General features: G+C 32.6%; 2 protein-coding genes across 2 annotated transcripts; both read left to right on the top strand.

Moving 5' to 3' along the window:
* Positions 1-16449: 16449 nt before the first annotated feature.
* On the top strand, positions 16450-22202 carry LOC146994094 (uncharacterized). The gene has a single exon (XM_085826818.1). It carries the CDS (start codon positions 17336-17338, stop codon positions 19229-19231), a length of 1896 nt encoding a protein of 631 aa, XP_085682944.1. The 5' UTR covers positions 16450-17335; the 3' UTR covers positions 19232-22202.
* A 40994-nt stretch (positions 22203-63196) lies between these two features.
* Positions 63197-63888, top strand: RpL9 (ribosomal protein L9). Its single transcript, XM_085826819.1, has one exon. The coding sequence runs from the start codon at positions 63275-63277 to the stop codon at positions 63842-63844; it is 570 nt and encodes a 189-aa protein (XP_085682945.1). The 5' UTR covers positions 63197-63274; the 3' UTR covers positions 63845-63888.
* Positions 63889-72089: the final 8201 nt, after the last annotated feature.

Raw genomic sequence — 72089 nt, forward strand, 5'->3', positions numbered from 1 at the left:
CCGAAAATCGATCCACTCAAAACTAGAAAAGATGTTGACGTTGCAATTGAAAACTTGACTAATGGCGTCAAATCTGCCATTAATAATGCCTCAAAAGAAATCAGCAGAGAACAATTCGCCAATTTTCTCCCCCGCAGCATTAAGGATCTTATTTCTGAACGGAATAAATTACGCAAAAGATGGCATCTGACCTGGAGTCCCCATGTTAAAAGAGAATGGAATAAATTAAACAGAGATATTAAAAAGAAAATTGCTGAATACCGTAACGAAGTTTGGGAAGAGAAACTTCTCAATCTCAACCCTGCTGACGGCTCTATTTGGAAATTTGCTAAAAACTTAAAACGTAAGCCTTGCAGCAACAGACCCATTTACTCGGACAACTACGTTGCCACCACCAATAGTGAAAAAGCACAGATCTTTGCTAATCATTTTGAACAACAATTTATGCCGAACAGAGAACCCAGAAACATCAGTTTTACTTATGAAGTTCCCTATTTCATTAGAGACTGGCTAAATGCACCGACCGCTAGGAATCTTACCAAGTTCACTTCGCCTATTGAGGTTAAAGAAGTTATTAAAAGACTTAAAGCTAAGAAAGCACCAGGTTATGATACTATTAGCAACAACGCTATCAAAAACCTACCTGATAACTGTGTCACTAAATATACAAGCATCCTCAACGCATGTTTGAATATGAGCTATTTTCCCACCGCATGGAAGCATGCAAAGATGATTTTAATTCCAAAGCCCGGAAAAGACATCACAAAACCGGATGGTTACCGGCCCATTAGTCTGCTCGCCGGTTTTGCAAAAATATTTGAACGAATTATACTTACCAGATTAAGACCCTACTTATATGTACTTCCACCTGAGCAGTTCGGGTTTCGCAGCCAACTTTCCACCACCAAGCAACTGATTAGATTGGTCGAGTTTTGCGGTGACGCACTGCACAAAAATCAAAATGTGGCTCTCCTCATGCTGGACGTGGCGAAAGCTTTCGACCGCGTCTGGCATGAAGGACTTATCTATAAATTAATTCATCACAATCTTGACAGAGAGATCATCTTGCTCATAGTCTCTTTCATCTCCAACAGGACTTTTTCAGTTTCCATAGGAGATGACTCCTCTTGTGTCAAACCAATTAATGCTGGAGTCCCCCAAGGATCTATTTTGGGACCCATTTTATATCTCCTATACGTCGCAGACTTCCCTAATGTTGACAATGATCCTAACTATTTTCTTGGTTGCTACGCGGACGACACGGCTTTAGCCGTTAAGTCCGCTAGCGCCAAACATGCTATTTTCAAGCTACAGCGACGCATGCCTGACATTGAAGAATGGTGCCAAAGATGGCGTATCTCTATTAATGCACAAAAATCGAACCTATTAATGATTAGGAAGAAACGTAGACTTATTCAATTAAATGAAAATATTAAACTGTTTGGGAAAACAGTCCCGCATGTTGAAGAAGCCACTTACTTAGGAGTCGTATTTAACAGACAACTCACCTGGAAGAATCACATTAAAAACCTTAAGAGAAAAGCTTACAGCATTATTAACTGCCTCAGGCCTTTACTTGGCAAATACTCTAACCTTGATCTGCGCAGGAAAAGACTTCTGTATATTACTATGATCAGGCCTATTTTAACTTATGCATCGCCTGCATGGGCCACTGCAAAAGATAATGAAATTAAACAGTTACAGATTATACAGAATAAAATGCTCAGACAAATGACTAATGCGCACATGTACGTTAGTAACGTCACGTTGCATCACGACTTTCAACTGCATTCAATTAAAGAACACCTGCACAAGCTGAATTCACAATTTTTCAATAAAGCACTGAACTGTGACCATCTTGCTATATTTGATACTTTTAATTATATCATCCTTTCTGACGACGAAAAATTGAGACCTCTCGCGGCTCACCTCACTCACGACTCTAATTTTCCAACATAATCAAGAATTGTAAATATTTGTAAAGCATCTTGTATATTATATTTTTACTTTATGATTGTATCTTTATTATAAAAGTTTTTGTATTTATTTATGTATTTTGTTATTTCACACTGATGACTTTCACACTACCCGTCTGTCCATGATCGTCTCCTTGCTTGGTCTGAGATGTTGGCCCCCCTTATTACCACCTACCTCTCTAAACTGATGATTGTACTACTGCGATGTGCCTTCATGGCAATTTATGGAGCCGGACAAGCGGCCATGTGCTGCATTCTGGCAATATACAAACAGTCAGTCAGTCAGTCAGACTCTGAATTAATTAATAAGTGTTAAGGACTGTGTATTGTGTGATCTCACCACGCCCACTGCTGTGGTTCTACTCCTGATTCGCTGCTGGACTGCGCACCCTATCTCAGTAACCTTACGCTACTATCCTGACCAAATGCATCATGCATGGACTTGAATGCTGGATGATTTTGTTTTTCCAAGTACTAATTTCCCAATTTTCGTATATTCAGCTTGACTTCGCCACGGAATGATTGCACCTTGTTCTAATGTCACGCCCCCGGGCGAGGTGCAGTAGCACCTTAATGTACTAAAAACCGTGAATGGCCTTCATAGGCTGCACAGATTGAACAGGTCAAAACTCAAAGTAGTTGTATACCTGAGGTGAATCAGACCTAAATAAATAATAAATAAAACATTATTTCTTGCAGTTAATTTGATACTTGTATTAGAGATGTAACTGTTGTGAAGTTAAAGTTTATTCTAGCAAGATTAAATACTATTTATCCTGATTTTGAAGTATTTGAGATTCAAATATCAAAAATTCAGTTATATTAACTAAAAATATTAAAGAGTTCTAAGATCTACAAAATTAAATGTTTTACAGTACCTGCAATATTTGCCTGTTTTCATGAATGAATATGTTCAGAAATAAACTGTGCAAGTTTTAACAAAGGGCTTGCACAAAATATATTCTAATTCAATGTTTTATATCAGAAAAAAAAGGGTTCTTTTCTAGTATGCATTTTGGCGGTACTAATCTCCAGATGGTGCTATCATCGAGTCTCGGCATATGTTTGGCTTCCTTTTTACAGGGATCAGAAAACATGGATGCACAATGGAAAAGTAGCAAAGCATTTTTAAATTTTTCAAAGTTAAAGAGAAAAAAAATCACAGAAATTACATAAAATAAGAAGTAAATATAATATCACTCTTTTATACACAATTTGTTACATGAGTGAGAACACCCACTATTTACAGCATGAAATTTACAACGTGATAGAGCAGCGTGAAATTGATAAACAGATTTCGGAATGGTTAGAGAAACAAAGGAAATGCCTTTATCTATTTTTTGCAGCAATTCCACTTTTTGTTTGATGGACATCGAAACATACTTTCGTTTTGTAGATCCTTTAGGAGCTCCAGCATCGGAAATTCTATTTGACATGATCGAAAGTTCAAGCTTACTTTTATAAAATTGCTCTAACAGTCTGCAAAAAATAATAAGCCGGATCCAATTCGAAGATTAAGGAAAAACGCAATCTGCAACATTAACTGAAATAGATAATTAGATATTTTAGATTATACCGTCCGTTATACATTAAACGCGCATGCGTAAACGAATTATGCGCAGCCGTAAAGGTCTTACGCGCAGGCGTCAACGCGTCGCATGCGCAGAAAATTTGTATCTTTGAGGTCCGGATTATAGACCATTCCGGATTATGGGTGTCCGAATTAACGACTTTTGACTGTATATCAATAGTACAAAATCTCATATCCAGAAGTCCAGTAACCGGAATGATCTATTCTCTCCACCTAATATATACTTATATTCCCCCTTTTTTAAAAAAAAAATTTGTTCTCTTGACATAGTGTAGGAACAAATATGATATTTAAGTGAAAGCAAGTGTGGCATAAATGGATTTATGTTCCAATTAACATTTAATTATGCCCTTGAATAAGATCATCATAATACATCCTGTGGTGTAGAAAAATTAAAATTTCTGCTGCTCTGTGCTTGCATTTTAACAGTATAATAAGTCATCCAGATTTCATAACGATCTGAAAAACTAAAAAATTTTAAAACCAAATAATTTGCAATTTTTATTACATATAAAATTGATGTTTAAAAATTTAGTATATAAGTACCTGTATTATATTGATCATTATATTGTATAATTTTAATTCCATGTTTTTAAAAATATTACAATAGCTGCATATTTATTTTTTTCTTAGGATTGTTTTCTCTATAAATTCATTTGGTACTCTTCTGTTTTTGTGACCAGATTCAAAGATGTATGTATGCATGCACATATAAAAATGTATGTGTACATGTATGCATGCATCTATGTATGTATACATACACACATTTCTGAGTCCAGTCCTGATATCAAAAGAGTACCATTCTTTTATTTGTGTTACATGTGCAACCGTGAAGGTGAAAGTTGAGATAGGAGATATGAATAAACATTGAACTTCTTTTCTGAGGTGTTTTAATATTTGAAAAATATGTTGCTTTATTTAGTATAAGATAACTGTAATTCATAGTGCATAATTTCAGTTACTGTAAACAAGTTATGTGTTTAGAAATTGTATAATTGCTATATGTATAATTTTATTTTTATTGCTATATATTCTTCATTTACTGTTGATATGCGTACAGAAATAAAAGTTTAAAAACCAAGAGTAGTGTATGAGCCACTGTATAGAATTATTTTTATTCTTATATCTATGTATACACTAAACAGATAAAGTTACAAAAAAAGAAAAAAAAAAAGATTTAAAGGCAAATTATGATTTAATATCTGTCATGATTAAAATACTACATTAAAAAATTATGCATTCAACAACTGCTTTAGCATTATTATAATGTATGCATTTAGTTACTACATATATAAATATATTTAACCCTTTGGGTACTCATCAAATTGATGAGTGAGACTTGTCATCTGCTTACTTGGGTGAAGATTTCAATTTTGTTTCATGTATATATTTATTTATATTTTGTAACTAAAATGAGGTTTCAAAAATATATTTATATCACCAATATAAGCATATCCCAAATAAAATGTATTACTTTTAAAACAGTCATCCAAATTCAAAAGCTTTCATTCATTCATGCATTATAACTTATGCCGAGATATTGCATTAAATGCAACGTGCCCGGCTCATGACATAGAGAGTCGAAGCTCATGCTTTCATCACATTTCTATTTCTTACTGGTGAGGAAATCACCTTTTTCATCACCATTAGTTCCACAGTGGAAAGATACCCACTGAACAGTTATTCTGAGCTGAAAGTATCTAAAAATTTGTCTAGGCGTCTTAAAATATAGATCTGATATACAACATATAAGCAAAATCAGTACTCTACTCTTATCGGGACCATATTCAGAAATGTATGTATATATGCAAGTGTGTATACACATACATATATACATGCAGACATAAACACACATATGCATACACACATACATTTCTGAATCCAATCCTGATAACAGAAGAGTACCGTAAAATCTATTTTTGTGATTATTACCATCTTTCATAATTAGTATTTATGAGCAGACAAGTGGATAAGACTAACGAGCATTGGTAGTTTGAACGCTAGTGGACAGGCTAGCTGCATAGGATATTTCTCGTGTGTCACATGAACAAAAGTCATGGGTAGAGTATAGTTTAAGGTACCCCTTGTATTATCGCCAAAGTTGTTGTGGTAGTCTGAGTAGTTGAATGTTATGGAAACCCTATCGTAACGTAATCGGGTGCATGATTCTGGGAAATTTTGAATCATGGAATGCTTTGTAAGCGTTTTTGTGGTGTGTGTTGGTTTTATTCATACAATGTAATAAGATTAATTTGAAGTTTCTGTACGATTTGGAGCGAAAGGTGAAAAGAGCTTTAATTGACTGGTGTGTAAATGAAGGTTTACTTAGTAGCCATTACACGTGTCCTGTATGTAGGAAGGATATGCGTCTAGTCGAACGTAGAAAACCGTTTAGATGGATTTGTAGGAAGAAAGGTTCAGATGGTCATTATGTGAAGCGTTCGATCAGAAAGAGTACCTGGTTTGAGAAAAGTCATTTGAGTATGATTAATATTTTGATTTCTACGTGGCTCTGGGTGTACGAAGCGAACTCGAAAATCATGGTAAGTGAATATTTGCTTTTGGTAGTGCTTAAATGTATAACATGTTTCCTTTTTTATGTTATTTTATTGTTTGGTTTAAAATGTATTTTAAAAGAGTGCGCAATGCAATTTTTGTGCAATTCGGGTATTTTTTTTAAGTGAAGATAAGTTGATGTGTACATGGATACCGAGTTTGTGTAATTGCTTGTCTTATTATTTTGGCTGGTGTAGCGGCGATTTTTGCGAGCCAAAATAACGAGTCAAAGAATTGCACAAATCGGTATCCATGTACCGCCAAAAATCGCTGAGTTTCGCCAAGGAGAACCCTAAACTATACTTTTACCAAAGTCATTTTCTGTTAAATATACTTCATGAAAATCTTCTATCCTCAAAATACTGTTTTTATGCTTTGTAATAATCAGTTAAGTGGATAAAGAAACATTCTCATTTACTACCATTGGTATAAAACTCTAGAATAGTTTTGAAAAAATCGAACAGTCTCTTATCAATTGTAATATTTTTATGCATATTCTGATTTACGAGTACAAAAAATTTATTTATCAAAAAACAACGAATTTATTTTTTGATATTTATATTTCTACTGAAAGAATACAGAATCATGAAAACTCACCATAATTCCACAATCGGAAATGATACCAAATTATAGGAACATAGGTAGTAGATGTGTAGGCAACAGTATAAAATTTGTTACTCCTTACAAACTAAAAATTAGAGGCATCCAATGGTGGTAGCTGTTATTGGAATATTTTATTTATACAGAAAAAGAAAATGCATCGGATTTCAAGAAAACTTATACAGAATTTCGGCTAGGGATTAATACATGACATCTGAAATCATAAGCAAATGGAATTAAAATTGCAGATTAAAGACTGTGTGATTTCCTAAAATATAATTACAAACTCTGGAGACTAGTTAAGGTGATAAATTATGGCATATTATTCAGAAAAGTCTTGACAGTAAAAGAAAATAATGTACATAGCAACACATACAAGTGTAAAATGCTCCACAGACTTGTCCTGAACACAAATTACTTGATTACGCTAATGTTGCAAAACTTTAAAAAATACATCTTTATTTTTACATAACACAATGAAATGAAATAGAATTATTTAGATGGAGAATAATGCATAAACAAGTTTCATGTTATTTTCTGAATTATTTTTTCTTTTGAGAGTTACTGAGTTACCTGATTATGGGTTTACTGGGTTATTTTATGAGTTATCCCACATCAACATTTTAATATATTGATTCTCTGAATAATCATTGTACTTTTTATATTTTACTAGGAGCTTTTGTTGGTATAGTTTTGCCTACAGAAAAATACACAAAAGATAGATTCCTTAAAGTTTTAAAAGTAATTTAAATAAAAAAAAAGACGTATTCTTAAATTATTTTTTTTATTGAATTTTACGATGTTTACAGTACATGAAATAATAAGAACACAAAGAGCCATGAAATTTCGCAAAACAATAATTTTTATCAATTATTATTTTTACGCTTTATTTCAAAGTGTATCAAAAAGTTATTCGGTATCGAGATAGCAAATTGAGAGGAATATAAAGTTGTATTTGTTTTCGAAATTAAGAGTTACATACTTCATTTATCGCCCCTACAATAAATTAAATATGAAATCATATCAGCGTACCACAAAATAACCAAAACAAATAAACTACTTCTTCTACCCAAGAAGTACAAACAATCATTCCGAGGTGGGACAGCGTTCGAGATAGACGTCTTATCGCTTCGCTATCCGTTTCCTTGCGTTGCTGCCATCCCCGCTACTGTACCGACTTCATCGACCTCGCCTCACGGGCTCTGGGTTGTTTCTTCTTTGGCTTTCGCCTCTCAAAAGCGTCGCCTTAACTCCACTGCTGCACCCTTCGCTGGATAAAACAGGTCGTATTTTATTCTTTCTTCTGATTTTCTTTATTCACCGTGCTGATATGGGTACCTTTGGGTACGGCCTCTAGTTAGGCCTTTTTCCAACTTATTTGCCTAACATGATTAATCAATACGACACAACAAACATAACTGTAACTAATAATAACATAAACATGGAAAATTCACCTCCAAACTCAGAAAATCCTCACATGAGACATCCCAATGATGAACCCAACGTTCTCCAAATATTAAGTCACAAAATTACTTTATCCAATGACATCGAAACTACCAGATCCTTGGTGGAAGATATCCAAGATATCCGTAACGACCCAAATGTGATTATGTCCACTAGTAATAAAAAAGAACTAAACTTTCTCCTTGTAAATGCCATTAATCAACTGCGTATGCAGGAAAACGAGATGGCCAATGCAAAAATAAACGAATTACAAACCTCTAACGAAAAGCTCGCTAAACAATTTGAAGAGATTAAAAACTTCTGCGACATACTTCAACCCACTAGTGGTTTCAAAGAACAAAGAAAAAGAAAATTGCGCCATAGACAAACGGATTCTGACTCCGATGAGGAGCCTTCCCTCAAAACCAGCAATCGATTAGATAACCAAATAGACGACATGCATTTGGACAACGAAGATGAATCAGCCACTCAACTCACTACCACCACAAAAGACCAACCAAACAAAAGTGACACCATTCCCGCATATAGAAAACCAAACTCCAGCCCCAAAACAAGCAGAATTGATAAAGTGCTAATTATTGTCGTAGATGACGTACCAAAAGCGGATGAATTCTTAAAAAACTTAAACAAGCAAACCGGAAAAGAGATAACTGGCACCTTAGAAGGACGCCACCTTGAAATACAGCCTGCAGACTCTGACTCACATCGATTCATTCGCAAAATAGTTGAAGAAACAAAGCTTAAAGCCCACACCTACTTATTGCCCGAAGATAAAGTTTTAAAAGTCATAATAAAAGGCTTACCCATCACCATAGATCCCCAAACTATCACTCAAGGATTTAATAAGAACAATTCGGTTTTCGTAATCATCATAGCACTTGCCACAAACTTCTTAGAGTTATCAACATTATCCCTGAAGGCTACAACTGCAAGCTTCCGACCGGTGCTATATTTCTCGACATCGCGAAAGCTTTTGACAGGGTATGGCATCGAGGCCTTATTTACAAACTAATCACTCTAAATTTTCCAGATCATTCTATTCGCTTAATGGCCACTTTTCTCAGCAACAGAACATTCAGAATCAAAATCGGTACTGCTTACTGTACCACCAGAGTAATCAATTCTGGTGCCCCACAGGGGTCGGCACTTTCGCCGTACCTTTTTTTGCACACTTTGCCGATGACACCGCCATACTTACTAAAGCCTCCACAGTTATCGCCGTAAGAAACCAACTCCAAAGCTATCTCATAAAACTGGAAAAATGGCTTACTCTTTGGAGGATTGAAATTAACACTGATAAAACCAAGGCAATAATTGGTTGATCTTTAGATTATGGTAACTTAGCGATTTTTTGGCGAAAATTTGGCGACTAACTCTCCTACAGCAACCCTCTATTTTTTTCCCGCCGCCATTTTGTCTTCACGAAGTAAAGATATGTTTCTTTACTTTTTATCTACTGAACACTTCTTCCAACATTCTACTAGCCGAATTACACTTATGCTAGAAATTTTATCTAACAAAACTGCTTAATCATGACAAATATTCACTGCAAAATTGGGAAAAAGTGCACAATACCATACTCCTTACGCGTTTTTCAAAATAACACATACACATAAATCATGTACACGTCGATTTATTTTTACTTAAAAAAACATCCCAGAATTACACAAAAATGGCGTTGCGCACACTCTTCACTATATCCATGTACACTGCTTTTTTCTCATAAATTAGAAAAATTTCCCGAAAATACATGACAATTTTCTGAATCTTTAAACCCGGTAAAAAGAACATATATGAAATTACCTGATCGCGAAAAAGTATATACCCTTTCCAAATATGAACATTTCCACATATAAAATAAATAAAATATCCAAAAACTTTTACCTCTAAATCATCTATTATATTATAAACGTCACCAACAAATTCATACCGCAAGCATTACAAATACTTAGTGTCAAATATTTAAATTATTTCCATGCACGTTTACTTCAACTAAAACGTATACCAAATTCCTACAAAAATAAAATTCACAAAATAACTATCATTTAATTAAAATATCACTAAACCATGTACACGTCGACACGGATTTTTTTTACGCAAAAATAATTGCGTAAAAAAAATCCCAGAATTGCACAAACATGGCATTACGCAAACTCTTCACCATATCCATGTACACTCCTTTTTTCTCATAAATTAGAAAAATTTCACGAAAATGCATGACAATTTTCTGAATCTTTAAACCCGTTAAAAAGAACATATATGAAATTACCTAATAACGAAAAAGTATATACCCTTTCCAAATATGAACATTTCCACGTATAAAATAAATAAAATATCCAAAAACTTTTACCTCTAAATTATCTATTATATTATAAACGTCACCAACGAATTCATACCGCAAACATTACAAATACTTAGTGTCAAATATTTAAATTATTTCCATGCACGTTTACTTCAACTAAAACGTATACCAGATTCCTACAAACATAAAATTCACAAAATAACTATCATTTAATTAAAATATAATTAAATTCAAAAACACTACTTAAACTATAAATAAACACATACATTAAATTAATAAAAATTAGCTTACAATCCTAATTACTTTAAACTAAATCATTGCTAATAACAATTTTCCCAATAATACCAAATTACTTTACTTCCGCCTTACATTGGCTTCTTGATTACGTGTCCGATAAACTTTTCTTATTTCCTCCTCTAAATAAAAAGCAAGCGTATGTGCGCCTGTTTCAGGATCTTTAAAATCATACTTATAGTTCACAGCAAGGTACCAGGTAAAATAAATAACTTAATAAAAAATCTTTACTTCTATCTCGCACAACCTTAAAGAAACACTTATTACTACCCCTTTCAGTACCACTAAATACCCATTTCGAATTCACTTTAGTTAGGGCCATGGGATCCAAAAATTAACAAACACTGTTTCACACAACACATAATAAAGCCAAATACAAAATTTCCAGAATTTTTCCCGATTTCCCCCTTTTCCGATTAAAGAACCGTAATTCGTCCATTAATATCACATGACATATCCCATGATCTCTCATTTCCCTCACACAAAATAATCGGAACTGAGTACTGCTCACATTATTACCAAAGTCCCAGGTAGTAACCTTTATCGCCTCCAAAATGTCGCCAAACTACCAGTTACCATATTCTAAAGATCAGGATCCCACCAGCGGCTGAGCGGTAAAGTCGCTGAACACTGGTAGTTCGGTCTGAGGTTCGAATCCAGCGAACGGGCTGGCTGCATGGGTGTTTTCGTGGTTTTCCCCATGTGTAACGTGTATACGAACCAGTTTCCCTTAGAAAGTCCTCCACGAAGGCATCCCTCCCCTTAGGCAGATAGCCCTAGTGTACTTTGCCGTAATGAAATACACACCACCACACACCTAAAGATCAGCCCAATAATTTTCCGTAAAGGAAACATAAAATACTATCCTCCACCCCCTGAAATATTTGACGAAGAAATAGACTGGATTAATGAAACCAAATACCTTGGAGTCATCCTTTACCAAAAACTTACTTTCAGAACCCATTTCTGGTCCGTAGTACAAAAGTATAAAATCACCACAGCTACTATGCGACCTCTTCTTGGTAGAAAAAGCAACTTATCTACTACAAAAAAATTAATTCTATATCGCTCAATACTGCGCCCAGCTCTTCTTTATGCAGCACCGATCTGGGGACATGCAGCTAAAACCAACATTAAACAATTACAAATTCTACAAAATAAAATTCTACGAGAAATTATCAATTGATTGACAGGGAATTTAATTTCAAAATTTGCAGTGTTTGATGCCATTTGTAACATGCCTTCGGGTATCGCTTAATTAAGTTAGAATAATTCGAGGAAATAAATTTAAATGATGTGCAGCAAAAATAAGCATAATTTAAAAAGTTATGCGGTATCCATATCAAATTTCACTTTTCATAATGACAATAAAACTTTCCCACGTTCTGATTCCCAACGTTCTGATTGATGAACAATTTGGATTTCGAGCAAAACACTGCACTACGCACCAGCTGCTGAGGACAGTGGAGTTCATTCACGAAGGTGATGTTTTCAAAGTAACAATATGCTTACTGGCGCTTTATTTCTTGACATAGCCAAAGCATTTGATAGGACTTGGCATATAGGAATCATTATCAAGCTCATACGACTTGACGTTTTGGCCCATCTAATTCATATAATTAACTCGTACCTCACTAATAGATCTTTTTCTGTACGAGTTAATTCTTTCATTTCGGCACCCCGTCCTATACAAAGCGGCGTCCCCCAAGGGTCACTTTTAGGCCCAATTTTGTTCAACATTTTCATAAATGACATACCAAAATCACCTAGTATCACTCTTGCACTTTATGCAGATGATACGGCCCTCCTAGCTCAACACAAACGCCTTGAAAACTTGGTTCACACCATTCAGAGATATCTCTCCAGCCTTGAGCACTGGCTCATCACTTTGAAAATTAAAATTAATGTTGCTAAATGTGCTGCTATGATATTCAAACGCAGCCCCCTCCCGTACCCTTCCATTAATTTAAAGTTTTTCGACGATTATGTTCCCTGGTCAAATTCTTACAAGTACCTAGGAGTTGTACTTGATTCAAAATTACGCTGGCACCTTCACATTGAAAATATTCTCAATAAAGCAAAAGGTGCTAGAGCCCAACTTTACCCTCTCTTAGCTCGAAAGAGCCATCTGTCAATTAAAAACAAAATTCTTCTCTATACATCAATTATAAGACCTGTCTTCATGTATGCATGTACAATCTGGGGTACTGCTGCAAAAACTCATGTGAAAAAACTTCAATCTTTTCAAAGTAAGACTTTACGTATGGCCCTGAATGCAGCCTGGTACGTCCGTACAGATGTGATTCATTCGGACCTTAATATTAAACCTGTTGATTACTATATTAAAAAACTTAGTCAAAATTTATTTCTCAAAATTGAACAGATTGATAACCGAGCACTCCAGCAGATACCAGAATACGACCCTGCTATTCGCAGCTCACAGAAGAGACCGAGAGCCGTGATTGGCCGAGAGTTCGGCATCTATCCGCCGTCCAAAAGGGCAAGACACGCCCTCTCAACATCAGTTCCAGCCCTCGCGCCATGACGGAAGGACGTCTCTTCAGCGAGCTGCCATATAATTGCTTATTCATCTTCTACAACTGCAATCCAAGATCTTCAAGCAAAGTTATCAATCTGTTTACTTAAGAATCACATCTCCCGCAGATTCTAAATCTGCCTAAGAATATTTTCATCGCGTTCCCATTAATTATTTGCACTCTCCTACACAAGCCACATGCCAATGAGCCTATTAATCGTAAACTCTCTCCTATCCGCTTTTTGCTTTAGTGTTTGCATTGTGTATAAAAAATTATAAAAACCAAAAAAGTATAAAATATAAAATACAAAAAAATTCTAAAAACTTATAAAAAATTATGATACTTAAGTTTTTATTTTCTCATCTCTATCCCTAAACTTTCTCGAGCCTGTGGCTCCCTCTAATGAGCATCAAGTAAATCACTTATGCCAAATGTTTCCTATTTCTGCTCACTTTTAGAAATTCTGATGTGGAGGTACATGGTTTTGAACCATAGGCACTCCGAAAATTGCAAATTATTGGCATTGGCAAACTTTCCCAAATACAAATAAAGAAACTGGGTTGGTGTTGGTGTATTTAATTATGACAAAGCACACTAGGGCTATCTGCCTAAAGGGAGGGATGCCTTCATGGAGGACTTTCTAAGGGAAATGGCTCGTATACACGTTACACATGGCGAAAACCACGAAAACACCCATGCAGCCAACCCGTTCGCGGGATTCGAACCTCAGACCGAACTACTAGTGTTCAACGACGTTACCGCTCGGCCGCTGGTGGGCTAAAGAAACTGGGAGACCGCATTAAAGATTAGATTTCGTTATTTGTCCGTTATTCGTAATTTCGTTTGCTGCTGCTCCCCATTCCTTTCATCAGAACCGTTAATGACGAAAGGGTGAATTTCTAGTAAAGCATGTATATTAATGTTCATTATACATTTGTCACATTTTTGCTTTCTTTCAAAACAGCGATAATGTGGTTCTATTGCTTTAGAAATTAATAAAATTGGCCCTATGTTATAAAAACCTAATTATATTCAGATACACACCTTTTGCACATGTTTGAAATCCATTATTCTAATCAGAATGCCTACAGAAAATATTCAATCAATATTAGAAATCAAAAGCTAAGTGAGAATGAAGTAGTAAGAGTCATATCGTCTAACCTGTTTTAATTGAAGAAAACAGGTGCTTGCTTTATCGTAAAGTGAACACATATTTTTCAAACAGCGAAGAGCCCACCAGCGCTCGAGCGGTAAAGTCGCTGAAGACTAATAGTTCGTTCCAGGGTTCAATTCCCGGCTAACGGCTGGCTGCATGGGCGTTTTCGTGGTTTTTCCCATGTGTAACTTGAATATGAGCCAGTTTCCTTTAAAAAGTCCTCCACTAAGGCATCCCTTCCCTAAGGCAATAGCCCTAGTGTGCATTGCCGTAACTAAATAATCCGAAACCGAAAAAAAAAGAGAATTGGTGGGGGAAAGCAGCGACAAAACATCCTTTTAGAAGAATAGGCTACATAACCAAATTTCTCAGTTATAATTCACATATATTCGAAACTATACTATAATTTGTTCGATGAGGGGTAGGGTTAAAAATACCCAGGTACCCTGGTGTCTGACTCCACTTTATAAACAACTAGGATCTATACTCTGGTAAACAGCACATTATTTGCTCTTCAAGGGCCTAAATTTAGCTAATGCTTGGCTTGGTTCTTAAATTGCAATTTCAGCCACAGCCCCCAAACTAGATGATGTCTGGTATTTTATTTCATTACTTAGTTGTTCATCATTAATTTAAGAATTAATTAAATTTTCATTTGTCTTTAAATTTTTATTGAATTATAATAATAATCATTTAATATTCTAGTTGTTAATTATTTTATTATTGCATTAGTTATTTTATTTATATTTTATTTTTATTTATTTATTTATTTATTCATCTTTCCTGATTGGCCTTCCATAGAGCTCCAGCACTTCTAATTTTAAAAATTAAGTCCTGACTACAACCAACGATTGCGAAAATAAAAGCCAAGTAACTTACTTAGTGATAAATAAATAAAATAAAAACCAAGGCTTTTATTTTCGCCTTACTTGGCTTTTATTTTATATATATATATATATGTGTGTGTGTGTGTGTGTGTGTGTGTGTACTTTACATTTAATTATAATGACATATATATATGTACTTTACATTTAATTATAATTTATTTAAAATATACATATTTACGTTTTTTTAGTATTACCGATTGCAATAAAAAGGGAGGTGCACATCTAGATGTTATAACGGGCCCGTATACAAAATTTCAACGTTCTAGAACTAATCGTTTTTGAGTTATGCGAAATGCATATATACGTATTCACACATCACGAAAAAATCCCTTTCTAGTATCAACTTGAAGTCATAAGTATCAGCTTAGAGTAAATGGGATTACATTTAACAATCCGTTTCTGGGGGGAAAAAAATGTGTTTGTTTGTACAGACGTCACCCAAAAAATAATCGTCAAAAATGGATATTTCCATTGAAATATGATACCCAAAAATTTTTCTCGATTACAATACTTACTTTTATTTCATACAAGGAAGTAAAGAACTAATATTAACCTATATATTCTTATTTAAACAATACCTAAGTGCAGTATATATATATATTTCAAATCAATAAAATCTCCCTATGGCACACTCATGAAAAAAATCAATAATCATCTAAATTTTCAAATTACAGACATAATATGTGCTATAAATCTAAATGTAAAAAGCAAATACAAAATAACGCTTCACGCTATCAAAATTGATCATTTTTTTTAATATCAACAACTAATTTAACACCAATATTACAACTAAAACAATACAAATACAACACCAATAAATAATAACAATAAATAGTACAACAATAAATAATACAACACCAATATTTCAACTAAAACACATAATGTAAACAAGAGTTTGTCCGATGAGTTCACCGAAAAAATTCGAAATTATCAATGAAAAATGTGGCATACGGGTATTGTTAGCAAATGTATCATTCGTATTCGAACAGCAACCGCATCATTCGTATTCGAACAGCAACCGCATCATTCGTATTCGCATGGCAACCGCATCATTCGTACTCGAATAAACCGCATCGTACGACAGATGCGAGTAACGAAATGAATTTGTGAATACCGAATCGGTACTTCGAGTCAACCGATGTACCCGTTACTCGGTAACGAATACATGCGGTTTGCTCCAGCTCTACCGGCGGGTTTTAGCCGCCCCACCGTGAGGATTCCTCCGACGGTCGTTATCATGAATGCGTTAGATAAGTCTCATGAACGATATGTAATAATATTTTGATCAAGATAATTAGGTGTGTCATTACGGAAGCCACTGAAAATAATTGTGCAATATCCAGAAATAGTTTAGGGTGAAATTCAGTTAACTACCCTATTTTGCATGTATACAAAGCATTAACATCATCTTGATTTATGTAACAAGCGTATAGTTCTTAGTACTAAGAAGAACCTTTCTACCTAGATGTATGCAACCCATCTTTTGGAAGAAGCAATATGTATTAGCTTATGGATACCAATGCAAAGCACAGATTTCATGTGCATGAGGAATTTAATTAGTCATTCAAATAAAAGTGTAGCTTATGAGCACAGGCTTATTCACACAGAAGAGAAGCATCAAGGTGTGAAGTATCTTATCATTTAAATCAATAAAAAATCATTTAAAGGAAAAGTTCATTTAAATATGCATATGTTTATTCACCTAGGAAACAAAATTGTGCAATATATCTAAGAAATCGTTTAATTAAAAACCTCATTTAAACAGGCATATGTATATTCAAACAGGAAAAAAAAAACATTGCATGTGTGAAGAATGTTAAAAAACACGTATTGAAAATAGTAGTTTAAAGAAGCATATGCTTATTGACACGGGTGAGAAACCTTTTAAGTGTAAAGTATGTAAGAAGTCATTTAATTGCAAACCTCATTTAAACATGCATGTGCGAAGTCACGCTTTAGAGAAATGTTTTAGATGTGTCAAGTATGTGAGAAGATGTTTAATGAAAAGAATACTTTAAAGAAGCACATCCTTATTCACACTAGTGAGAAGCCTTATATCTGTGAAGTATGTCAGAAATCATTTAGTCAAAAAGCTCATTTAAACATACATATGCACATTCACACAGGAGACAAACCTTATATGTGTCAAGAATGTAAGATGATGTTTAGTGTGAAGGGTAATTTAAACAAGCATATGCTTATTCACACAGGTGTGAAACCTTATATGTGTAAAGTATGTAATAAGATGTTTAGTCAAAAGTGTAGTTTAAACAATCATGTGCTTATTCACACAGGTGAGAAACCTTATATGTGTGAAGTATGTAAGAAGACATTTAGTGAAAAGGGTAGTTTAAACAAGCATATGTTTATTCACACTGGTGAAAAACCTTATATGTGTATAGTATGTAAGAAATCATTTAATCAAAAAGGCCATTTGAATCTGCATATGCATGTTCACACTGGTGAGAAACCTTATATGTGTGAAGTATGTAATAAATCATTTAATCAAAAAGCTTATTTAAACATGCATATGCGGCGTATTCACACAGGAGACAAGCCTTATTTGTGTGAAGTATGTAAGAAAACATTTAGTGAAAAGGGTACTTTAAAGAAGCATATACTTATTCACACAGGTGAGAAACCTTACATATGTGAAGTATGTAACAAGACGTTTAGTCAAAACGGCATTTTAAACAGGCATATGCTTATTCACACAGGAGAGAAGCCTTATATGTGTGAAGTATGTAATAAGTCATTTAATCAAAAATTTTATTTAAACATGCATATGCGTATTCACACAGGAGAGAAGCCTTATATGTGTGAAGTATGTAAGAAGATGTTCAGTGAAAAGGGTACTTTAAAAAACCATATGCAAAGACACACTGGTGAGAAACCTTATATGTGTGAAGTATGTAATAAGTCATTTAATCAAAAGGCTTATTTAAACATGCACATGCATAATCACACAGGAGAGAAGCCTTATATGTGTGAAGTATGTAATAAGTCATTTAATCAAAAAGCATTTTTAAACATGCATATGCATATTCACACAGGAGAGAAGCCTTATATGTGTGAAGTATGTAATAAGTCATTTAATCAAAAAGCTTTTTTAAACATGCATATGCGTATTCACACAGGAGAGAAGCCTTATATGTGTGAAGTGTGTAGGAAGATGTTTAGTGAAAAGGGTTCTTTAAAGAAGCATATGCTTATTCACACAGGTGAGAAACCTTATATATGTGAAGTATGTAAAAAGACGTTTAGTCATAAGTGCGGTTTAAACAGGCATATGCTTATTCACAGAGGAGAGAAGCCTTATATGTGTGAAGTATGTAATAAAGCATTTAATCAAAAAGCTTATTTAAACATGCATATGCGTATTCACACAGGAGAGAAGCCTTATATGTGTGAAGTATGTAAGAAGACGTTTGGTGAAAACGGTACTTTAAAGAAGCATATGTATAGACACAGTGGTGAGAAACCTTATATGTGTGAAGTATGTAATAAGTCATTTAATCAAAAGGCTTCTTTAAACAGGCATATGCATATTCACAGAGGAGAGAAGCCTTATATGTGTGAAGTATGTAATAAGTCATTTAATCAAAAAGCTTATTTAAACATGCATATGCGTATTCACACAGGAGAGAAGCCTTATATGTGTGACTTATGTAAGAAGACGTTTAGTGAAAAGGGTACTTTAAAGAAGCATATGCATAGACACACTGGTGAGAAACCTTATATGTGTGAAGTATGTAATAAGTCATTTAATCAAAAGGCTCATTTAAACATGCATATGCATATCCACACACGAGAGAAGTCTTATATGTATGAAGTATATAAGAAGACGTTTAGTGAAAGGGTTCTTTAAAGAAGTATATGCGTATTCATACTGGTGAGAAACCTTATACGTATGAAGTATGTCAGAAATCATTTAATGAAAAAGGTCATTTGATCAAGCTTATTTAAACATGCATGTGCATGTTCACAGAAGTAATAAACTTTATATGTGTGAAGTATGTAAGAAGATGTTTAGTGAAAAAGGTACTTAAAGAAGCTTATGCGTAGTCACACTGGTGAGAAGCCTTATATATGTGAAGTTTGTAAGAAATCATTTAATGAAAAAACTTTTTTAAACATACATATGCATATTCACAAGGGAGAGATACCTTATTTCTGTAAATCATGTCATAAGGCATTACGTGAAAAGTGTAAATTGAACAAGCATATGCATATTCACACAGGTGAGATACCTTATATGTGTGAAGTATGTAAAAAGTCTAAGTACAAAAGGATACTTTCAAGAAGCCTATGCGTATTCACACTGGTGAGAAACCTTATACGTGTGGAGTATGTAAAAATCATTTAATCAAAAAATTTCTTTAAACATACATATATTCTCACATGAGACAAACCTTATATGTGTGAAGTATGTAAGAAGATGTCTAGTGAAAAGGGTAATTTGAACAAGGATATACATTATTCGGTACTTTTCCGTTTTGCCGGCGCAAGCAATAAAATCGCCAATAATGGTACAACCGATGCCAAACAGAATATTCTCGCTGGTAACCTTTTACGCCTCATTTTCAAAACTTTTTCTTATCAGATTGATTGTTTCTTTCAATACGGGCATATAATTACATAGAATTTTTATCAGATAGTTCAGTTTTATGTCTAAGGTAATTAAGTCAATAAGGATGCAATCACAGTGCTTACCTGAAGCCGAAAATATAGAAAAGGTAAAGTCAAGGGTTAAATTCATCAATTCTAATGAGAATGCATTAGCGAAGTAAAGCACTGCAGTTTTTACATAATTTCTGATTTAGCTTTTCGTACAAATTGAAATATTTCTTACATTTAAACTTGTGTTCCAAATTAAGATTTAACTTGAAATTAATGTAGATAATTCCTGAGAGATTTTTTTGTAGAGCAGTTTATGTGAGATGAGATCGCTTGGGGACACGTGATATGAACCGGCGAATCAGGATACTGAACCATGAAAGCATAGTAAATTCTTAAATTAATGTCTTTTTACAAATTCATTGTCTTTATTTATTGGCTTTTTATAAAATTTTAAGCGATATTAAAATGTTTATGCCTTCCAAAAATAAAAGGAATTCTTAGAACTAACATTTTTTTAAATATTTTTTATGTGTATACTGTATGTTGTGGCAAATAAAGTCGTCTTGGCGAGATTTGCTCCGGGAAAATGGAAAAGTATCCATTATTCATACTGGTGAGAAACTTTATATCTGAAGTAAGTAAGAAATCATTTAATCAAAAAGATTGTTTGAACAAGCATATGCATATTCACACAGATGAGAAACTTTTCATGTGTAAAGTATGTTGGAAATTATTTAATCAAAAAACTCATTTAAACATGCATATGTATATTCACACAGGAGAGAAATCTTGTATGTGTGAAGGATGTAAGAAATCATTTAATCAAAAAGCTCAACCTTCGTGCAGGTAAGAAGCTTTATATGTGTTAAGTAGGTAAGAAGACGTTTAGTGAAAATGGTAGTTTGAACATGCATATGCGTATTCACAGGGTTATGTGTGTGAAGAATGTAAGAAATCATTTAATCAAAAAGCTCATTTAAATGTGCATATACATATTCACAGAAATCAGGAACCTTATATGTGTGAAGTATGTAAGAAGACATTTAAGGTAAAGGGTATTTTGAAGAAACATATGCGTATTCACACTGGTCAGAAACCTTACATGTGTGAAGTATGTAAAATCATTTAATCAGAAACCTCATTAAACATGCATATACATAGTCACACAGGAGAGAAGCTTTATATGTGTGAAGTATGAAAGAAGATGTGTAGTGAAAAGGTTAATTTTAAGAAGCATAAGCGTATTCACACTGGTGAGAAACCTTATATATATGAAATATGTAAGAAATCATTTAATCAAAAAGACCATTTGAACAAGCATATGCATATTCACACAGGTGAAAAACCTTATATGTGTGATGTACGTAAGAAATCGTTTAATCAGAAAACTAATATAAGTAAGGACATGCATATTCACACAGGAGAGGATCCTTATATGTGTGAAGTATGTAAGGCAATGTTTATTGGAAAGGGCAATTTAACCATGCATATGGTTATTTATACTGGGAGAAAAATTGTGTGTGTGTGTTATGTAAATATTCATTCATTTTCATAAAGAGGCTAATGTGGATATCATCTTAAGAGACTAATGTTATGAGTTAGGTATGTAACAAGTCATTCAAGGTGATAAATGTTGAAGAAACGTATGTGTTATGTTCACAGAGGAGAGGCGTAGTATGTTTAAATATATATTGGAAACAACTTTTACTTAACCTTTACAGTAAGCAGTAGTCAGTATAGCTAGAAAACCTCAATATTTGATGTCAAGTCTGGATCTTTCTCATCACTCGACAGAATTTAAATACAAAATTCTTAGAATTTAGAGAGGCAAATCTGATAGCATACAGCCCTCTGGTGATCCTGAGGGGAAAACATAAATTCTCATTTGATGAAAATAAACTATATACCATTTATTTGTTTCCGCAATATGAAATATTTATAAAGATATTTCTTACATAAGTGTTGAGTATTTATATCTACTCCGTAATGAAGTGTGGATTAGAACTTCAAAAACTGATATTCTAAAAGGTAGCAAAATGTAACATCTGATACGTAAGCTGTAAATTATACGAGTTTTGTCTTAACTGTTTCTGAATCGCATGTAGTTACGAATTATTGTGCCATTACATATAGAAATGGCATTCTTTGTGCTTGTCAGGAAAAATGTAGTATGTATTTCCAATCGTCATGAACAAGTGTAAATACAAAAACTAAATTTTCTTTTTCTTTTTTAAAAGAATTTTAATTCAGAGTATCGTCAATGAAAAGTTCTAGCATTAGATTATACCAGTGGTCTTTAGATTAAGTTCTGCGGAAGTTCCTTAGTATTTGGCTAGACCATGAGTTTCCAGTGAAGTGAGTATTCATGCCTTGGGAGGACAAGAAAATATTAAATGGTTTCAATGATGATCGAGGGATTGCCTGAAGTGCCGGTATTCGAATATGCAGTTGATCAGTATAATCAGGATCCCATTGATTACAAAACATTTATTAATAAACTAGCGGGCAAGCCCGCCAGCTGAGCGGGCTGAAGCCCATTATATATTGCTCGTGTGTAAAAGAGTTCCCGTGTTAAATTTCCCCGGTATACGAAAGTTGGTCCGAAATATCAGTGTTCACCGGTTTTACCGGGGCTGCGCTCGCTTAATTCACGTATGTATCGAGAAGATACTGCGTACACGTTACACATGCGTAAAATCACGAAAACAACTTGCACCCAGCCCGCTTGCCGAAAGTTGGAACGAACTACCAGTGTCTAGCGGTTTTGGGCGGGCTGCGCCCGCTTTATTAAATTATGCATCCAGAATATACTGCATATAGGACACACATGCGGAAACTCAAGAAAACGCCCATAGATCCAGCCCATTGGCCTTTATTCGAAAGTTCGTCCGAACTACCAGTGTTCAGCGATTTTACCCGGGCTGCGCCCGCTTTATTCGCGTATGCATCCGAAAGATACTGCATACACATTACACATGCGGAAAATCATGAAACATAGATGGAGGCAGCCTGTTCGCCGAGATTCGAAAGTTGGATCGAACTACCAGTGATCAGAAGATTTGCCCGGGCTTCGCCGGCTCTATTCTCGTATGCATCCAGAAGATACTGCAGACACGATACACGTGTGTGAAATCACGAAAATACCCATACAGACAGCTTTTTAACGGCTATTCGAAAGTTGGACCGAACTACCAGTGTTCAGCGGTTTTGAGCAGGCTGCGCCCGCTTTATTCACATATGCGTCCAGAAGATACTGCGTCCACGATACACATGCATTAAATCACGAAAGTACGCATGCAGCCAACCCGCTCGCTGGTATTCGAAGGATGGACTTAACTACCAGTGTTTAACGCGGACTGCGTCCGCCTTATTGGCGTATACGTCCAGAAAATACTGCATACACGATAAACATACCTAAAATCATGAAAATACTTATGTAGCCAGCCCGATCGCTTTTATTCGAAAGCTGGACCGAGCTACCAGAGTTTTGCTGTTTGGGAGGGCTGTGCCCGCTTTATTTAGGTATGCATTCACAATATACTGCATACACGTTACACATACTCAAAATTACGAAAACATTTATGGAGCCAACCCGTTTGCCGGGATTCGAAATTTGGACTGAACTACCAGTGTTCAGCGATTTTACTGCTCAGGCTTTTTGAGAAGTGTAACTGCAAAACTTTTTGGGTTTAATATTCAGACAGTAGATTCGTTATTAAAACTCCTTTTGATAAACTTCAACATAATCACACACAAAAGTGCATCAATATATATTAATGTAATTAATCAACCATAATTATTTATATTAAGAAAACTTTCCATATACCATGTTCAAGCAACAGAAATTTAATTTAAAATCCTGAACGAAAAAATAATTAGTCGGAATTTAAATAAATAGTTTATTTATATTTATATTTATTTTTTTGCAATTAAAATTTCTTAATTAAAATTATATTTAATATTAGCTTTATGCGAACAGAAACATTTGTTACCAAAAATACGACAGTATATATATTAATTAATGAATTTATATATAATAACAAAAGCAGTGAATGATTACGTAGCTTAGTAACACGAATGAGCACGCTGATTTAAGCTATTAGAAATATTAATTTGTATTATTCAAAGTTGCTTTTCTTATTCAGATCCAAAAATCACGAATTGTTCGAAAAATGTACAAAAAATACGTATCTCAACAACTAAGAGTCCGATCGGCTCGAAATTTACAATCTTATAATTGCCAGATTTTAAAAAGAGGTTTTGTGTTTGTTCCAAACAGAGCGTGCGGGGGGGGGACGTTGCGTCGCGCAATGAACTGGAAGTTGATCTGTCAGCACTATCGTTATCTTCAGGGCAGATGTTTTTATTTTATTCCACTTATAATTCCTTACTAAATGTAGTATTTAATCTCAATGTACTTCGTCTTTGATATGATTTAAATCAAATTCCTCGTCATTATAAATATCACGAATACAAATCAAATAGTTTTCTGGTTGCAATTTTTTAATTTCGGCTATGCGTAAGGTATGCTTTACGCATGCGCGTGTTGAAAGAAATGTTTAACAAAGTAAACAAATAAATGTTAAGCTTCTTTTTTTGTAAATTTTGATACCCTTTAGATCATAATTGCTCATTATTTTATAAATTATGGCTTCATATTTTTAATTTTATAATTTCTGCATGCCATCTTACCAGATTTAAACTGATGATCTATAATCCGGAATCGCTGAAGTCCCGACGAGTCCGGATTAAAGACTTTTGACTGTATTAGTTTTGGTTACCTTTTTCCAGCAGTGTTATGTAATGTCGAAAGATCTCAAATTTGGGAGAACAGGTGAATTTAGGGAAGCATTTCCGCAGAGAACCCGGTAAATGTAAACATTGCCAACTTTAGCGATAATAGTTCAAACCTGGTAACCCAAGGGATTTATTCTGTTCGCTTGTTTGAAGTTCTCAACTATTCCTCTTGCGTTCAAAGTTTGTTGAATTATCACTGTCCGCATTTGCAGATTTATATTATACTTTTATTTATTATTATTCTTTCTGAATTTTTTAACAATCAATAGATAGAAATATTTTCGTTGTTAGATGCCGGTTCTCGGTTCGGGATGAAAGGAAGAAAATACGGCGGGAGGTTTGGATGCTAATTTGTAACACGGCTGTTCTCGTTGTGTTCTTAATTATTAACATCTCTAAGAACCATGAGCAGAAAGAACATGAGGTTTCCAACCTCTAAAATAATTTGTTTTCGTAAGCCGCAAAAGTGTGCATGTACATTTTGGCACATTTCAGATAACCAGCCCTTGGCGATTTTTCGGTCGCCATCTTGGATTTCAAAAATGCGCTGGAATTCGGAGAGGGAAAACAATTCTGAACTACCAAACATGCAACATGCAAAGAACAAGACAAAGTTTAACTTACCCCAATTTATGCTGACATACTGACAATTATAACATTTTTTGCTGAGTACAAGTTTATGAGATATAAATTAAATTACTTAAATTGCATTCAGTGTGATTAATTTAATGTGGATGATCAAAATAAACTAAACATTAAAATTTTAATATTCTTGTTTTTTCCATTATTTAATAATTCTTAATTGATCTACATGACTATAATATATGTAATATTTGCTTTAAAAAATACTTTTAGCCTGAAATCACTTTAGACTTAAGTTTCATTAAGTATAGTTCTTATATTTAAGTATTGAGGTCAAAATACAGAAAGTGCAAAAAATTAGAATTTTCTGCAAATCGCATATTTGAAAACAGCATTACAAAATACAGTTTCATACATTAAAACTAAAAGAAATATGTCATAAAAATAATCAAGAACTGTACCCTTATATAAATAATAAATTTATAAACTATTTTGATAAATCTAGGAAAGCTGTAAGCTTTAAAATATACAGTAACAGTTTTTTAAAAAATTCTTTTAGTATCGTTAATAAAAAATTAAGTAAGGATGTTAAGTATTTACTTTATTCTGGTATCATCCTCCAACAATATACGGAATTAAAGTTAATTTATATTAGAATATAATTACGCTCAGTAAATTTCTGCGCATAAATTGAAACATGCTTGTGTAATATGAATTTCAGAAACAGAGAAAATTTTTCTGAAAATACTACAGATGCTAACTAAATACATACCAAATATTAACGTTTTAACATGTATAGCTTTCCAATATACTCTTGTGTTTATTTTAAATCACTGAGAAACATATGAGATTTCAGTTTTAAATTCATTCTGTTAACATTTCCAATACATTTTATCTAATAATTAGTGTTTTGTGCTTTAATTTCATCATTGTATTAGAAAAAAAATTAATATTTGTTTCTCTATATATAATTCAAATGAATAATTAATTAATTTAAAATTACTAACATTTTGTAAAAAATGGGACTACTTGTATTATTTTATTGTATATCTGAAAGGAATCTGGTTTAAATATAAATTATTTGCATAATCTTTGGATGGAAAAACTATCATGTAATATATTTAAACAAAAGATCTACTGGAAGATTTTTATTTTAGTTTTTGCATGTTCAGAATTTTTTAATGTGTATATAAGTTTGTTCTGAATAGTTTTGAAAAATATATTGCACCCACACTAAATTTAAATAACAAATTTTTATCCTGTGAAATACACCCAAATTTTAATATGAATGAGCCCTTGTGAAGCTGCCAAGGTATTTTCATAGAAAGCTAATATCAATTTAAGGCTTAAAAATGACTTCAGAGATGGATTCCATGCTTTTCTAGTGTAGATACGAGCCAGTTTCCCCCAGTCCTCACAAAGACAAGTCCCTTATGTGCTATAATCAAATAAATTAAATTTCAAGTCCTCACAAAGACATCCATCATTTTAGGTTGATAGCCCTTATGTGCTATAATCAAATAAATTAAACCAAGCTTTCGTAAGGATGTTCTTTCTTCTTTATTATTATGGATCTTGTTTATTAAAGTTGTCAAGATTTTTTATGAATCGCCAATGTAAACTATTCTGAAACATCTGGCAGCCCAACAATGATGATTTACAGTTTGCTTATAATGAGAAGAGCTTCGAGGAGACCATGTGATCATATTTCTTCCCATGCAAATGTTAATAATTCATAATCGCTCAGAATTCTCTCATCACAAGAAGAGCTCTCAGTATTCTATACGTTAATGAATTTTATTTATATTTTAATCTTAAAATTCTTAATTTAATGAGAAGTAAGGAAGATGCTTGGTATATCTTTCTTTCAAGAAATGCACATATTTTACATCACATTCGAATATACAAAAAAGGACATTCAATAAAATTTCACATCAGTGAAAGCATTTAGAGGTGCAGCTTGAAAATTTGCTAATGAAAGAAAAGTATATGTTTTAACAGCTGGTTTATTGGTTTTAGAATACTGTTTGTAACAGCATAAAATGAAAGAAACACTAGAAAAATGTGACTATTCACTGAAACATTTTTACGAGAGAGGTATTCTCTGCATATGATCCGCCAACCAAATATGTGAATAGGTGACCCTGAAAAAATTTTGAACATAGCAGAAAATCTGTTCATACAGCAAAAAACCAAAACTGGCATGATTCTTCCATAATGCTGTATAAATAACAAGTTATGCCAAAAAACTGAAAAATTATTTCTTGTTCAGTTTCTAAATAGAGAGCCATCCACACTCATGCCAAAAGTTGTTGACCATCTACAAGAGGGAGTGACAATTTATTCAAACTTCTGGTGAGAATATAAAAGACAAGAACTGGTAAATACTAGCTTACAGATATTTTTCTGCAGACAGTAAATTTCATTTTCTTGATCTAACAACAGCTGCTCATATATAAAATATAGAAAGACTGTGGAGCTTCACTAAGTGGTGGAATAAAAATTGAAGAGGCACGTTTCCTTATCATCATGAATCTTACTTTGCAGAGTTAATATAGCAAAAATCTTTGAGACCTTGGAATGCTTCTTATGCCATATTAAAAGCAATTGAGAAAGCAGGGCAGCAACATAGTGTACATGAGATATGAAGTTGGAAATAATTCTGATGCCAGCTTGATGTTTTAAAAAAAAAGGGAAGCTGCAATACTAAAGAAGTATTGTAACATTTTTAAAACTAAGGTTCTGTTTATATTTCAGTTCATTTCGTTGCCATATCAGTATGTTTTGATTTTGATGTCCTCCAATTATGAATGTCTTTTAATTTCTTTTTAAAATATAGAAATGTGTCATTACTATGTATTACGTATGTTTTAGTTAATTTCATAAAACTCTACATTACACTTGGACTTGAAAATTTACTGATGTCTCCTCACAGGAAATTTCTAAATCTATAAATGTTTGAGCAAAAAGAGGCTGTGTTGAAGTATGTAAAGGATATTTAACTGGTTGATAAGGGCGTTATTTTAGTAGCCACTGTATTGTCTATTAAACACATAATTTATCTATTTCTGTGTAATATTTGGCACTGTTCCTTTATCAGGACCTAATTCAGAAGTGTAGATATGTATATATGGATGTATGTGTTCATATATGTAAGTACGAATGTATGTGTATACACATACGCATATATGTGTACATGCATACATTTGTAAATCCGGTCCCGATAATAAAACAGTACCTAATATTTTGCCAGTTGATTTTTTTTCGTACACCTCCACCCATAAGCCATGAGAATATATTGATGAAGCAACGCACCATGTCGCCAAGAAGCAATTACGTGGCAACCCATGATGTCACCAAAATATATTTATTGTTCAACCTAGGCATATGTATAGCATTCTCCCAGATGGTTTTTCAGTAGCATGACTGCAGATTATGATCCCTCCAATGGGAATTTTAATATTTTAGCCTAGTGGTTGGCAGCATAGTGCAGTTTTGATTGTTTTCGGCAAAATCTCATATTTAGCATTCTGCATGCATAGACTGTAATGTGGCTTGCTTTAAAGACATCATGCACCTCTTTCTTCTTTTTGTTTTTAGAATTTTAATAGCAAGTTTATAATATTCTCAGATGTTTCCTTACCTGAAAACAGATGACTGTGTATATGGTGAGAAAAAAAGCACAAAAACTTAGACGTATATGTGTATTATATAGAAAAACAAGTGGTAGTAGATGAATCGTTGCAATAGATATAATGTTTCTTTCCAGTGATGCAAATGAGTTATTACAGTTAAAGGCCTAATGACCTTACAGGGTATGGATGTCTAGTAATACGAAACGATCAATAACACATATTACAGATAATGAGCAATTTTCTCTATAGTTCAAGAAATTTTAAAAAATACCTTAAAATGTCTGATTTACCATAACTGAAAACTGCATTCAAATTTAAGGTTAGATTATTTTAATATGGCACAGGTACACAAGGGCTACATGCCTAAGGACAGGGATACCTTTGTGGAGAACTTTCTAAGGGAAACTAACTCATATTCATGTTACACATGGAGAAAAACAACCATGCAGCTAGATCATTTGAGTGTGTTCAAACCTGGGTTGAACAACCAGTGTTCAGTGGTCATAACTTCTCAGTGACTGGTGGGACCCATATTTAATGTGTATTAACAATATTTTCCTGCAATGGAAATGGTTCGCAATAGGTAAAACTGAGAAGTGTTGTTAGTTCAACCCAGTTTCAAATTCCAGTAAATGGATTGATTGTATGAGAGTTTTGTGGTTTTTCCCATGTGTAACATGGAAGCGAGGAACTTATCTTATAAAAAGTATTCCACAAAAGCATTCTTCCTCTTGGCAAATAGCTGTTCAGTCCTTTGTTATAATCTAAATAATGCAGTGTTAATTTGTAAGTATAATTATGATCCAAACAGAACTATATTCAATAATTTAAAAACTTAAAATTATAATTTTAGAAAAAAAAAATAGCTTGTTTATAGACTGTACCAATTGCGTTAATAGCAAAGTATAGAATCATTTCTTTAAAACATGAGGTATCATATTTCCCTTCAGAGTTTATACTCTATAAACACTAATGTAATAGTAATATTAAGTGCAGCTAAAGTTACTTAGCACTACATAACAAATCTTTCCAAGTTTACTCTATGTTATGAACTATCAAACAGAAGTATTTACAGAGAAGATAGTTCATGCATAGTGCAACAAATTTTGAAGAGACTGATTGCCTGTATGATGCAAAATGTTTTGTTATATTATTTGATACAGGCTAGCCAAAACTAGATCACAAAAGAAGATCTGTTTGGCATGTACAAAATTTGAAGAAATTTTTTATATACCACAAGGCACGTTTTTGCAGAATTTGTGATAGTTTACTATAACTTTTTAAAACCCTAGTCCGAGCTTGGCACCAAATTAGCACCATTCCTGTGGAAGTACATGCCGGCCATCTTTCAAAGTATATGCCAGTTACCTCATTGTGGTTGTGATGCGTGTGTTGCTGTTAGTGATAGTTTATTTGAACAGTTCTTATAAATGTTAAACATTATTCCTTATGAATATTCATTATTAAAATCATATTTTGTTCTCCACACTTTTATTTATTGAGTATTTAAATTTTGAAACAGTCATGGATTTATTTTCTGTTTTGTAGCTTTGAAAAATTAAAAAGAAAGATAAGAAAATGTATTGCTGCTGAAAATTCTGAAATAGCAAATTATATTATTGATTGGTTTGTTGGATTATGTCGATTTGTCTATTAAGATATAATTTATGTCCTTTAAAACAATTCTTTTCCTGCATGCTTATATTATTTTTAGCAATATACCATTGCAAGTATCTTACTTACTAATAATTTTTTTAACTAATGAAACCAATTCCATGTACGCATACCTGAGAATTAAAATAATAGTTTAATACTAAATCAAGTTCAGTGACAGAAATATAGGCAGTAAAGATCAATGCTGAAAACAAAGAAAGTAATTAAGACACAATAACACGCCGAATAAATACTAATTCAGAAGTCAAACAACAAAAATCAGCGTTATACCTACAAAATTTTCACAGGACTAGTTTCGATGGTTTTACCGAACCATCATCTTCAGCTGCAAAACCGCAAATGAACAAGATTAGATAAGATAAGAAAGCCTGGACAAGAATAAGCAAGTGGCGCCATCTGTTGGCGAAACCAGAACTAAAACATAATTTCTCTAAAAGCCGAAGGCAAATTTGGATTGGAATTAGGATCGTTAACTAGAACAGAAAGATTTTTAAGAATGTGAAATGCCTCTAGAAAATCCAGTTCTCCAATGGAAGATGTTTTTTGAATAATTTTGGCAGCAGAAAAATTGAAAGTGTGATTTTTCGGACCAACAATGTTGAGCAACAGAAGACTTCTGTGTTTCCTTTTTTCTAACATATGCCTCATGTTCTTTGACGCGAAATTTTAAGGCTCTCTTAGTTTGGCCAATGTAAATTAAACCACACTGGCAAATCTAACTGCGAGAGAAAGAGCTACAAGGCGCGAAATTCATTCTAACCCGGATATTATCATTTCAAAGGCGGCCAGATAGTCGTCATGGATAAGAAGACTTACATCGATGGTGTCACTAAACTCTTAAACGAAGGACCATATAATCCGATCCCTAAAGATCCTTCACCTTCGGACTTATCCAAAATAAAAACTGCGATCAAATCTTCGCAAATCATTTCAAGCAACTTAAAACATTCGCTTATCCCATCTGTTGCGAATTGTGCCAGATTATATGCTCTTCCCAAAATTCATAAAAGTGGTATTCCTTTCCGCCCTATTGTATCAAATTTAGGTACTGCCTCGTATCCTTTAGCTAAATATTTAGTTTCTAGATTTTCCACTCTATTAGACAATAACATTTACACCATAAAAAATTCAATAGATTTTGTAAAAAAGGTTAAAAACATTTCTCCTAGTAATTTACTCATGGTTTCTTTTGATGTAAAATCATTATTCACCAATGTCCCAGTGGAGGATGCATTAAGATGTCTAGAAACCAGACTTCGCGAATTTCATTTCTCTTGCATCGAAATTGAGGAGCTAATTTCTCTCACTCAATTCTGTTTGAAACAAACACATTTTGTTTTCCAAAATAAATATTACAAACAAACTGAGGGATTAGCCATGGGAAGCCCCCTCAGTCCCATCCTGGCTGATATCTACATGCATTATTATGAATCAAAATTGTTTGAAACTTTAAACTTCCCGGCATGGTTCCGCTACGTAGACGATACTTTTACCCTGTTTGAACAACACCTCCTTATAGAAGGAAGCCGGGACACTGAAGCGAGGGGAAGCTCTGACGTCACAGGTAGTCGTCTCTGACTCACCTCGCTCCTTCAAATAAAATCAAAGACCCGTAGTTGAGCCAAGAGCGACGAACGTGGAGCGGTTATTTGCGTTAGCGACAGAGTTTTTATATTGTCTCGTGCTTTTATAATTTCATACGATGCCTCATAAATGTGCTGTAGCCACATGTCGTGGTAATTATAAAAACGGACCAAAAGAGGCTGTATTCAAGTTTCCAAATGAGACTGAACTCCGGATGAAATGGATAAGGAGTCTACGAAGAAAAGATGGCTTTCAACCTACTAAACATACCAGAGTAAGTTCAATTTTACTGCATTTTTTATGTTTTGTATCTTTACATTTTTTTATTACTTTTATTGATAGGTATGTGATGTTTATGCTTACGATATTAGATTTTGATCTGTGGGTAAAAAGTTTTATGTTTGAAAGATTTTAATCTTGCCTGTTTTAATCATTTCAAAAAAAATATTTTCCTTCAAAGTTTTATGAATGAAATAAAGTTCCATATAACAGGAATAATTCTAAATTTAGTAGTTACATAAATGCCAATAATTTGTAAATGCTTTCTAGTATACTGTGCAGGCAGATTCTGTAGTTATTCCAAATTTATCATAATTTATATGACAAGGAACTACTAAGTAATCATAATAGGTTTCATTTTAAAATTTTTGTAATGATATATGAAAGTTTGGTATGATGTATTCAAGGTAATTATTTGTATTTGGTAACCAGTGTTTGTTGTAAACAATTATCTCAAATATATAATTTTCTTTAAATGTAAATAAAGCTGTAATCATTATGATGAGCATTCCAGATTTTACAAATTACTTAAATTATACACGTAATTGAAATGATATTACTGGTTTTTTAATTCGTATTTATGTATCAAATTATTTATTTAAATCATAGGGCTTATTGACTTCTGTTACTAAATATTAACATGCATCTAACTTTTGTACTCACAACAAGTTGATTTTTGAATATTTTCTTTTATAGGTATGTGAATTACATTTTCGATCAGATGAAATAATAAGAGAAATCGAAATGTATGATGAGAAATCAGCGAAGTTAATTAAAGCCCCAATTTCTAGGCCACGTTTGAAAAAAGGATGCATACCTTCTCAGTTCCCTGATGGTCCATCCTACATGTCATCAAATTCTGTATCAAGAATGTCACCAGAAAAGAAGAAAGCTCATTTAGAAGAGAAATACCTGGAGAAAGCGATAGAAGAAAGTTTGAAAATGAAAGAACGGTATGATAATGAATGATCATTTGAAAGTTTAATTGAATTCAATAATTGCCTAGAACATCAGATTTTAGAAACATTTTGGACAACTGTACATACTGAAAATTCAACTATGTTACTTGATATTTTAAGTGACCCAGCTCCAGAAATTCAGAAATCGGTAGTAATAAATGAGGATTTAACAGTATGTGTTTATATTAAAAACATCGCTATAAAATCTATTGGTAAATTTGTTTTCCCTCTAAAAATTAGTAATGTAAATATGTTTCTAGAAGTACTAAAGGAAGTTGAAAGTCTGTCTCATAACTTACAAAATGAAGAATATATTAAGAATTCTATACAAATTGTGGATGGTATGCTTTCAGAATTGAAAAGAGTGTTACCTGAAAAAGAAACTGAACTGAACTTCCTTTCAGAGCAAGTAAATAAACTAAATGTAAAGAAAGAGAAGTATCGATATACTCCAGATTTACTTATTTTTTGCAGTTTGTTAAACTCGATCTCACCGCATGCATACAAGTTTTTACGACATTCAGGTTACATTTCTATTCCCCATCCACGTACTATTCGTAGAATTTGTTCAATGTTTTCTCTTAATCCTATTACTGAGCAATTTAATGATGACTTTTTAGGATATGTTAAACAAAGATGCAAGGATTTAGAAGAAAATGATAAAACTGTAATTATTATGATGGATGAAGTGCATTTAAATTCATGTTTCGATTTTAAAGGAGGAAATTTGTGTGGCATGGCCTACAACTGTGAAAAAGCTGCTACAAGTGCTTATGTTTTTATGATACGTAGCTTATTATCACCTTTCAAGGATGTGGCACATATATTACCAGTTAAATCATTAAATGCTGAGGATCTGTATCAATATCTTAAGAAAATTATAATTGGTTTAGAAAATATAGGTTATAGAATTGTGGCAGTTGTCTCTGACAATAATTCAATAAATAAAAAAGCCATGTCATTATTTTGTATGCCTCCAAAAATTAGTATTGTGTATAAAAACCCTGCAGACTTATCTCGGCCACTATTTTTTGTTATTGACTCAGTGCACATCTTGAAGTGTGTCAGGAACAACTGGATAAATCAAAAAACTTCTGGGCAATGTTTATTTTATCCAAATTTTGAAAATTTTTCCAAGGTCGAAACAGCGGCATTTGCATGCATAAAAAGTCTCCATTCATTAGAGGCAGGCAGAATTGTAAAATATAGTTATGGTTTGACTCTGAAAGCTCTGTATCCAACCAATTTGGAAAGACAAAATGTCAAGCTAGCATTACAAATATTTGACAGTCGTCTTGCAGAGGCAATAATGGTTATTGGTAAAGAAAATAGTATTTTAAATTACGAAACAACAGCTGAATTTATTAAAATTATATCTACATGGTGGTCAATAGTCAATGTCAAAAGTATCTTTAAAGGACAGCATAAGATGAATGAGTATCAAAAGTCGTTAACTGTGCAAAATGATGATGTTAGATATATTTATTTAAATAAGTTACTTGAGTGGTTAGATCAGTGGAAACTTTTAGGCTGTTCTAGTGGTGGACTAACTAAGGAAACACATTTTGCATTAACACATACTAGCTATTCGTTGCTCGAAATGGCAAGGTATTGCATTGAGGAGCTAAAATTTACTTACTTTTTACCAGGAAAAGTTCAGACAGATCTCCTAGAGAATAGATTTGGAAAATATAGACAGCTGGCTGGTTCACAACATAATATTTCTATAAGGCAAGTATATGAAACTGAAGCAAAATTAAGATTACAAAGTCTTCTGCCAACTGTTATTAAATCATCAAAGTATGGAGGAATTCCTATTTATCTAAATTGTAAAAACCTGTGTATTGAATCTCTGGAGCAAGAAAATATTGGATGCACTTTCTCAGGAAGAATAACTATTACAAATGAAGATATACAAAATGTTCAAAATGACATACCAATTTTAATGTATATAGCTGGTTACTGTAGTTATAAAGTTGTGAAACTATTAAGCTGTGATATTTGTAAAGGCAATCTAACTATTGATAAAGAATTAATTGTAGAAAATGAAGGACAGTCTTGGATAAAAAGATTTGATAGAGGACTTCTATATCCTCATCCTGATGTACTAAATTCAGTAATATATAATTATGTTGTTATTCAAAAACTTGTATCTGAAGAATTTGAGAATGAATTTTTATTTTCTGCAAATCAGAGGGATATAGCATGTAACTTAACTCTAGGCATACTGATAGAAAATGACATTTTTTTAAATCTAGATGATTGCCCTAAAGCTCATGAGTCACAGAAAGTGTTAAAGCAGATTCTTTGGTCATCAACGAACACATTTTTAAATAATTATTGCAAATTAAAGAATGATACACTAAACCAGAAAAGCATTGCAAAAGAGCGCAAATTGAAAACTTTAAAGCATAAATAAAAATATAATGGGTGTTTAGCAATTAAACATTTAAAAAATGTAGGTTTTAATTCAAATGATGCTGTATTTCATAGACTAGTAAGTTTAGTAACTTTAATGCATGTAACAAGACACAAAAATTAATTGCAAAGCCTAGTGATGTTAGTTCAGATTTATTTCTGTTGAAAAAATATTTTCGCATCTAACAGTTACTGTTACACATTATTGTGAATTCCTTATTATTTTTTTTCTACTCATGTATGCTGTCTGTTTAACCTTGAGATCACTTGAAAAGTAATAGTAACGAAAAATTCATTTCTGTGCATCTATGTAAATAAGTGTCTGGGTTGTATTTTAAGTGGTCCTTATTATTAATGTGGATATTAACATATGGTAAGATTCTTTATCATTATAATTGACTTGAAATATTGAAAAATTCATTTCCTTGCCCTTAATTTGTTGTGTAAAAAAGTGTCTGCGTTATGTTTTTATGTGGCCACTACTTTTATCATTTGGGTATAATTTTGGTGTTAACATGATAAAATACTTTATCAAAGTAACAGTTATATGTTTCAAAATGCTTACAAAATGTTATGTATATAATAACTGCCACTGTTATACTGGTAATGGGTCATTATACTTTTGTTGATATGGACAGATACTGACTGTTTAACATTCAGATGACTTGAAATATTGAAGAAGGCATTTCCTTGCCTCTAAATTGTCATTGCGTAAAAAGGTGTCTCGGTTTGTGTTTTAGTGCAGCCACTACTTTTATCATTTGGGTATAAGTTTGGTGTTGACATATGGTAAAATGCTTTCTCCTGATAAAAGTGATGTTTCAGCATGCTTACCGAATGATATGTATATAACTGCCACTGTTATACTGGTAATGGGTCATTATAATTTTGTTGATATGAACATATACTGACTGTTTTATATTTAGATGACTTGAAATATTGAAGAAGGCATGTCCTTTTTTTAATTTGTCATCACGTAAAAAAGTATCTCGGTTTGTGTTTTAGTGCGGCCACTACTTTTATCATTTGGGTATAAGTTTGGTGTTGACATATGGTAAAATGCTTTCTCCTGATAAAAGTGATGTTTCAGCATGCTTACCGAATGATATGTATATAATAACTGCCACTGTTATACTGGTAATGGGTCATTATAATTTTGTTGATATGAACATATACTGACTGTTTTATATTTAGATGACTTGAAATATTGAAGAAAGCATGTCCTTTTTACTTCCTTGTACGAAGTAAAAAGGAAGTATTGCAATCGCGAAAAGTTTCAGGCAGCATATTTCACCGAAAATATCCATTTTGACCGCTATCGAATGCAATTTAACGATGTTTTTGCACCATATCTGTACGTAAGGACAGAATAAAATACTCTTTTCCTTCAAAAAAATTATAAAACTGCTTAAAAAAACTGAAACTAAAATTAATTCTGAAGAGAATTTTTCGTGGCTTCTGTACGAACGTATGTACGTACATTCGTGCGTACGTACATATCTCGCATAACTCAAAAACGAGTAGCCTCAGAACGTTGAAATTTGTATATAGGACTGCTATAACATGTATATGTGCACCTCGTATTTTGGTTGCAATCGGCCACACCAAACGTATATAAATATATTTATATATATATCCACTCTATGACTTGAAATATTGAAGAAGGAATTTCCTTGCCTTTAATTTGTCATCGCATAAAAATGTGTGTGGGTTATGTTTTAAGTGGCCATTACTCTTATCATTTTGATATAATTTTTGTGTTAACATATGGTAAAATGTTTTATCGAGGTAACAGTTATATGTTTCCAGCATGATTAGAAAATTGTATGTTTATAATAGCTGCTGCTATTATACTGGGAATGGGTCATTATAATTTTGTTCATATGGACATGCACTGACTGTTTTATATTCAGAGCACTTGAAAGATGATAATATTGAAAAATTCATTTTCGTGCTGTTGAGTGTTTGCTGCATAAAATGGTATCTGGGTTGTATTTAAATGGCTACCACTTAATGTTTAGTAAGTGGTTATCATTTGGTGTTAACATACTGTAAAATGCTTTCTCATGATAAAAGTTATGTTTCAGCATGCTTACAAGATGACAAGTTTATGGTAACTGCTGCTTTTATACTGAGAATGGGTCATTATAATTTATATTTTTTATATGGGCATGTACTGACTGTTTTACACTTAAAAATATTGAAAAATTCATTTCCTTGTCTTTAATTTGTTGTTGTGTAAAAAAGGGTCTATGTTGTGTCTTTAAGTGGCCATTACTTATATCATTTGAGTATAATTTTCATGTTACCATATGATAAATTACTTTATCAAGATAACAGTTATGTGTTTCAGCATGGCGACAAAATAACAGGTTTGTAATAACTCCTACTATTATTCTGGGAATTGGCTGAATAAAGGGTGTCTCTGATTAGGAGCACTCATTTCACAAACCTGTGATTTTCATGTGCATTTTGAAATTACCGGTGTCCCATAATTAAGACTGGTGGCTTTCTGGACAAATCATTTTGATATATTCTTTGCTTAAATTAAACAAGCCTGATAGCGAGTAACTTAGAAGATCACGATTTTAGCTTGGAAAAATTACAACAAAATTGTGTTGCATGTAGTGACCAGATACTTTCAAATTGGATACTGGTGCATAGGTAAAACATTTTTATTATTTTCTATATTTGAAACATTAACTGATAATCACTTCCTTTACACAACATCAATAAATGTTTTTACATATACTGGTGATGCTGACATCCATTTGCTGTTGAATGTATCTTTATATGCTTCATAAATAATAATAGCCATCGTATAAAATTTAATATCATTTGTGCACCTGAAGTGTTTTAAATGGTAATGGACGGTCTTCTCAAGTGTTTGCCCGATATTTATCCATATTATGGCAGTATCGTAATACATTTTGAAACTATTAATTGGCTGTTGTAAAAAGTTAATAACGGTGTTTGTAATTGCCTGACAAAATGGGTTGAAATTTAACGAATAGAAACTTGAACTTGCAGTCTCAAAATTTAAATATTAAGGTCACATAGTCTCATCTTATTGTTTCTGATGAGACCCAATTAATATAGAAGCAGTTTTGAAATTTTCACACCTGTTAATAAATAAGAATTGATGAGATTTCTTAGTATGGCAATATGCTTAATGAGATTTCTGCTTCAATTTTTACAAGAAAGTTTGAATAATTTATTGATAAAAAGAGATCAGCTGGTTTTAACTTATTTGTATGTTATAACTTAGGTGTTGTGTTGTTATGCTGACTGCTTGCATAAAATTGTAAATAAATTTTTTTTATTTTTCACTTGTGAATCTTTATTTTCAAGTTCAGCTATATAACTAACAGAATACAGTTAAGTACATATACAACTAATATTATTGGTTCTACAGATTTAAGCAATAATTTTAAATTGCACATTGAATTATTTGCTAAGCAAACCTCTGATATACTAATTTATTTGAAACTTGCAAGACACATAGCATATTATAGACAAAATTTAGTGCATTTTTATACCATTTTCTTTTAAAGACAAATTACTGATTGGAAGAAAAATGAAATGATAAGTAATAGTTTGTATGCAGATAATTTGGGTTTTTTTCATAAATATTAGAAAAATATAAAGCAATATTAAATTATGAGGGAAAAGTCAGAAATTCCTTTTTTGAGTTAGTATGGCTGATTTTTAACTTTTTAAATGCTGCTGTGAAACCTACAAGGAAGTATAATTCATTAAAGTCAAGAAATAAGAAACAAAAAATTCTTAATATGTCAGATTTTATTGTGTTAAATTTTGAAGTAATTAAATTATTCATTATATATAATTGAATCTCTGAATAAAATCCCACCCAAGTATCTATATCAAATACTGAAATCAACGTTAAGTACGGCACTAGCGTGCAGCCTGTTTTGTTTCGTTGCTCTCTCGGGGTTTCGACATAGACGACTACGCGTGACGTCACAATCCAGTGTCCCGGCTTCCTTCTATAAGGAGGTGTTGGTTTGAAGGTAATAAAGATGATTTAAATAAAGTTCTTTCAACAATGAATTCTATTGATCCTGCTATTCAGTTCACTTTTGAACTTGAGACTTGCAATTCTCTTCCATTTCTCGACATTCTGGTCACACGTAACACATCCAACTTCAGTACTACAGTTTACCGTAAACCTTCATCAGTTTGCCTTCCACCACACTTTAAATCATGTCATCCGACTAAACAAAAGTTAGCTTCATTTTATTCCTATGTTTTCCGTGCTCTTCAAGTTTGCTCCTCCAAATTAGCCCTTGATGAAGAACTAAATTATTTAAAAGCAATAGCTATTGACAGGGGCTTTTCACCCAACATTATTAATCAAGCAGTTAAAAAATTCTCATCTGAACACACTAAAAGCCACACTCTTATTTTAGGAGATTATAAAAATTCTGTTGTCATTCCCTTCTTTCCATCAGTTAGCTATAAAGTTGCACATATTTTGCAGAAATTTAACTTTCGGGTTGTTTATTCTCCCATCAATAAAATTCCAACTTCTATACTCAAGGACCCCATTCCGGATATGAATTCCTGGGGTATTTATAGGATTCCTTGCCAGTGTGGTTTAATTTACATTGGCCAAACTAAGAGAGCCTTAAAATTTCGCATCAAAGAACATGAGGCATATGTTAGAAAAAAGGAAACACAGAAGTCTTCTGTTGCTCAACATTGTTGGTCCGAAAATCACACTTTCAATTTTTCTGCTGCCAAAATTATTCAAAAAACATCTTCCATTGGAGAACTGGATTTTCTAGAGGCATTTCACATTCATAAAAATCTTTCTGTTCTAGTTAACGATCCTAATTCCAAACCAAATTTGCCTTCGGCTTTTAGAGAAATTATGTTTTAGTTCTGGTTTCGCCAACAGATGGCGCTACTTGCTTATTCTTGTCCAGGCTTTCTTATCTTATCTAATCATTATTTCCTATCTTGTTCATTTGCGGTTTTGCAGCTGAAGATGATGGTTCGGTAAAACCATCGAAACTAGTCCTGTGAAAATTTTGTAGGTATAACGCTGATTTTTGTTGTTTGACTTCTGAATTAGTTCAAAGAAAGTAAGTTGAATGGTTGATATATGTAGAAAAAAACGCATTCCTAGCATTGCTTCCTATTATTTCCCAATTTGGCAGAATCTGCACTTAGTTTGTCTTTCGTAAAGAAGCAGCCTATACAATTGATATTCATTTTTTATTTTTTGAATACTCAGAAATGCAGTGTTTCATAAAATTATAGCAGAGGCAACACTGCAGAACAAAAGTGTGTTGAGTGCCACATATAAAATCTGATATTTATTAATTTTTTTCAGGTTCACTTTAATGCATGATAAAAGTACACAAACATTTTAAAAACATACTTATTGGAGAAAAAATGAGCATAAACTTTTTAATAGGAACATTGTGCAGAATTTTTTTTAACACATGTGAGCTCCTTCTTTGAAAAATATGATAATGATAGTACAAGATATGTGCCTGAAATTTTGCTCATTTTATATTTTAATTGCATCATATAAAATTTTTACTCAAATGCACCTAATTTCAGCTTACAATAAAAAACTGTCTTTTTTTTTTTTTCTTTTTTTTTCTTTTTTTTTTTTTTTTGTAATTTCTCATTTATGTATCTGTTGGATTAGTGAAGTCAGATAATAGAAACTACTTTTTTTTTTAACTTCATTGAATTGGCAAGGAAATTATTTAAAATTAGGTAAAAAAAAAAAAATTGGAGCCTAGATTTCGGATAAAACTAAACTGATTTTGAAAGCGAGGAAACACAAATCCCAGTTTGCCTGGAGCAAAGAAATTCGGTTTCTAGTTGTGTTGATATAATTATAAACTGTTATATGAGAGTTGGATATTTATCCACAAGTATGAATGGTGGCATGATAAATATCTGTTATTACGCAAGCATCATAAATCCAATAAAACACACAGATGTTTTAGTAGCAACTATATAAATTTTATTCACATGTTTGCCCATGATGATGAATGATGTGACATGAGAAAAAAATAGCAAATATATGAAAATGCAGTTGATTTTCAAAAACTTAGAATCTATTTTTAAGGTCTGCTAACAAAATAACAGATAACTGTTTATTTATACTTTTTTTATTCAAACACAGTTCCATTGTGAATTAAACTATTAATCTTACTGTGAGGTTACCATAATCCCAGTTTTATTCTGAATATTCTTTGAAACAGAAATTTATAGACTATATTTGCCTAGTTTAGCTTAATTAGTGAACTTGACAAAGCAATCGTATCGTGTAAAAATAAGATTAAAAATATCTGATACTAGAATATCGGAAGCACTTCCGCAGAGAACCCGGTAAATGTAAACATCGCCAACTTTGGCGATAATAGTTCAAACCTTGTAACCCATCGGATATATCCTATTCGCTTGTTCGAAGTGTGCAACCATTCCTCTTGCGTTTATTTTGTTGAATTATCACAGTCGTTGTTCGCATTTGCAGATTTATATTATTCTTCTCTTATTTATTATTATTATTTCTGAATTTTTTAACAACGAATAGATAGAAATATTTTCGTAGATAGATGCCGGTTCTCAATTCGGGGTGAATGCTAATTTGTAACACGGCTGTTTACGTTGTGTTCTTAATTATTAACAGCTCTAAGAACCATGAGGTTTCCAACGTCTAAAATAATTTGTTTTCGTAAACCGCAAAAATGTGCATGTGCATTTTAAACAATTAAGTAATGCTTTTATTTTTATTATTGGTTATTGTCATCTAAAATTCTGAGAATAAATCAATTTTTATTGCGTAAAATTTTAACAAGATAATATATTAATGCTTTTCTAACAATAACCTTTCAGAGGATGGCAGTTGTGACATAAATAGATGACTAATTGAAATAAAAAAATATTCATTATCTAGGATGACAGAATAGTTTCATGCATCACCATGGTCATCAAAATTAGCAAACCACTGCTGGAGTAAGGAATATATTGTTTTCTGTGTTAACTGGAATTTAAGACAAATTATATCGTATATCACCTTTAACCGGTTAATTTCAGTATATTAATACTAATTAAAATTTTTAAATGAATTATTATTTCCGTTATAAATGCTCTTGTGCTTAATATATTCTTTTCTGTACTAACTTGAATTTAATACAATTTTCGTATATGACATTTAACCGGTTAGTTTTACATCTACAAGCTTATTACCTGTGAATTTTTACTACAATATGCTTAATATATTGTTTTATCTGCTAACTTGAATTATGCACTAAAAATCACGTTTACGGCTCGCTCGGCTCATCGTCGATGAACCGCAAGCTTGGCGAGTAAAAATGCAACGGCGCCAATGGGTTCTTTCCCAAAGCGCCAACGGCTTCTCTGATATCTTACTGAAGATTTTTTTTACGTGCACTACATTTTATATATAAGACCAATCTAAAAAATGATCACTATTTATTCTTTTGCTTTCTTATACGGAGAAACATAACCAAGCCATTCAGTTGTATAATGCTCGAAATCGTTCAAACATACATATTCACAGATATCCACAAAGACTTATTTCAGATTTCCGAATCAAAGTTGAGAACCATGCTTACATCGAACGAACATGTTGATGCTGGGCGGAGCTTCGTTGTGACGTCGGCTTACGCATGAAGCGACGATCATGTGACCTCCCTGCGCGTTCGGGGATTTAGCGACGGATAGCAAAGTAGACGACATATTAAAAGTCTGGAGTCTTCTTTAAAGAAGCGAGAGCTGCGGCTTTAAAACCACTTAAACACCCAGGTGTTAGGCTCCCACCTGAGACTAAATTCAAAATTAAGCAGCGGAACTACTTGCGAAGAATTTGGCAAAGGTCACGAGATCCAAATATCCGTGCCCAGTTTCGCAAGATACCGAACGAGATAAGGATCGAAACCCGCTTATTAAAACAAGCGGAGTGGAAAACATAGATTGAGTCCCTAACGACTGAAGACAAATCGATTTGGCGCGCAGCCGCCCGATTACGCAAACACAAAACACCCATTCTGCCCCTTCAAACGGCCGATGGCGCACAGATGGCCTACACTGACTCAGAAAAGGCTGAAGTCATTGCTGACAGCCTTGCAACTCAATTCACACCTAATCAGGACTCCTACTGTAACCGTCCGGTTACACAGGGGCGCATACAAGCACGGGTTAAAGATTTTTTAACACAACCCATCACAACTGAACTCCGACCAACGGACCCTACTGAAGTTATGGTTTTCATAGACAAATTGAAACCTAACAAGGCACCTGGCATAGATTCTATTTCGAATCGCATGATCAAAAACTCCCCCCCCCCCAATGTTTATCATCTGGATCACGGTACTTATAAATTTAATGCTCAGGAGGAGCTATTTCCCTGACTGTTGGAAAATTGCAGCAGTCGTCCCCATTCCAAAACCGGGACAAAATTTAAACTTACCCGTCAATTGCAGACCCATAAGTCTGTTATCCTCTCTCTCAAAGATCTATGAGTTTGTCTTACTTAATCGCCTGAATGAATTCTGTCGGGATCAAAATTTATTAATCCCGGAACAATTCGGCTTCCGACCTAAACACTCCACAGTACATCAGTTACTACGTGTAGTGGAATTCATTCATGAAGCGAGAGAAAACTGGTATTGTCTATTTAGACGTTGCCAAAGCCTTTGACAGGACTTGGCATATACAAGTTCATGCGGCTTGGCTTTTCGGCTCATCTCATTAAAATTATTAACTCGTACTTGACCGTAGTTTCCGCGTGCGTGTTAACCACGAATTCTCCTCTCCCCGCCCAATCTATGCCGGTGTAGCTCAAGGTAGTCTCCTTGGACCTTCAATCTTTAGCCTTTATGTAAATGATGTTCCAAAGGCCCCAAATATCGATCTTGCATTATGCGCAGACGATACAGCCATCATTTCACAACATTCCATCACCCTCCAGGTAATCTCCCAACTGCAGAGTTACCTTTCGGCCTTAGAACTCTGGCTCGGTCTGTATAAAATCAAAATTAATGTCGCAAAATGTGCTGCCACTATGTTCATCCGAAGAAATATCCCAAGTTTACCTAATTTAATCCTCTTCGGTGAACCCATTCCCTGGGTGTCTTCTTATAAATATCTAGGTGTTAATATCTAGGTGATTATATAAATTAGATTCAAAATTAACTTGGCAGCCTCACATTCGCAAAATCATAGCGAGTGCAACAGCTGTCAAAACCAACTTACGCTCCTTTTTTGCTATAAATAGCGACCTGTCACTTGATAACAAAATCCTGCTCTACAAATCTATGATAAGGCCTGTTCTTACATATGCGTGTCTCATCTGGGGCCCATCTGCACTAACAGAAAACATGTTCAAATTTTTCAATCCAAATTGCTTCGGCAAATACTAAAAGCTCCGTGGTTTGTAAGGAACGAAGAGATTCATAACGACCTCAAAATTACGCTCATTAATTACTTTATACAACGACTTTCGGAAATTTTTTTCAGAAATATTCAACATGTTGCTAATCCTGTGCTTCATGTGCTACCCGTATATGATCCTGCTGTCGCTTCTTCCCGGAAAAGACCCCAAACGGTTCTTAACCCGGAGTATTCAGCTCTCCCATTTAAGCGGGCTAGGTATGAGCAAACAGATGGCCATGTGAATAACTACCTCTCGTTCCTTAACCCCCCCCCGCGCCTCTAAAGTTCTTTAATGCACACAGCATTAACCTGAGGAACCCGCTTTAACGTTTATTTAATAAGAAACATCACAGCCTAAAAGGACTGAATTAAATTTCTATAACCTTTCTGAAAAGTTTTTTTAACTGATTAAGATTTCTAAATACATCTCTTATCTTCCTTTAAGAAGGAACTCTTTCAGGCGTTTAACAACGTCATTTTCGGTCTTTTAAATACCGCATTGAATAGCGGTCAAAAACGAAACTTCTCCCTCCCAGCTGATCACTGGCAGAACTACTTTTTCGACCTGTAACCAGGTCCGCCCCTCCCTCCCACCCCTGAAGAACGCGCATCGGAAACGATCTTTTGATCTCTCCTCTGCGTATTCTTCGCTTCTGACGTATGCAAAACGCGATTATCAAGGTTCAAGGAAACTTCACCTATTATTTATCTGGTCAAAATTTTATGATGACTGCCCCTATCAAAATTATTCTGGCCCTTTTACGGCACAAAATTAAGACCTTCTGAGTTTTTTGCCTTTTTTTTTGTCTCAGTGCGAAGGCACTTATTCCAAGTCATTCGGCTTCTCAAAATTTTTACCCTATTAGACAATCCCCTCTTTTTGGTGATCTAAATTCCTATGATGATGTGGAGGTAAAGGCGTAATTGCCTATGAGCTCCGTAAATTGCACGTCCTTCATCCTTGATCCAAAGTAGACGGGACACGTTGTTAACCGGGCCTCTTCTCGCTCCTCCCACTAAAGGCCACCCTCTCATTGGTTATAGTGAATGTCAATCACGCATGACATTCATATGAAGATTTTTGTCTCCGGGTTACTAGAAGAAGAACTTTATGTTTGTCATAGTAATGAAGAGCAACTCAAATGTCGCCAATTTGTCGTGATTTGGGGATCTTCGCGCATTTTCTTTGTTGTTTACTGAAATTTTTTGTTCGTTGTTGTTCGTATGCAGACAGAAATTTTCCATAAGCTAATCACTAATTTTAATGCTTTAACGTATTAAACGCTATTTCATAAGGAGAAGCATTTACAGTATATTCTGAAATATTTTTTAATCACTTAATACTATAACAATAATTCGTAGCACTGAAATAATTTTTCATTATTTCCTAAATTAAGTTTTTATCAGGATCATCAAAAGTCTTTCGATATGAAGCATGGTTTATTAATCTTTGAACAAATGTAATTTCAAAATATTAGTCCTAATTTTATTTTCTAACATCTCATGGTTATATTGTCCTTTTATAATTTTGAACTTACGTTATCTTTTCTCAAATAAAATTCGTAAATTGTGAATAATCAGAATAGCTATTACTCTACTCGAGTTCAGCAGGTTTTTATAACACAAAACAAGTATAATAATAAATGTTTAATAATTTTAATTTATCTTAATTTAATTTGATACTGTGTTTATATTGTAACAGATGTGCAACAACAAAATATCCTTGATTCAACTTACTTATGTAAACTTGTCATTGTGATATATAAATTATACTTTATAATTGAGATTTTCATCAAATTTCTATGCACCTCATACAATTAGTTAATGATAAGTAAATGGTGTATCATGCTGTATATGTTTAAACTTTGTAAAGAATTAAGAAATCATATTGCATGGTTTCAAATTATAAATAAACTGTTTAAATCTCTTTTAATTAGCAAATTAAAATGGTTTGGATCAATTTATGTTACTTTTGTTTTGGATAAGTAATTATCGTTTCTTTTAGAATTTTCTGTTCAATAGCTCATTTTAATAATTAAACATATGTTTGATTTGGATCCCATCAGTGGCCAAGCAGTAAAGTTACTGAATACTAATAGTTTGACCTGAGTTGGATTCCAATCGAAAGGGTTGGCTACATGAGCATTTTTGCAAATTTCCAGTGTGTAACTTGGATACCAGCCAGTTTCCTCAAGAAAGTCCTCCACAAAAGCACTCCCCCTTTTGACAAATAGCACTCACATGCTTTGCTGAAGAATTTTCTGTTGAATAGCTAGCTTCATTTATAAAGCAAATGAACTATGTTTGATTTAAGATTAATTAAAAAATGAAAGGCAACTAAAAGCTAATTATCGTTTATTTTAATTTTTCTCTTCAAGTTAAACAGCAAAGTACAACTAATAAGTTATTATAGTTTAGAAACTAATACATAATGATCATACTGGATATTTTCTGGGCACTTGATATGAGAAATACAAAAATAAACTGTTGATTGACTCCATAAAAATAAACAGATTTAAAGATTTTATTCCAGTTATTGAAAAATTAGTATATATATTGATTAAATCTGTGCAAATTAAAGATTAAAACTTTAATGTGCAACTGATATTAAATCAGGTAACACTGATTTCTTGAATTTATGGGTTCCTGTGCTAGGCGAGAAAATGCTGACATCCTTAGCTATTTATAATTCATTCTAAGGAAGCATTAGATCTCTGTATAGTTAATTTTCTTTTTTAAAAATGTACATTAAGATGGTAAATAATGATTTAATGTTTCTGCTGGGTTACTAGAACAAGTATTTTAAGGTTATTTTAGTAATGAAGATCAACTCAAATATTACCAGTTTGTCCTGATATATTCTTTGTAGATGTATTCTGTTCCTTTCAAGATGTTTGTTGATCATTTACTTGTAAGATAGTTATAAAGTATTTTCTCCTGTCCTTCATGTCTTCATGGTAATTGAAAACATACTCGATGCATATTCGAGAGGTCCAGGGTTCCTGTGAGAACATTGCACATTTTTCACACCTCCTGCTTCAAAATAATCTAATGACGTCACACAGTACTTAATTGTTCAAAAGCTAGTCAATAATTTTAATGCTTTTGCCATATTATAGGGAGAAACATTTCTATTATAATGTGAAATATTTTTATAATCGCATTAAATTATTAAAAAATTAGTAATTATATTTGTTATTTAATAGCTGATTTAATAACAGAATTGTTAGTGCTGTGGTTTCGTTAATTTTGGTTCCATTTCCAGCTGAGGAGATGCTGATGTCCTTAATTATTTATAATTCATTCGAAAAAATCAGTAGATCTGTGTATAATTTCTTATTCAAAAATGTACATTAAAAGGCTAAATAATGATTTAATGTTTCTGAGTTAATTATAAAAATTATAAAAATAATCCAATTTCTTTGTGGTGATCTTGCATTTCATTATTAGCTTAAAATGTACTATGACATGGACATGTCATAGTACATTTTACTACTCACACATTTAAAAAATAAATATCTTAAAACTTCCAAAGACATTGATATAATTAAAAGTTCTAGATACTGTGGTATCTTCATATTGTGCTTACATCAAAATTTTAACTAAGCTTTACACATTTGAGCAATATAATCACAAATTAAATAACTGACCTAAATTTCTGTAACATAACATTTAATGATTATGAAAAAGCACACGATGACTTAACTATCTATAGATAAAAATTACCTTTATGGCTAGTATTCTATGTAGGATCCAGAAAAACCACAAAAGCACCTTTGCGGCTAGCCCATTTCTAATTATTTCAATGTGCTTTGAACTATTAATGTGTGGATGGAGAACCCCAACATGCTGATTTTTTTTACCCAAAAGACTTCTCCTTATCTAAGAAATTAAAATTTTTCTAAAAGACATATATTTCATAAAATATCAGTAAATTAAACATTTAAGGTGTTTTATATATATATATATATATATATAATTAGATTTACCTAAAACATTTCAATGTTTAATGAACACTATACTATATTATACTTAGGTTCAAGTCATAGAATATCTAAACATTAATTCTGGTTATTGATTTAGTCCCACACGTAGCTGAGTAGTTAAGACTGCTGAATGCTGGAAGTTTGATCATAGGTGAAAGTACTGGCTGTATGGCTTTTCCTGTGTGTAACGTAAATGTGAGCCATTTTTTCTTAGGGAGGCAGATAGCCCTCGTGTTCTTTGCTGTATTCAAATATCCTAATCTAAACTTTTATTCATTTTATCCATTTAGTGAATATGACAGAGATAGTTATAATTCTTATGTATTACAGTCCAAGGATAAATTGTTGGTAATAAAAATAAACAAATAAGTTTTATCTTTACCCCCCCCCCGGTGTTGTGTGTGCATGCGTAAAATTTTGATTTTTTCATCTAAATTTGTTTTTGCGTTTAATTATTAAACTTGAAATGTCAGTTTAATGCCACATATGTAACTCAAGTGCATTTTTATCCAACCACAACTTTTTTTTAACTGCAGTGTGTGTGCAAAACTTATTTCATTTTACTTTGGATTCACTAAAATTTTTAATTTGATACTGCCGTTTTACCTCTGCAAGATTATTGTTTTCAGAGATAATCAAATCTTAAGCTTATGAGAAAACAAATCACTCGCGGTAGTTCTAAAATTTTTTAGCTTAAGGAACAATGTAATAAAAAACATGAGCATTTCTTAATCTTTTTCTTGAATCTTCATTGGGCTACATTTTGTTATTCTATTGAAGTATTTATCATCCTTGCTGCATAATAACTGCCAGTTTTCAGAAGTTATAATTCAGTGTAGTGTAATATTTAATTTATCTTTCACATTAAAACTTCAAAAATAATGAGCATCCTTTTTTATATCTTTATTTCATTTTGATAAAAATTAAGAGATAGAAGTCTTCAAAGGAATATAACTGCAATTTGTTTTAAAATTTATTAAGATCTATAAAGAAGGCAATGCAAGAACATGCCACATATGCATAGCAATTTTGGTCCTTGTTCAGTAGCAAGAGGAAGAGAACGTTCTGGCTGGCTATATATCTTCAAGATTTTGCCATCAAGTAACTTCCTGAATTCTAAAAATTATGTCACCTGTACTTCACCAGGTGACTAGTCCTGTCTTTTAGGCACCATGCACTGACAATACTAAAAGAGAATTGTCATCTCATTAACCTCCAAACTTTATGAATGCTGTTTTCAACTTTGAATTAACAATTTATTTTATTAATTTGATCTGAAGTGTATGAAATCGGGAAAATTTATCTTATATTAAAATAAAGAAAAAGAAAAGCAATATTTTTATTTGCATACATAAAAGACCTGGGCAGTTGGAAAACATACACTAAGGTTTTAGTATTTTCCTAAAATATGATTAAGTAAAAATAATCTCGACTTGACAATATCCTGATATAATGAAAAATTTCATGAATTATGTCACACTTTGATTACTATTAATGGTTTGAAATGATATTTTTGCATCCTTAATTAACAAACTTAATGACTAAGTAGCACAAGGAATTAAAAAAATTACTGAATTTAATTCCATGAACTTTTCATTAAGTCTGTTATACACTCGTGGGCAAAATTAAGAGAATTTGCAAATTATGTCTATTTTTAAGGAAAGTTTTGAATCTAAGGTACTAATTATGCCGCCAAAGAATTATGCAAATATTCAGAGTCAAATACGTAATCGTACATGTGCGTACCTGCGGAGCTATGATCGTGACAAGAATGTCAGCGCACGAGGGGTTTTCAACAATTCATTACAATTGAATACAAACAATTCATTACAAATATATACAGGTGCAATCACAATGCATATTAATCTGCATTGTGATTGCACCTGTATATATTTGTGTATATTTAATATCTCCTTTTTTAATATCTAAATTGTATTACACTTCATTTGTATTCTTATTTTTTCACTGCCCCTTTGCTGTGTATATCAGAGACTTCGAGGATTTTTTCATTCCTCCATTTCATGTGTTCTAAAATCACTAGTTGGCACCACATTACAGTAAATCACCTATCTGCATGTTGGAAATTTTTTATCACCAGTTCGGACTAGCGTCCACTTCTGCAATGGAATCAAAGAGTTAACTGCAATGGTAGCCACAGTAATTTGCTATAGAGTTTCGCCGATTACGGTGTGTATGTATATAAAGCCAATGGCCTAGAGAGTTCTCCCAGATTCGGGTAAAAACCAGTTAGTTACATGCCTGTTTCAAAACCACGCTCGGCGATTAACGGTAGATTGTCGGCAGATCAATTAGAAGCGCAGGTAGTTAAAGAGCTCAATGTGGCACCCAATGTCGTCAGCAATTTATGGAAACAGTTTCAGGACATTGAAAAGTTCGACCAAGATCCACAACCAAGGTCCAAAGCCGACTAAGATCCACAACGACGATTGAAGCTCACTATTTGCCTCTTTCAGCGCTCCGACACAGAACTGCTACAGATTCACAACTCTCACATGAGCTGTATGCTGCCGCTGAAATCCGAGTTTCACGGTTGTCTGAAGGCTTCATGAGATAGGGCTGTATGCCAAAAGACCTGCTATTTGCGTTCCGCTCACTTCAATACACAGACTTCAGTGCGTGCTTTTTACACGAGCCGAGATATGCCTTGCCATTGATTCTTAATGTGTCTGCAACTGGAAAGAGCCTGGAACACGATACCATCCCTCCCTCATCATGGGAAAGGATCATTACGGCGGTGGAGCTGTAAAAGTTGGGTAGGTATTATGCTGACGGCCCCACACCCCTTCATGTGTTTGACAAAGGCTTTCTGATTTCTATGAGGTATAGAGAGGCAATCTTAGATCGTATGTTTCATGAGCGCAGTTGGTCCGGTGTTCCTGTTAATGGATGGCAAAGCTCGTCCACATAGGGCTCAGCTGGTCAACAGTAACCTGGAAAGTGAGGATATTCGCCACCTGGCTAAATAACGCAACACCTAACTGAAATAATATATCTCTATAAAGCATGTCTGGGACGCTCTTAGGAGGGTAATTTTCCCCCTCCAAGAACCATCCTTGAGTTGAAAACTGTCTTGTAACAAAAATGAGACCTGCTACAAGGAATGAGACCTGCTACAAGACTGCTCTTCTTCTGCGTCCTGTCTAGTATGCCGTCACGCTACACGACCTGTCTGGCTGTGGAAAAAACCATACCTCATATTAGATCTTAGAGAGATGTGAATTTATTTTACCGATGTTTATTTAGAACTTTATTGATAATCATGAGACATAAAATGACTTGGAATGTCACATTCCTTTCTCTGTTATAAATGTATATTCATAGCGTAATTTTAAAATAATTCATATTCAGCGATTTTAAGTGATTTACAAAAATTTGACAGATGAACTCATGTGTAAATAGAAAGTTTAAAAAACATTAATGAAGTTCTCCTATATTTATATCTTTATTCTAAACAACGCAACACCTAACTGAAATAATACATCGTTAGTTTCGCTTTCAGTTTCAGGATAGTTCTAAAAAATTAAGTTATTTCAACTTTTTAAAAAATTAACAGTATTCAGGATCTTACCTGTTTTTGAGGTGATCCTCTCTACTTCTCAAGGTTCCATATGATTTCGATCTTGTGCGAAAGTTATTTTCAGTACGGATATTAGTCTTAGAAATATTTTAATTCTTTTTAGAGATTAGAGATGGACGCAACTAGAGAGTTTACTGCATTTTGTTTTATTCCGTCATAAATAAGGTGATGAACGATTTCATCACGTTTGAATATTTGTGAATGATTTCATGTTATGCCCTGTTAATTAAATAAAGAGAAACTTATTTTTAATTATTTCTTGTGATATTTGAATATGATGCAAATGTTATGCCATTTTTTCATTTGTGGCATTGCGAACTTGGTATATAACATTATTCGAATTATCGAAAACAGTTTAAAAAAATATATCTGAGAATGCAGGTCATGATATAAAGAATTATCGCATTTGGCCTTTGCCTGTTCACATGACTAGCACGTCCAGCTGTCATGAAGACCAAACATTAGCTTATTCTTGCTGATTTTTTATGGTAATTTAAGTTTATGTAGCACCGATGTGCATAATAAAAACTTGCCCATTAAATTATTCATAAGTCAAATGAAACAGTTTACACAATTCTTTTTAAGCTGTACAGATATTAAACTATGCACGATTAGCTAGAAAATTATTTTATTTTAGTAATTGAGCTTGTACATGCACTTTAACACATTGACTGCCATGTACATCATCGATGATTCATAGCGGCCTTACTTTTCGGAGCCATGTTCATCGAATGTGACTCAAATTTTGTATTGTTTGAAGCTGTGTGAGCCATCGGTGCTTCACAAATGGACCAATTTATGTGGCTAAAATTATTTCTGCGGATTCAGAAAGTTGTTCGTATTCTTGGTTTCCGGCTTCTGGAAGCTTTTTTTCATAGATTGTTGTCTGATTTTAATATAGATTTTGCAGCAATAAGTAATCATTATTTATGAAGTAAAACAACGAAGCTATAATTAAATGGGATTGTGTTGTTTATTGAAAGAATACAAGACTAGTGATATTTTTTAAGATGTTTACACATTCACTAAGTTATTTATTTTTGGTTATGTATTATGTTTTATTATTTGTATTGTAATACAGTATTTGTCTAATTTTACCAATTTTTCCTATTGAGACATAGAACTCTTGTGTTAATTTACAATGAACTGAAATGTAATAAATTTATTGTTTAAAATATAAATAGGATTTATATGTTAAACCTGTTATTTGTTTATCTATTTATTAAATATTCAGATTAGGTACTGAACTGATTTTTAGGATAAAGGAGACACGAAACCACTAGAATTTAAAAAATGATCCGACAGACTATTTTACCAGATTTTGCTGTGGCACTGTGTTAAATAAAGATTACACACCCACGTGTTGAATAAAGATTATTTTCAAGTACCTTAAAAAACTTTTATTTTAGAAATCATCAATTATGTCCGTGAAGTATTAGCAAGTTTGTTATATTTATAATACCATGGCATGCGAGTCCCCAAGAGCGACATAATGATATATTTCATTATTTCACTCTTTATGATCCATTAAAATGGGGGTATCGCCTCAACCAGAGGTTCATTGTAGCCCAAATAAGTCTGTAGAGTTAAAAAAAAAAAAAAAAAAAAAAAAAAAAAAGGTGAATTTGAAGAGTTAATAATGTCCTTATTCTTCGGAAACACAATTTGGGTATAGTAAAATTAAATAATCATGCTAGAAAATTAATTTCTTTAAAGTTGCACAGTAAACATCCCGTGATGCGAGCTGGCCAATAGCGAATGAAGGAGTCATAAGACCTCGAACTAAAATTTTCACTGAAAGCAAAGTCTTTGCTTTAAAACACTACACAGTACTAAATAAATTCTTGGTTAAATAAAAATAATAAGTAAATAAGTAAGAAATATAAGTTGCAATCAAAGTCCATAAGCTTTGTCAGAGCATAGTCCATAACGTAAACTGATCTTGAGTAATGAAGAGTAATAAGATACGTAAAATAAGTAGAAATAAAATATATACACTGTACACTACCACCATAATAATGCATTATGATGGATAGTTCGCGGTCTTTTATCTGTGGTTTCTTTAATGGCTAGGTATTGTGAGTTTTTCAGTTTTTCAAAGAAGTTATGTGCTGTAGTTAGTATTTGATCATGAATCGGGAGAATCTTTAAATCCTTATATGGATTTGCGCGTTCCGCACAAACCAAGGTGCATTTGTTATGCTACGGAGAATCTTATTAGGTAAGTCTTTTTTTTTCTAGCGTTCAGTTTATCCGGCAGTTGCCCATACAGGAACGGCATAGAGTAGAATTGGTCTGATGAGGGTGATATAAAGATTTCTCTTAGTATTCAGATTTAATTTATATTTCCTTCCAAGTAGGGAGTAAAGAGACATAAATGCTGCATTAGCTTTATTGATGGCATACTGGATATGGTCTTTGAAATTTAAAGCTTTGTCGACGTACACTCCTAGGTATTTATATGAGCTTGCTACTGGAACAGGTGAATTATCTATTAGAATATTGGAATTAACTGGAAAATGTTTTCTGTATCTGCGATATAAAACAACACAACATTTATCTGCGTTAAGTTTAATTTTCCAATTTTCACAGTATTTGTTGATTAGATTAGCTTGCATTTGGAGTTTGTCAAGACCATTTTGTGGATTTCTAGAGCTGATTAAGATAACTGTTTTGTCCGCATATTTATAAATACTTAAGTGCAGTGGGACAGGCATGTCATTTATAAAAATATTAAAATATTTCGGTCCTAAAACAGACCCTTGAGGAAAATCTCTTCCTTGATGAGAGAATTTCCCCACATCTTTGCTTGAAACGTGCGACGGTAGAGATAAGAGTAGGTAAGTTTAATGAAACTATTAGGCAGAAGGAAATTTGACAATTTGTGGAGTAAGCCAAGCATGCCAGACTCGGTCAAATGCCTTCTCGAAATCGAGAAAGCATGCTGCTACTCCATTCTTTTTTCTAAATTCTTGGGCGATAAATTCTACCAGGTGGAGTATCTGATGAGTAGTACAGTGTCCCTTTCGGAAACCAAAATGGTTCCTATCAATGAGATCCATTTTCTCTAGGTGGTTAGTAAGTCTTGTACTGATGACACGTTCAAAAACTTTGCAGACAACCGGTAACAGGCTGATGGGTCTATAATTTTTGGCATATTTAAGGTCTTTTCCAGGTTTCAAGATGTTAATAATTATTGAATGCTTCCACTGAGAGGGAAAATAGCAGTGACGAATGCATGCGTTGAAAATATTGGTGATAAGTGCTATACATCTGTTATGCAGTGCTTGTAGCGCTTCATTTGAGATATCAAAGCCTTGGCTTTACGTTTTTTGATAATTTAGTGGCTTTATTATGGCTTTTAATTACGATAACATTTTCGCCTCCTCCTCTGTTGTGGGGTTTATCCTCTCTGATGATCTGATAGCCATGAATTTTGAATCTGTCACAAGCTCGAAGATGTGTTTCATTGACTAACATGATATCAAAGTCATGTTTTTGGAGGTCGGAGATCATCATTCGTTAAATGGTGTTCGACCCGAAAGCCTTTACCACTACATGTTTATCCATTCCCTAAGGACCTGTAAAAGTTATTTTTGGAGGTAAGAGATGAGCTGAAGATGTTGCTTACGGATACCGTTAGCATTGAAGAAATTAATTTTTAAAAAGCTTTAGCTGAAATAAGATTAGGAATATTATGAATCGGCTTGAAATTCATAATCAATATTTGACAGATAATCAAAAACGGCCATGCTGACCTCAAAATGCTAATTTAAAAATGCTGAAGGAATATTTGAGCATTTTTAAAGTTTTAGAAGAAATCTTTAATTTGTAACTTTAATCTCTCATAAAATCCTAATTGGCTAGTTTTTGATCCTTTTGGTTGGTTTTCATCTCTGGATGGCTGTTGCCAGGCAGGACTACGTTTAGGGATCTCCTTTGGATTGAGCGCCGGGAATTCATTTTTGTCGTAATGGAATTGATTCTTCGCCGCTTCTATTTTGGCTTTAATTTCTTCAATCTGTTTCTGTATATTAAATGGGTGCTTAGGGCAACCTTTGAAAGAAGAAATGTGATCTGCTCCGCAGAGGGCACAGACTGGAGGTTTATCTTTATCATTTTTTGTTTGGGAGGAAGTATAGGTCTCGTGAGGTTTTGCTCCTTTTAAACAGCATGCTTTGTATTTGCAGCGATCCCGTGTATGCCCGTACCGCTGGTACTTTTGGCATTGCATGGGGCCAGGGCGAGATTTGTAAGGTTTCCACGAACACGTCGAGCCCTCTTAATTTCTTTATGTCATATATAGCTTTACCTTCTTTATTGCGGGTGCATTCAGCTAAGTATACAGGTAAATGGATAATTTTCCCCTCAATAACATGAGTGATTTGACGGTAGTAGATAGAAAATGACAGTTCCTCGCCACGAGGGTCAGAGGGTCAGGGGGCGTGGCCAATGACGTCACACAGAGGGCGGGGCCAAAGGCAACGTCATCACACTAGGAAGCGTGGTCACGAGTTGAGTTGAGTTGTTGGTAGACTGCTGATTGAGTTGTAGACCTCCTGCTTTTCATTTAAAGTTAGTTTTTTAATTGGCAACGGGGTACAATTGCTCATGGCGTCCTCTAGGGATGAAAAAAGAAAATAAAATATTTTTAAAATGCTCATGGTGTCCTCTAGGGACGAAAAAGTGAATTATATGTTTTAGAAATACATTTTTTAAGTCTGGTGTTAAAATTATTCAATGCGCGACTCTGAAAACAATGTAAAAGAAACAAATATAAAAACAAAAGACTTTCCTTTAATGATAGTTCATCATGTCATGAAAATGAAACTACAAAATAATATGTTTTTATTAATCAATTTTATTCTGATACGTTTATCCTTTTTAGCTTTCCATGAAACTTTAACTTATTTCTCAGGTTTTTTGTTGATAATAACATATTCATTTACTGTCATATTTTTTTAATACTTAACGTTTCTAATTTGTAATATATTATTTAATTTCCACATATTATTTTTTTCATAGCTTTCATAAATTTCAGCATACCCTGATTTCTACCTTATATTTCACAAACGTTCCCGCACATGCTGTTTATTTTGTTACATTACTTAATTTTAAATGCAATTTCACACTTTTTTAACGTTATAGTGTTCAATATATTCTGAATTTTACCATCATTTAATTTTTTTTTAAACCACTCTAGTATTTTATACACACTTTAACTTAGTGGTTTTAAATTCTGTTTAAAAAGAAACGTTTATTTTTCATGATCTTAGTTATTTTACTAAATTTTCTACAGAATTTTTAATTTCTTTCACAGGTTTAAAAATATCATGCTTACATTACCGAATATTTTTTTAAAAAAATTTAAGTTTGTAACTGTTAATTGCTTTTCTTACGTTCATGATTTCCCTTCTGTGTTTATATTTCATAATTCTAGATTAACTTATTTATTATAAGGTTTTTATTTCTGTCTCATCACTCGTAATTCCAACATTTTATCCCTTTTTATTCATTTTAACGACATGGATTGTTTTCATTTACTCCATATTCAAATATTTCCTTACAATTTTTAAAATACTTGTTTTATTCTCCGATCATAATAGATCATCTACAGGTTTTACTCAGAAATTTCCATTCACAACTTTACAGTTTAATACCATTTATATCTAAATGTATTTCTTTCTCATATAGTTTTATGGTCTTCAAAGTTTCTAACATCATGTTTAGTTTTAAATTTCATTTCTAATTCTACAACCACGTTCAGTGTTTCCTCCACACATACCAAAATATTTCTTACATCTTCTGATTTTTAGTCTATGTCATATTTCAGTACTTCAGATTAATTTACACTGCTCACACTATTATTTTTTCATGTTTTAGAGACACTGTACTAATTTTACTATTTTTCCTACACTAATTGCATCTATGCCAGCACTCATGATAAACTGGCAATTGTTTTGCATCACATGCATAAAGAAATTCTTAAAAACAACTTTTTCTATATCGTATTCAAATTACTGTTTTCCAGATGGGAATTACCAGTATTCTTTGGTTTTACTCTGTTACATCTTTTTAAATTTTAACATCTTACTTTTAATTCTAACATACATCTTTTGAACAGTTTTTTCTTTTAATGATAGCCTTACCTTATTTGTTCAAATTAATTCTTTAATTCACCTTCTTTACTACCTTTCAGTACCTTGATAATTCACTATGCAAAAGCGATGTCTTTCACTGACATTCTGTTTGATAATACTACAAGTTTCCCTAATTGACAAAAAGCGAATTATTTCTCATTTCAAAATTAAATTACTATATTTTTGCACAAACATTACCTTCATCCATTCAAGACACCCCTTAACCTGTAACTGACGTAGCGATAGGAAAGGAGACTCTTAAAATATGCTCTTTCGACATTTGACGTTTTTAGAACTTCTTTGGCAAGTATATCAATACCGTCAGAAAATATACTTGACACTTTTACTCAGTTTAAAGGCAACATACTGTTGTAAGAATGGTTTTAGTTAAATTTATGACACAAATAAACACATTTTGTGCTAATAGGCATAAACATTTAGATTCAGAATATTTCTTTTTAATCCGATGTAAGACTTGAATTTCATTCATGATACGGTTTGTCTCTTGATTTTTTGTTTACCTTACGCTAATAGAAAATTTTTATTTTACAAGTTCAGCTTTTAACGAAATAGAAATAAAAACTACGATACACCTGCTGTTTTTAAGAAAAGGAACTTTAATATATTTCTGAAAATGTAAATACTTCTAGAGTTTTCTTTCAATAACGTTGATTTTCATTACTTTACTAATTTCAATAATTTTCTTATTAGCTAATATGAATGAAAGATTGTCAAAAATGGGACACAGTATAACTCTTACGAACCCTACGTACCTTTACCGGCATACAGATATTACCGATTGAAATGAAGAAAGATACAGATATTTTACTCCAATCTACATTAAATTTAAAAAAAAAATATTTAATCTTTCATACATTCCAAAGAACAAACGAAAACTAAATAGATATTGTCATGTTTGTATATATGAGATAAAAGTTTTATGAATGATATTTAAAGTAATGCTTAGAACTTCATAAAAGTGAACATTCACTATATTAATACACATATCATCAGTTATTTACATTAATCATTACATGTACTATATGCATATATATTTAAAGATTAATTGTCTTACAATTGAATAATTAACTATTGAGAGAAAGAGATTCATATCTTGCACTATTTAATTCACATGGAACAAATTTTCCCATCAACCACATTGAACCACGTTTATTAAATTCGCCAAAGCTCTTTTATTTCTGCATTTTCACACTCACGACCCATTTCTGATTCTTTTGACACCGGCTACATTTTAAAAAAAAAGTTTCGTGAGATTTTCTTCAAATTTTGTTTTACTTGAAAAAATGTCCGATCATTCAATACGATGTAAAGTTTCATATTGTTTTAAATTCTCATGCTCACTAAATATTTTTGTCATGATTTACTCTTAAAAGTAACTTTATAAATTTTCATATCCTTTTTACATGAAAAGAACTTGTGATTATTCACTACAAAATTCTAAGACGAGAAGCTTCGCGACTTTTCAAACTATAAACTTAAATTTCTTAGGACATACACTGCATCTGATGTTTCTTTCATGAGATTTCAAATATTTCTTCAGATTACTCGTATTCAAGAAACCTCGCAAATATATCACATAAGTAAAACTTCAACGAATAATTGCTTCATAAACTCTTAAATTTTCAACACGAGTGAATCACTTAAAGCATATACTGCATTGTAAACATATAATACTTAAAAAAATTGTTATAAAAAATAAAAATACATTCATTTCACCAAGAAGCTTTTCTATTTAAATCCAGTTATTTATTTCCAAAGAACAAGTTTCTGTATTATACATAAAATATACTTAGAATTTTCTTTCATTAGTTAATATAAAATTAACAGCAATATCCATTTACTCACATTTGATATACATGTTTGCTTTAAAATTAAGACTAAAATTTCAATATATTTCTATTAAAAAAACAAGAAAAAAATAGTCATAACATCAACCAAACACAAAAATTTAAATAGAATAGCTGTACTTATATTAATGCATTTTTATAATCTTCATAACATTTCGATTCAAAAAACCTATTACAAAATAAATGAACCATTTTTTTCTGCCTTAAAGAATCTCTTATATTTTTAAAATTAATACATAAAAATATATCTTCACCAATATATTTAATTCTGTCATCAACACTTATTATAATGCAATCATGTCTTGTTTGTGAAGGATGATTTACAATGCAACCTTCGCATTTAAATAGTTTTTTAATCACTGAATTTAATTCAGTTTTGATACAGTTTATGAGTTCTTTAAAACGTTCATCATCATCACTTGCCACATCCGAACAATTGTTTTTACATTTGATTTGCAACGGTAAAATAATTTCAAAAATACTTTATATTAAAGTATTAGATACACCAGGAATAATTTCTTTCAGTTTTTTTAAAATATCAGTTTACTTTTAGGTATGTAGGTTTTACTTTAAAAGAATTTTCATCTTGTTTAAAAACTTGTTGAAAAATACACTCACCTTCTTTGTTGAAAACTACGAACTCATTATTACAAATGATGCTGGCACTCGTATAGACAAGATTAAATTCATATATTTTTGAGGAAAATTCTTGCCATGTTGCAGGAGTTATAACAACACCGCTTGTAGTAGGGTATAATATTTTATTTTGTTCCACACATTCACGTAGATGAATGTTCATTCTGTTTTCAAACTGATTTATGGACACAAAATATCCCCAACCAAGAGTCCACTGTGCAATCAACTTCGAACTTTCTTTTTTCTGTTCTCGATTATTCGGCATGAAGATATTTTCAGGAACAGATTTCATATAGTGGACAAACCAGTCATCCTCTGGAAGTTCATCCTCATTATCTTCCAAGCGTCGTTTTTTAATTTTCGAAATTTTTATGTTACGGAATGTGACACTAATTCTAGGATCTTTAACGCCAGGTTGAGAGGGTAATCCGTGCATTATGTTACGGAATGTGACACTAATTCTAGGATCTTTAACGCCAGGTTGAGAGGGTAATCCGTGCATCCAAAATTGATTCGTTGGTGGTTTCATTACAAGGAGAGATCCATGAGTTATGTCCACGCTTCGAGATGCGAAATTTCGCCTGGTAAATACCATTTGACGTTTTGCACCTAAACTGATGATAGATATATCACTTTCAGGTTCGAGACAAGTTTCATTGTCTTTATGCATCGAAATTTTAGCAACTCCGTCAGGATAATAGTTCAATAAAGCAAAATTATATTTTTTGCCAGTTATCGTTTCAATACAATCTTTTACATTTAGAAGAGTTTGAGTCCAAGACTCTGCACAAATGCTCGTTCCAGAGAATTCGTAACTAAGTTCTTCATCACCAAAACCGAGTACTTTTCTTCGTGGACTATACTGACTCCCATTAATTTCAATACTAATATTTTTAAAATCATAATTTGATAGTTCATCTAGCAAAATATCAGCTTCATTTCGTGAATAAAATTTTTCGTATAATTCCAAATTTAACTCTGTATCACATATATTCCTCATATTCGATTTTGAATCTAACGACAATTCTGAATGATGTAGAAATACGTACCATTCTTAAATAACAAAAATTATCTAAAAAATACATTAGCGAAATGATTTCTTCATTCTCATACAATAGCATTCATGTCTTGTTTGCGAAACCAGTCTATCGGGCGTCATATGTGTAAAAATAATCTTCTGTTACCGTGAAAAGATTAAGCGCTGCATCGGAAAAGTGCAATTGCGTTATCGTGGTAAGATAGGTTAATGGAAAACTCTGATAATCACTGAAAAACCTATTTGAAAGAGTTGTTATTCTTAAGTTTGACATTACTTACACACGTACATATAAGGTAAAGGGATAAATCTTAAAAGGAAAATTTCTGGAAATATTCCGCTTTTGGCGTCAAGGCTGTTCTCCGAAGAATATCCCTGGGATCTTCATGGATTTACTATTATCGGTTTCTGAAGAGAAGCTAGACTGCCATCCTATATCCCATAGATAGTCAAAATAGAAAGAATATAAAACTACGAAAGAAGTTTCCCCCAAAATAGGGAAATGTCAATTCATATGATAAATAGGAGTGTAATTTATTATGGACAATTTCTTTTAGAATATGGCAACTGGATTTACTCTAAAGATCTGGCAACTGTTGCAACTTAGGTGTATTCATCGCACGTGGCGTCTGAAGTGTAAAATTTTACCGTCAAAATGAAGACAATTTTGGCGTCCCAAATTGTTAAAATCCCCAAAAATGTTAACGTTAAAGTAAAATCTCGAATCGTTACTGTTCGAGGACCTCGAGGCTTGCTTCGTCGTGATTTTCGCCACGTGCAAGTTGACATGGAATTAATCGGCAAGGATAAGCTGCGAGTGCAAAAATGGTTTGGAATTAGAAAAGAACTGGCTACAGTTCGTACCGTATGCTCCCATATTGAAAATATGATTAAAGGAGTAACCAAAGGCTACTTGTATAAGATGAGATCAGTGTATGCCCATTTTCCTATCAACATAACTACATCTAAAGATGGCGGTCTGGTGGAAATTCGAAATTTCCTTGGTGAGAAGATCATTCGCAGAGTCCAGATGCAGCCCGGAGTTGTTTGCCAGAATTCAACTCAACAGAAGGATGAGCTCATTATAGAGGGTAATGATATTGAATCAGTTTCTCGGTCTGCCGCACTTATTCATCAATCAACATTGGTGAAGAGGAAGGACATTCGAAAATTCTTGGATGGTATTTATGTATCTGAGAAGACAACCGCTGTAAAAGATGAATAAAAATGCTACATTGTGAAATGTATTAAATGTCATTTATAAAGGTATCTTTTTAATTTTTTTCTTGTTTGTTTACATCTGAAAATACTTGATGCTCTACTCGTTTCTCATGTTAAAACCGGGATCTTAATTGATTTTTAAAAGAAAGTCTTTTATGATTACCATATTGTATGCAATGAAGCGCAAATATTCTAAATAGTGCTTTTTCAAATGGTTATATTTATCAGGTAATGTGATTAGTACTTAATGTTTTATTAAATAATGCATAATGTACTATCTTCGATCTTGTGTTCAACTGAGAAAAATGTAGGTTACTCAAGTGGAAAATTATCATGTTAGTATCTAATTGGTTAAATATCAGTCAGGCATGAGAGTAGATAGAAAGATTTATAATTTTACTAGCAATGTATAATAGTTTTACATAGAATAAATATATGACAGTTCAGCTGTTTTCTATTTCTGATCAAATATCTTGTTCGTTCTGAGCTTCCAGAATGATGAATATTGATACAATGATGCATCCTTTTTCTAAAATGGCTTCATTAGAAATGAAACATGGTAGAATAATGCTCCTGTGACTCTTAGATTGTAAGGGTCCTACTTGAATGGCAATCATTTGTCAAAATTTCAGATCCTTACAATAAAACCTAAGAACATTAGGGGATTTCCAAAATATGTATTTTAATGCTGATACAGATTGAAGAAAGTTGTGAAATTCTTTTGTAGAATTTTTAATTCAGTATCTTTTATAGTAAGTATTTTTTGAAGTAGAATTTCCTGTGCTAAATTTCTTTTCAAATTGAACAGGAAATTCACTAAACTGTATAAAAGCATATTTAAGTATTTTGAATGTCTTAGCTTAAAATAAGTTTTGTTTTTGTGATATTAGTTCATCGCATCTAAAGAAGTTTGACTTCGTATAAAATAACATGCAAGTATCAGTTACATCATTGAATAATTATGCCACGTAAGACCATGTTCTTACTATTCACTAAGTTGGAAAGACATTCAGATAAGAAATTTGACTTAATTCATTTCATAAATCGGATACAATAACAAAAATTTGATGAATTTTATACTTTTATACAAAATTGTAATGGTGTAAATCAGCAATAATAAGTGGCCTAATAGAAGCTGATTAGGTTAATGATTAAGTACTTTTTGATTATTAGCGCTTTCATTTCTTACAACATTAGGTAGGATAAGTGTGTTTTTGGCATATTTAATAAAGATAATGCAGAGATAAGGAGCAAACCATACATGCATGTATTGTAGCATTGAGTACATATATTTAACTTATATTGTTGAATTAGTATCCATCAGCTATAAAAATGTAAATATTAGCCATGTAGATTTTTATTTTTGCTCTAAAAAATTGAAATTTTCCCCTTTATTATTATTTATGGACAGAACAATACTAATGAGCCAAATATATGTCATCAATTGACTAGTCAGTAACAGATTATCCACATTTGTAAGAAATACAGCTAATCAGAAAGATCCATTGAGTTAGATCATTATGTAAAGTTTGCAACAAATTTAGCCATTGAACGGAGATGGCAAGTTTGTTCCATTTTGTTAGAGGAAGAAAATCGTCTAGGTCAGGATTTCTTAAACTGGGGGTCGCTAAGTTTTGATATTTCTTTTAATTTATTATAATACTTTTACAAAATGTATCTGAAAATAGATAATACAGATATACAAAATGTTTCGACGCATTCTTTTTATAATATAAACATTCATTTACCTTGCTTTGCACATGACACTGTCATTTCGTCTGTTACTTATTTAAAATTTTCTCATTGTTCTATGCTTTAAAATTAGAAATTAAAGTTAATGACCTAAAACTGCAATAGTAGATTACACTAAAAGTGAAAAAATTGACAGTTTCACTAACATTTGTGTTGGATTTGTGCAATACTTATGGAGTCCTGGGGGGTCGCGAAGAAATTTCAGTGATAAAAAGATGTCATCAACTGAAAGCCTTGTTCTAGGGAATGCTGGCATTTCATACTTTACCCAAATAGCGTTTGTCATGCTATAGAATATATAGGTATTAAAGACAATGCCCAGGAAAAGTATTTAACAAATCTCATATTTCATACTTTGCCTAAATAGCATTTGTCATTCTACAGAACACTTAGGTATTATAAACCTTGATCTAGGTTAATGGTCGCCAACTCCAATTGTTTCATGTCTGAATGGACAATCTGAAAGCAGTTGAAAATTATTTTAAATTCACTTGCTAGGTATTTTCCAAAATTTAATATGCAACATTAATAATTACAGTCAAAAGTCTTTAATCCAGACCTGTCGGGACTTCGGCGATCCCAGGTTATCGGTTTTTCCGTATTATAGATCATCAATTTAAATCTGGTAAGATGGCATGCAGAAATTATAAAATTAAAAATATGAAACTGTAATTTATGAAATAAAGAGCAATTATGATCTAAAGGGTATCAAAATTGACACAAAAAAAAGCGGTTGATCTTTACAATATGGTAACTGGTAGTTTGGCGAAATTTTGGAGGCGATAAACGTTACTAACTGGGATTTTGGTAATAATGTGAGCAGTACTCAGTTCCGATTACGCATTATTTTGTGTGAGGGAAATGAGAGATCATGTGATATTAATGGACGAATTATGGCTCTTTAATCGGAAAAGGGGGGAAATCGGGAAAAAATCTGGAAATTTTGTATTTGGCTTTATTCTGTGTTGTGTGAAACAGTGTTCGTGAATTTTTGGATCCCATGGCCGTAACTAAAGTGAATTCGAAATGGGTATTTATGTATGTATTAATTTAATGTGTGTGCTCATTTATATTTTAAGTAGTGTTTTTCAATTTAATTATATTTTAATTAAATGATAGTTATTTTGTGAATTTTATGTTTGTAGGAATTTGGTATACGTTTTAGTTGAAGTAAACGTGCATGGAAATAATTTAAATATCTGACAATAAGTATTTGTAATGGTTGCGGTATGAATTCGTTGGTGACGTGTATAATGTAATAGATGATTTAGAGGTAAAAGTTTTTGGATATTTTATTTATTTTATATGTGGAAATGTTCATTACTTTTTCGCGATCAGATAATTTCATATATGTTCTTTTTACAGGGTTTAAAGATTGAGAAAATTGTCATGTATTTTCGTGAAATTTTTCTAATTTATGAGAAAAAAGCAGTGTACATGGATATAGTGAAGGGTCTGCGCAATGCCATTTTTGTGCAATTCTGGGATGTTTTTTTAAGTAAAAATAAGTCGGCGTGTACATGGTTTAGTGATATTTTAATTAAATGATAGTTATTTTGTGAATTTTATGTTTGTAGGAATTTGGTATACATTTAAGTTGAAGTAAACGTGCATGGAAATAATTTAAATATCTGACACTAAGTATTTGTAATGGTTGCGGTATGAATTCGTTGGTGACGTGTATAATGTAATAGATGATTTAGAGGTAAAAGTTTTTGGATATTTTATTTATTTTATACGTGGAAATGTTCATATTTGGAAAGGGTAAATACTTTTTCGCGATCAGGTAATTTCATACATGTTCTTTTTACCGGGTTTAAAGATTGAGAAAATTGTCATGTATTTTTGTGAAATTTTTCTAATTTATGAGAAAAAAACATTGTACATGGATATAGTGAAGAGTGTGCGCAATGCCATTTTTGTGCAATTCTGGGATGTTTTTTTAAGTAAAAATAAGTCGGCGTGTACATGGTTTATGTGTATGTGTTATTTTGAAAAATGCGTAAGGAGTATGGTATTGTGCACTTTTTCCCAATTTTGCAGTGAATATTTGTCATGATTAAGCAGTTTTGTTAGATAAAATTTCTAGCATAAGTGTAATTCGGCTAGTAGATTGTTGGAAGAAGTGCTCAGTAGATAAAAAGAAAAGAAACATGTCTTTACTTCGTAAAGACAAAATGGCGGCGGGAAAAAAAAAATAGAGGGTTGCTATAGGAGAGTTGGTCGCCAAATTTTCGCCAAAAAAACGCCAAGTTACCATAATGTAAAGATCAACCAAAAAAGCTTAATATTTATTTGTTTATTTAGCATTTCTTTCAATGCGTGCATACGTTACACGTAGTCGAAATTAGAAAATTGCAACCAGAAAACTATTTGATGTGTATTCGTGGTATTTATAATGATGAGGAATTTGATTTAAATCATATCAAAGATGAAGTACATCGAAATGAAATATTACATTTAGTAAGGAATTATAAACCGAATAAAATAAAAACATCTGCCCTGAACATAAGGATAGTGCTGACAGAACATTGCGCGCTGCGATGTCCCCTCCCCTCGGCAGAGCAGCGTGAAATTGATAAACAGATTTCGGAATGGTTAGAGAAACAAAAGATATGGCTTTCAATTTTTTGCAGCAATTCCACTTTTTGTTTGATGGACATCGAAACATACTTTCGCTTTGTAGATCCTTTGGGAGCTCCAGAATCAGAAATTCTTTTTGACATAATTGAAAGTTCAAGCTTACTTTTATAAAATTGCTCTAACAGTCTGCAAAAAATAATAAGCCGGATCCAATTCGAAGATTAAGGAACAACGCAATCTGCAACATTAACTGAAATAGATAATTTTAGCTTAGCTTATACCGTCTCTTATTCATTAAATGCCCATGCGTAAACGTATTATGCGCATGCATAATGCATTTACAGATGCGCAGAAAGTTTGTAGCTTTGAGGTCCGGATTAAAGACTTTTGACTGTATATCACAGAGAAAAAAAAATTTCAAACTCATTTTTATTTTCTGTTTTAAGTTTTGTACATACAAGAGTTTTTCTATCAGAGCTATTAGCGAAATATTTAATTTTATGTAAAATACTTCTAACATGTTTAATTAATCATCAGATAACTTACTTTAATTTAAACTCGAATATATTTTAAAAGTCTTCGTACTTTTTTGAAAAATTCTCTAAGTTTGGGACAAAATTTGAGAATCTGTCTAGCATTTATTAAATTTTTCCTTGATGCGTAAACTTCTTTTATTTCTTACTGCAGCTTGAAACATGATGGCCTTTCGATTTTAATAAAGTTCGTAGCCTTGGGAGAGAAAGTATCTTAATCACAGATTGTAGATGCTAATCGGTCAATTCTTTTTTTCAATAATTTGGAACTGATAAAAAAAAAAGACTTCACAAATAAATGTGTTTCTGGACAAAGAAATTATTTTTAATGGAAAAATTCATATTTCATTTATTTTTTGACAAGTACGAATAAAAGTTTGTAAAATCTCTATCCTCAAATCTTTGAATAAGATTTATATCACACTGTAAATTAGCCTATTTATGAATTTTCTAGTGTATTATTTCTGTTTATTGGTAAAAATATATTTCAGTGTGCCCCTTGGCAAAAATTGCCGATTGGCCAGCAAGACACAATTTCAAGATGGCCGTACACAAAACCAAAATAACTAGTCAAAGAATTGCACAAACTTGCTATCCATGTACACATTGGTCTATTTTCACTTGAAAGAACACACTCCCTGCAATCTTAATCTTAACACTTCCTCTCTTGGCTTTGTCCATGTACACATTGATCTATTTTCACTTTAAAAAAATCAGGAGAATGATGACATCATATAATGTTAAAACAAAGTTCTTTGTAGCTAGTTCAAGCTCATTAAACTGCATTTTAAATCACGTAAAAAAGGAAATGTATGTTATCGTGTATATACGCACTAGAAAAAAGAAATATCGACTTATATTTCGAAATTTCTGTGTCTTTCGTCTGTGGCACACAAAATTCTGTAACAGCATCCAAAAATTTTCTAAAATTACCTCAACTAGAATATGCGTAGTGCTATCGCCACATAAATTCATAAAAATAGAGAGTCTAAAATATCCTCTATAGTGGCGGACTGTAGGTGGCCTTTCTTGCGATAAAACCATCTGAACGACCTTTACGTTCGACCATACGCATTTCCTTCGTATAAACAGGACACTTATAATTACTACTAAGAAAACCTTCATTTACACATCAGTCAATGAATGCCTTTCTTCCCTTTTGTTCCAAATCGTACAGAAACTTCAGATTAATTTCATCATATAACGCCACTTTATGGTGTACAGCACAAAATAAGCAATTGACATCCAATGCAGAAATAAGCCCTTACAAATATTTTCCCATCAGTCAAATTCACCACAATCGTGCAACCAATCATGTCATATTAGGGGTTTCCATAACATTCAACTACTCAGGTCACCATAAATGAAACAACAACTTAGCGATAATTTAAGGGGTACCCTAAAATATAGACTAACCTGTTCCTTTTTAACCGTAATGAAACTAATATGTACTTTTGAAATCTTTATAACACTGTATTTGCAGCAAATACACAATTAAGACATTTTCAGGGCCTGCAAATTTGAAACCACTTATATGGCGTACAAAGACATTTCCTTGTGTTTGCTTACTGTGGCATTTTGTAGTATATCTTTTATATTAAGCTAATTTCTATGAGCACAAAGGAAGTCCATATTGTAATGTATGTATCTGCCAAGTATAAAGCGCCTGTTAGATATGACAGTAAATGTGCACCAATTTGTCCATTCATCAACTCATTTTAAAGTTCACTTAAGCATTTATTTTAAAGTTCACTTAAAAGTTTATTTTAAAGTTCAAAAGTCCTTAAATCTAGAAGGCACCTTTATAGCTCAATCACTTCATCATCTAATCTATAGTACTCATTCAAATAATCATTAAATGTTTTACCATCTGGATCAAAAACTGGTTTAGCTTTAGAAATTACTTTATGAAACAAGGATTTCTTTCTAACCTTTATCCTTTCTGTGAGTCGACTCAATCATTTCTTTCTTAACCTGTGATTTAGAATAAATTTTGGAATTTGTAATCTCAACACCTGATGTTTCAGAAGCACTATCTTCAAGTTGTTCTTCACCATACTCATCACTTTTACTTGATCCAGTGGTCCCAATCTTCATTATTGAGTTTCTCATCATATGGGAATTTTGAACATGCTTCTTGAATAGCATAATAATTCATTAAAAAGCTCTTTCGTTTTCCGGTCAAGTTTTTCAGGTTCAAAATCTTTTTCAATATCATGTTCGTTAAGGTTCAATTCATTTTGACCAGGCACTTCTCTCAACTTTAAAAATTTGTCTTCAAGTTCTTTTCTCATTAAATCTTTCAAATGTTTCAGATCTTTTCTGTTCTTCATTTTTTTCTTTCAATGTATTCTTCATGCTGCTTCTTTCTTTTATTATCAATACATCTGAGAGAATCTTCAATCATCCTTGGATATCGTTTAATGAATTTTTAATCCGGCTCTTCGAATCAAAAAAATATACTTGCATTCAAACAATTCTTGCCTTTTCATATCTTTTTCATTATCACTTAAAATTGCAATATCTGTTTCTTCATAAGTCGGAATCTCGTCATTTTTATATTTTCCTTTACACTTCTTATCTAAAATAAAATCTTTTAAAATTGTCTTATTCTTATCCAGGTTTGGATCATTCCTAAACTTCTTCTAAAAGGACATTTCTTTCTTAACATTTTTGGGTACTTCTTTTTCTTGACCTTTTAAACATTTTAAATAGTCAGCCTCTTCATCTTCTCTGTAATTTACCTTAAAATGATCATTTATGACCTTATCAATTTCATTTCTAGATTTCAATTCAAAGGAATATGTATTGACAATGGCTTCTAATTCCCAGAGGTTTCTGATATCTTGATTGTGAATCAAGAGGGAGGTAACTACGGCAGCAATAGAATTTTCACCTCCAGTTGTTGGCGATTTACCCATCAACATTCATCCGAGCAAAAATGCCTATACTTAATTTCTTTATTTTTCCTGTATAAATATTTCCTTCAAAGTCTGAGACTATCAAAAGATCAATCTGTGGATTGACACAATCAATATCTGTGATATGAATTCCATTTACAGCTAATTCTGATATCCAAGGTCCTTTCTGTAGACTAGGTATAGATCCACAAATTATAGGCTGATCTAACACAGGAATCTTACAGCTATAACCAGTATGCAGATTCTCAACATTTATTTTATAACATCTATGATTCATATTAGATATCTTTCCTCTAAACACAACGTGTTAATATTTTATGAGCTTCTGGTCTTATTCCTAAAGATTCTACTGTTGATTTTAAAACATAGGAATATTCAGATCCACTATCGATCAAAGCTCGAAGACGTAGTTTCTTTCCTTCATGTTGAATGGCAACCACTAAAGTTTGAAGCAAAACTC

The sequence above is a fragment of the Stegodyphus dumicola genome, chromosome 11 (assembly GCF_044657685.1).
Source record: "Stegodyphus dumicola isolate Sdum_Otavi_A_Nest chromosome 11, ASM4465768v1".
Taxonomy (NCBI): Eukaryota; Metazoa; Arthropoda; class Arachnida; order Araneae; family Eresidae; genus Stegodyphus; species Stegodyphus dumicola.

What these genes read in the sequence shown, in the direction of transcription:
- LOC146994094 (XM_085826818.1), top strand. Translation starts at nt 17,336, where the DNA reads ATGTGTCAAGTATGTGAGAAGATGTTTAATGAAAAGAATACTTTAAAG.
- RpL9 (XM_085826819.1), top strand. Translation starts at nt 63,275, where the DNA reads ATGAAGACAATTTTGGCGTCCCAAATTGTTAAAATCCCCAAAAATGTT.